The sequence below is a fragment of the Vidua chalybeata genome, chromosome 13 (genome assembly GCF_026979565.1).
Source record: "Vidua chalybeata isolate OUT-0048 chromosome 13, bVidCha1 merged haplotype, whole genome shotgun sequence".
Classification (NCBI taxonomy): Eukaryota; Metazoa; Chordata; class Aves; order Passeriformes; family Viduidae; genus Vidua; species Vidua chalybeata.
Window position 1 is genome coordinate 7504715 of NC_071542.1, and position 65672 is coordinate 7570386.

The 65672-nt window shown below is 39.1% G+C and overlaps 2 protein-coding genes and 2 long non-coding RNA genes across 6 annotated transcripts; 2 read left to right on the top strand and 2 right to left on the bottom strand.

The window, feature by feature from the left end:
- Window positions 1-13376: 13376 nt before the first annotated feature.
- LOC128794493 (uncharacterized) lies at window positions 13377-14678 on the bottom strand. Its single transcript, XR_008433147.1, has 3 exons — window positions 14599-14678; window positions 14389-14486; window positions 13377-14302 (listed from the first exon to the last, which is right to left on the bottom strand). It is a non-coding gene; the product is annotated as an uncharacterized LOC128794493 (long non-coding RNA).
- MNS1 (meiosis specific nuclear structural 1) lies at window positions 14582-22230 on the top strand. The gene is given in 11 exon segments (XM_053954403.1): window positions 14582-14645; window positions 14648-14757; window positions 15098-15187; window positions 15380-15507; window positions 15992-16094; window positions 16936-17165; window positions 17893-18109; window positions 18188-18295; window positions 19046-19303; window positions 20226-20351; window positions 21930-22230. Coding segments are annotated over 11 exon segments (1533 nt in total). The 3' UTR covers window positions 22029-22230.
- Window positions 22231-23340: 1110 nt separating this feature from the next.
- Window positions 23341-44939, bottom strand: TEX9 (testis expressed 9). Its single transcript, XM_053954404.1, has 12 exons — window positions 44835-44939; window positions 44668-44753; window positions 43767-43830; window positions 42528-42598; window positions 38943-38991; window positions 37856-37941; window positions 36178-36356; window positions 32325-32407; window positions 29744-29917; window positions 25825-25959; window positions 25199-25333; window positions 23341-23574 (listed from the first exon to the last, which is right to left on the bottom strand). Exons 1-12 carry the CDS (start codon window positions 44877-44879, stop codon window positions 23497-23499), a joined length of 1185 nt encoding a protein of 394 aa, XP_053810379.1. The 5' UTR covers window positions 44880-44939; the 3' UTR covers window positions 23341-23496.
- LOC128794494 (uncharacterized) lies at window positions 25979-43253 on the top strand. Of its 3 annotated transcripts, none has more exons than XR_008433148.1 (4): window positions 25979-27575; window positions 28409-28667; window positions 36115-36231; window positions 42872-43253. It is a non-coding gene; the product is annotated as an uncharacterized LOC128794494 (long non-coding RNA). The 3 variants fall into 3 exon arrangements; XR_008433149.1 differs by lacking the exon at window positions 42872-43253 and adding an exon at window positions 37336-37889; XR_008433150.1 differs by lacking the exons at window positions 25979-27575; window positions 28409-28667 and adding an exon at window positions 32541-33241.
- Window positions 44940-65672: the final 20733 nt, after the last annotated feature.

A 65672-nucleotide genomic window follows, 5' to 3' on the forward strand; every position in this document is an offset into this window, starting at 1 on the left:
GAACATCAGATTAAGCAGAGAATATATAGTATCTTTTATAGAAACAAAGTACTTCCTAATTTCCATTCCAGTGTTTTCATTTACAAGGCTGATCCTGAGCAAGTGACCAAGGTGTAATACTCAAAATATAGGGAGAAGCAGCAGTCATATAGAACAGAAGATTTACTTTAGAACAGTACAGACAACTTCAGAGTTATAAAAAAAAAAAAAAAATCCCTGCAACATACTTTGCTTGAGTAACAAAGGTAGGTTTTGAATCTTGTTATTATTTTTGATGGTGTAAAATTAATATTTGCATATTTGAATAACCAGGTTTTGACATCTCATCTAAAGCCTTTTCCTGATATAACTTAAAAGTAGAGAATGCACAGTTTCTAATAATAAGAATCTTTGCTCTTTTTTAACATAGGCACATACTAGTAAAAAGAGACTACCTGTGCATCAAGCATAAAGAATAATGTTGTCTTGTTCTAATATGTCAAAATACTCTTTAATGAGGAAAGGTATATGAAATGTACAAAGCAGGATAAACCAGCTACTAATACCTTCATTACTGTCTGTCAACAAATGACAGTCCTATCAGTAAATGAATGAGCTAGCAGGGATAAATGGACAGGTTATAGAAATAGCTTTCACAGTGATCTCTAAACACAGAAAATGCAGTTGAAAGCTTTCAAATTTCAATGCAGTCCTTTTGGCAGTAGGAATGTATGAATGTGTCAGGTGTCAAAAAATGTTTTACTTTTTATATTCAATAATTAAGCTTTGTGTATTTTTTTTAAATTTTAAATACCCCTTGTGAAATATCAGTGAGTTTTACCCTTTAAAACTTTGTGGCCAGTAGGATTATTATGGACTGTGGAGTTTGACCTACTAATTATACTTCTAACAAGTTGATGGGGTTCCAGAATTAATGGATCTCTTTGTCTTGCTTGAGGCATATCAGAGCTTAATACCATGAACAAAATGCTGATCTGACCTTTGGTTCCAGGAGGTAATGCTGGGACACAATATTTTTGAGGCTCATTCCAGTAATAAAATTACAGTTTTAATAATGGCTCTGCAAACATATGGCAAACGGAAAACACTTCTAAAACAACATAGCTTCCATTAAACCTCTGGAATGACTAAATCCAGTAAATTGTTAAACACCAAAGTGTTTGTTGTACTTTGTTTAGTTATTTAACACCTGCCTCCCTCCTGCTTTAAGGTATAATCAGATACTGTTGCTAATCTTAAAGCACATATACAGGTTGTCAAATCTTAAAGCACATATACAGTACTTGCAGCTTTAAAACTGTACTGCTCTGCTTCTTTAAAGCTGCACCTGATGTTTACCTGAGAAGCAGTGAAAGGAGACTGTATTTCTCATAAATTAATTTATGAATATTTATACACCAGATGGTTTTTCAATTGCTGGCCAAAATGCATGGTGTTTAAACCAGAGCAATTGAGAAAGACGGAATAAACTCATGGAAATATCCACGATGGGGTAGTACATTTGTGACTTCTAACAGCAGAATTATTTATGCATTTGGAAGCATATCCTTGAGCTTCACATTCTTGCTTGTGCATTTGATTGTGTAGTTAGCCTGTGCTTTTAAGAGCATTCTTACTGCTGTATACAACACAAGATTAGCAAAGGCTGAAGGTATGATGATGCCATTAATATGAATATCTGTCCATAGTGTCCCTCAGATGTCAGACCATGACTATGCATACTTTGAAAGATGAAGTTTTTGAGATGTGGGCAAAGAGGGAGCAGGGAAAAGTAATAATTTACTGTAAAAGGTGCATTCCAGCCTCCCCTTAGTTGTGTCTATTTTATGCAGTTTAAATTAGCTACAGTACATTTATTTTGATGTATTTGCCGAAGCACTTTGTCAATTCCCAAGTAGCATTTGCTAACAGACTGAATTTTGGTGCCATCATCTGTTGGCCATGTACAATTGCAGCATGGGCAGATGGGGATCCTGAAATACTTCTTGTACTGCTTGTTTCACATCCAGCTTCATTTCTTGTGCTCACACCTTATTGTGCTTTTAAAAAACAAACACATACAGAAGTCTATACAGTGGAGCAGCCATTGTCTGTTGGGCTGGATGTCATATGTGAATATTGGCACAGACAAAACAGTCTTTTTACAGGGAAATAAACTAGACAGTGTGAGCTCTAGAACTACATCTATAAAGCTGATTTTTACATAGCCAGTTTATGTAAAAAAACTATAGATGGTCCTGATATTAGGCAGCAACAGTATGTATTGAAGTTATTTTTCTGTTTGGAAATTTCTGCTTTGTTTCAGTCAAGAGTTTGACTTGCATGAGGAAAACTATTTGAAAGTGGTTTGTAGTTACTTAATTCTGCTCTAGAAAGTAGAGCTCAAACTCCAGGTTTTTAGGGGTAAAGTATCTTGCCAGTAATGTGTGTTTTCTTCAAGACTAGCTTCTGCAGAAAGATTGATTTCTTTGCTTTACCAAAGTGGTGTCTTTACATCCAGCAGATCATCCAGAGACAAGATTTAACATGATTCTTACTTGCTGGTAGTAGATATATACACTGTAATAGGGCTTTTCTAGCTGTGAGGTGGTGTAGTAGTAAGAATCCTATCCACATTTGAAGCTTAACACTAGGTGAAAAACTTCTCTGCATTTGTAGCTTCAGCCTCCATTCATGAATTTTTATCCAAGAAAAAAGTTTGAAGATGCTGGAGAGATGTCTGGCCTAAGAGTCACAGTTGTCACAATGAAAAATGAGCCTTGGCTACAACTCAGGGCTATGTGCCTGACTGTGGATGCAAGTCATTGTCCAAAGACGTCTGTGTCTGAGTTGATCTTTTTCCATTAAGAGGCAGTGCAGAGAGCTGCTGACATGATCTCACCCTGAGGTAGATGTTTCTAACTGGCAGGCACACCTGCCTTCTAGCCATCGTCAGTAACAAGATTTTGGGAGATGCTATGGTCTGAGTTTTGCTAAGATGGATCCCATACAATACAGCCAGACTGTCACTACTTTTCTGTCACTGAGAAACAAACTCCATCATGAATATTTACAAAAGATTGTCAACTGAAAATTAGTTACCTGGAAAATCCCTGAGCAGCATACTGGAAACTAGCCCAGCTCTGAGCAAAGGATCAGACCAGACAACTGCCAGAGTCCAGTCCACCCTCAGCTTGTGTTTCTGGGTTTAAAGCAGGTACCCTTTCTCAAGGGTGAGAACCAAGGGGAAGGCTTTCTCTTGTAATGTGTGTGGGATTGCTGTGTTTGATCCTTAGCAACCAAACAGATATATAACGTTTATAACTCAGTGACAGATCTGTGCTGCACAGTAAGCTGCCCAGGTGGACTCAAAACTTGTCACTGATTTTTGCACTCTCTTAATCTTCCTGTTTATTCTGCGCTTCATTAAAGTCAATCTCTGCTGGACAGACTGTCACTCAGGCTAGGCTGGTCCTGCTGTCTGCACTCTCTGGGGATCACCTTTCATCCTGATAAATGGTCTATTAGGAGAGCACGTGTCAGAGAGAAACCCTTCGTGAAGCTAAATAGATTAGAGCCTCTTCCTCTGAGCGGTCTCAGTGGAATGGGGTAGGCGTGATCATTAAAGTGGATTTAGAATGAGAAGATGCTATTCCTCAGGTTAGAAATTACTCTGAGTTTACAAAGGTATGGATTAGTTCTAGTAAATATATAAGGTAAAAACCCCCAGTGTTAGCATTTGCCACCAGAGCAAATGCAGTGTGATGGTCTGGAAGCTGCTGAACTTTCGCATGGTGCCCCCTTGGGAATTGAATAGATCCTGCCTGCCTTTGTGCTTTTGTAATGCCTTTCTATACTTACTGTAATTGCCAGCTTGAAGGAGCTGTACAATTCAATATTCTTGCAGTGCAGCTTAGTAGCTGCAGGTACATTAGGACTGGTAAAATGACCAGTAAAGGGATAGGATTTCTGGTTTTTACAGACATCCTATCCCCCAGCTGTGGCATTGGGAGTCATTGCTGCTCTGTCCCTGGCCCTCTAAATAGATCATGGTAACAGCAAGGCCAAAAAATCCCTTGCAAAAGCAAAGCCTGCCTTTGAAATCACGTTCACAAGCGTGACTTAGTGCATGGCATCACACACCCAAATGCCTCTGGTCCATGTTCTGGTGCTGCCTTTACCTGGTGCAGGTTTCCTCAGGTGGGACATGGGGAGGGGAGAAAGGCTCAGGTTGCTCCTGTTTCTTTCTCTGTGGAGTTTGGGTAGTGGTAGGGATGGGAAGATGAGCTCAGTTGTTGCTCTGAGGTTAGTGGATGTTGAGCAGAGGTTGCCTTTCTTTTGCAGACCCTCAGAGGCAGCTTCAAGTTCTCAAAATTGGTTTTTTTTTGTAATTACTTTTAAAATATTTTTTTCTCCTTCACTTTCATTTTCCCTTTCTCTGCCTTCCTTAGGTGAGGGTGAAGGGAAAATGGATTCCAAGCTTTTCCACACAACTCTCCATGTCCTAAGCAGCCTTTTCCACTGGCAGCACAAGTCTCCAAGTCTCTGGTCTTGAGCTTATTCACTGCTTTGTGGATGTTTGGTGTTGCAGGGATGTCTGTGGGAAAGGAAAAGCCTGTGTAAATGAGTAGGCAGAGTAGGCAGGCGAGATCGTGGTGCTTCTTTTTTGTTGCTTGAAGGAACACGCAGAAGCTCTGATTTTCACCCTTGTTGGAGCCAGTCCAACAGAAACATCTCGGTTCTCTTGGCACCAAAGAGAGTGGCAGGTCCTCATTGGTGGCATTTGCACCAAAAATGGGGAGGGAATGCTGCCAGAAAACTCTCTTGTGAGAAGAGTGGCTATCACCTAGGGAGAGGATAGAAAAAGATTATGCTAAGGAAGTTAATTTTAAATGAATTAAAGGAAGAGAAGTTCAGATTTTCTAGCAGAGCATCTTCCAGAAAAAGAAATCAAATAAAATAACAAAAAAGTTATAAACAGCAAATTCACTATTAGTTTCAATGAAGGATTAAGCAAATATGTAGACTTTTTAATAGTATCAATAAAAACCTACAAGTATAATAACAATATTCATGTTGTAAACTCATGTAATCACTTGCAGTTATTGTTCCTAAACTGCATCTTGCTTTTTGCAACAGTAATATATTCTCCGTCTGCCTGGGAAGATTTGGTAGACAATGACTGCAATGATGGTACAAAAGTTGAAAGAGGTAATGTGGGGGAGTTCTGGAAGACTCTTTTCAACTCTCTCTTTTGTTGTCGTTTATTTAAATGCAAATCTTTCAGGGGGAAAAAAAAGTCCAAAATCTGATAAATATTCAATAGCCTTGGTGCATTCGTGAATGTGAGGCTGAGGTTATGGAAATGGTGAGTCATACAGAAACTTGTCCAGGGAAACAAGGCACTTCTGTGAAAGGAAGAGCAGGGTACAGCAAACTCCTAAATTAAGCCAAGGCCTAGAGTGTGTTTTAGTGTCTTCTAATATGTGAATTTTAAAGATATACTATGTAGGAAAATAGTCACTTTGGTCATTTTCAGGCAGACCTAGGCAGCGCTGCATTCAGACAGCTGTAATCAGTGCAGCCTCTGCTGCCAGGTTCAAGAAGGACAAGTGCCTGTCATGTTACTGTGAGAAAAGTAGGGATTATGAAGCCTGGGACCAGGTCACAAAACACAACTGGAGTCAGAATTGAGGGTGTAGAGGGTGGTGTCCAGGAATGTGGTTCTGCCGTGCTGTTTCAGGTTCTGGTTTGTGCTAGTAGAAGAGCTTTCCCCAGGCCAGGATCCTCTCCCAGGGCTGGACACAGCCTGATGCAAGCAAGTGCCAAAGCTCATTTTCCCTTTCTGTTCCTTGGTGAATCAGTGTTTGTACACTGTGACTTTGTCTCTCTGGGAAGCATGCCCCAAAATGTGGCCTGGGGAAACCCTTCTTTTCCTCTGTCAGTCCTGAAGAGGGGTATGAGAGACAGCTCCTCCACCTGAACAATGTTATGGAATGCTATAAATTAATTCTATAATGCTATAATTAATTATAAGTTAATTCTCTGGTTTATTACGGTTAAAACTTACTTGACCTATTTAAAAAATGTCGTTGTTTCCAGGGTATCAAGAATTTAAAAGGTACCTGAACGAGACCCACAGAATGGCTTGGGTGTATGTCATGAATGTCATGTTATTTCATGGCTTTACATTTAAGCATTTTAATTACCACATCTCATTACACTTAGAAAATTACCAACTAGAACAGGTTCAAAACTTTGTGTAAATGAAATCTGCAGAGCATAAAGGGAATTCCCAGTAAACATCTTTTGTTTGTAGGTAGAGATGACACAAAAACCTGTGGTTTGGTATTTGTTGTGTACTGGTATTGTTATTCTTGTCTATTTGTTATGTTTCTGCCATAGTTCATTTTGAGTTCATTACAGAGATTTGCCTTACAGTATGACATGACTAAACTTATGTTTAGCATTATTATTATATAATTTGCTTGTAAGCTCTGCCTGTATTATTGTTGAACTATACATTTTTAGCAATATTATTTAGAAAATAAATGCCAGCAAATGTCTAGGATTTTTTTCAGGTTTTACTCAGATCAATTTAAACTGTTCAAATCTTAAATAAAGTAAAATACAGCTTAGTAGAGCCTGTAAATGTAACCTTAATATTCATTTATCACTGACTAGGACTGGCCAGAAAATTACTATTAAGGAGGGTTTCCATACATTTTGGAATGAAACTCATCTCTTTTATTCATGGCTTCTGGAGGAAAAAGGGACAAATTCTCTGAAGCAGTTGAGGGCATGGAAGATGCATCTTCTATATCCAAAACTACTGGCTACTTGGCATTATCTATCATTTAAGATCTATCTCACTTTATAGTCTACACTTTCACATCCCACTTTGAAGGCACATTTTGATTATTATTGGTTATCTGTTTTCTTGCTTTCAGTTGAGGACAAACTGCTACAGGGACTCAGGCTTCTGTCCTCAAGCTAATGTCCAGAGAAGGATTTGCACAGGGAGACTTCCTTCTACTCCTTAGGTCTGGCCTGGCTGGACACTTTTCCCATCCTAGGCTGTGTGCAGAGTAACAGAATGCTTTGCCATGACTTGCTAAGCCAGCCTGGGAGCCAGGCAAGGTGGATGTTTGCTGCCTGGAAGGCAAAGATAGTAAGTTTTTCAAGTACTGAATAGTAAAATACTGAAATTCAGAAGAAGAAAGCCCCCCCCCCCCCCAAAGAAATTAAATTTAAAATGTATAGTCCTTCAGGAAACTATCATGCATTGCATAACAAGCAGATAAGAATGAATTGTTCCTTTCAAGTCAGTTTTAAAAAGAGGAAAATATTTAGAAAGTGAATCTTGCAGTCTAGATAAAAGCAATTTTGTTTTATGCAGCTGCCAGTGAAGAGTCCTGCTGCAGTGGTAACTTGAAAGTCAATAAACATGAATTATTTACATTAATTATTTAGAAGACACAGGATAAAAATTAATTAATATTAAACCAGAATTAATCCATTGTATAAGCACTAAGGAATGTGTATGTGTTCCTAGCAAATTGATTGTGACATCCATTTGGAATCTCAGTTTACATACATGAAGAAGGTGTAAGTGAATGTTTTATCATCTAATTGTAAATACATTTTAACTAAAATGCATGAACTAACTGTTAAGGATCAAGTAACTTAAATTATAATATCTACAGTATATAAAAACAGACATGTCTGGCCAGATGGTGTGAGAATAAGGAGTGACTGGATTTCAAATAAGTAACAAGCAAGTAGAAATCATGTACTGTGGGATTCACCTGGCCACCACACATTAAAATAACCTGCAAAGAAGAGATGAGGCCATTTAAGAGAAAGGTTTCTACATTGGAGAAGCAATGAAAAATCTCATTTAACAGAGATACTGGGTTAGTCATAATTTTTGCTTCTTCTGTCTGCAGAAATCAGGTCTCAACAGAGCTCTTGGATCCTGGAGAAACCTGATGAGAGATGTCATTCCAAACCCACTGACAGGGAAGGAAGAAGAGTAATAGTACTCACATGTAAGTGAAGTGAGGCAAACCCTGGAAAATGCATCACAACAAGAGGAAAAATTGCGGAATTAGGAGTGCCCAAGAGAGTACTTTGTAATACAAACAGCTGTGGGATGGGAAGAAAATACTAAACAGGTAATGGAGATCAGAGAGGGTAGAGAGAATTCCTCTGAAAATACTACTGTGAGGTTCTTGAGCTACAGTTGTATCTCTAGTAAACATCTGAATAGATATGGAGTCAGGAAATGGTTATTTCTAAGCTAAAGCAAAAGGTCCATGGGTATTGCTTTCAAACATACATACTATCTGAAGGGCAAGCCTGTGTAAAATGTTTTCCAAATGAACTTGGTTAAAATTTCAAAAGTATGGGTGGTTGGGAATGAGAATTTCTAGCACAACAGACAATAGAGGAAAAGTAGAAACTGCTCATCTTAATATATCTTGTAAAATTCTGTAGGTCACCCAGTTTCAGGTCATGTGCCCTTATTAAAGCACCAAGCATGTTTCTGGACTAATTACAGTAAACACAGTTGTTCAACAGTGGTGTTTATCTGTTAGTTCAGCATGGTGATCACTGATTCTTGCATGAGTGACAGAAAGGTTAAGTTAGAAATCTTCTGAAGAAGGACTTTGTTAGCCATAGGGGACAAAAGGAGGGGGAAAAAGGACTGACAAAGGTTGTATACAAAGAAGCCTTTAATGAAGATTTGCCATAAGGCAAGATAATAGTTCTTGAGTGTTATGAACTGCAGAAACTGCATGAACACATTATATTTTAAACACTTAATCTGTATTACAAACTATGTACATTCTTCTGCTAAATAAGATGAATTGGGATTCAAGAAGCAGCACATCCTGACAAATCTTCTCCTGAAGGCATCCATTAATATAAATCAACAGTAGCAATTTTGTTTGATCATTTATTTGCAAGAATCATTAAGGTTTATTAGCATAATTATTCCCTGTGGGACTTCATGTCACATAAATGAAAAATGGCATTATCAATATTTAAAAGATAAGTATGTAATGTTCAGAGTACTTAAACAGTACTCTGCAGGTGGTGTCCAGCTGTAGCAAATTAGATTAGGTTTGATTTCCAAATTCTAGAGATAGAACTAGAGACAAAACTAGGTTCCTTATTGTGCAAGGTGTAAGCACACAGACACACTCTGTAGTTATTCATTACTGTACGTGTGTGGAACATTGTTTTCTGATTTCAAGAAAGCAACGTGACTTAAGATACCAAGGGGAAGTGAATGTTGCTCACTGGTGGAAATCCTTCTATAATCTTGTCTTTTTTTTTAACAGTTCTATATGCTGACCTCAAATTTTCTCAATGAAACAAGACAGCTTTCTCAGTGGAGACATGGAGAGAGGCCCTGCTTTCCTGCAGGAGCTCTGAAACCAAAATCAGTGGTGCCTCTGTACCAACTGTGATCATCTTGGTACTCCCAATGAGCTTGGCTTACAGGAGCACTTTTTGAATGAGACACGAGGATTGATGCACAGCAAAGCCTGTGGGTATCGCTGTGCTGGGAACATTTCACAGACAGAAATCTGTGGGCTTTATCTGGCCCACAGCAATGCAGAGCTAATTCACCGCTTCACTGAGGAATTTTTGTTGGAGCACGAAATTGCTGTTTTAGCAGCAGCAAAATCAGTACCCACTGTGTTCTCTTCTCCTCTCTAAAAGCTCTTGAATAAAACATCAGTGATTTTACTAAACATGCCCCAGGACTCCTCCAGACACATCCCTGTGTGGGGCAGGGAAGCAGAGCCTCCACCAGCCTGGGGCTCATCACAACACACTGCCAAGGCTGCTGGGCAGGAGGAGATGCCAGCATAAGAGATGGATGCAGGCAGCAGAATGACTTTCACCTTGCTCTCAGCCCTTTCTGGGACTGATGTTTGTTTTCTGTTATTGCCCTTCAGTTGCCCTTTCTGTTGGTTGGCTTGAGGTTATGGCTACAGATTAATTTGTTTAATACTCTGTTGTTGGCAGCAGACATCTTTTTCCTTACTATTCTGCTCTTTGCTAAGCTCCTCTTTGGAGCTCCTCAGCTTTTTAATTATTCACAAAAGCTGAACTGAACTCTTTGGAATTAATTGTGTTTGGTGGTATGTTGCAGGAATGAAAGGGGTTCTGCTTACTTTTAAAGTACATTTCCTGGTGCTTTCAAGTCTGCACTCAAGTTAGAACACATGGCCACACCTGGACTCGGTGCTTCCCAGGGAGTGGGCAGTCCCCAGGAAGCATATGCCATCTCACCCTTTTGCTCAGTGTATACTTTTTTATGGGTGCTGCTATAGGAAGAGTAGTAAAGCTTAGCACTTAATAGCTTATTTTCAATGTTATTCAGCCTTGGAAATTACAAATCTTCCTTCCAGAGGTGTATGTTCTGATGGCATTGCATACAAAATACTGGAAAGGAAACCATGTTCAGTGCTTAATGACAGCCAAAATCAGCTGGGGGGATGATCACTGGGTGGAGGCCATGACTGGTTTTAGTTTTCCCTCTGCCCATTCAGCTGGGCACTTTGGCAGACGAGCTTGCAGGCTGGTTACTCAAATACCTCCTCTACACCCCTCACAGAAGAGACACAGATAGGCTAGAACAGAAAAAAATCTAATCTTTCCTTTCAAACAAAGAGCTCTAAATGAAGCTTGTTATCTTGAAGTGCACTTTTTGACAAATACTTGTATAAGAGGTCTCATATCAAAATCTCAGTAAATAGATACTTTTATAAAAACCTTTTACAAACAGAACCTTCATACTAATAAACCTTTAGATTCTCTTCTAAAAATAATTTCCATTCAGTTTCCTAAGTAAGGACTCAGTCCTTTTGCTTGAACTTAGGATATCTGGTCTCTTCTATTGGTTATGATAGGTAAGTGGATAAAGGTCTTGCTGCAAAAAACAGAAGTGTCATTATAGCAGTGTTTTAAAACATTCTTTGCAGAAGAACTATATTTGCTGTCCCTGGACCAGGTATTTAAAAAAAAATTCATAGAGGTGAAGCAGAAAGCCTGATATTCTCAGCAGAAAGCACTTATGTGTTCCTCTCAGAAAACGGAGTCCTACAGCTAAATACTTATTAAATCCCCATTTGTCTTAACAGAAACAGATGTATTTTTGTTGAACACATTTGAAGCACTGAGTATTTTTGTTCCTTGTATTATTTTAGTTTAGAGTCCATAATGTCATGAGTAAAAGATTGCTTCTGCCTACTGCTGCTATGGGGCATGTTTTCCCTACTACTGCAGGATAATTAAAAAAAAAATAGTGCTAAGGCTTTGTTGACAGTGATAGCCCCTTAGCTGCTAAATCCGCTGTCCCATCCATCACTAATCTCAAGCAAAGCAAGCATTAGTTTCTCTGTGACTTATCTAGGTCCTTAGTAGATCAATAGCACAGCTCAGATGTTTCAGTCTCTTGCCTGTTAATTCGCATTTATCTTTTCATCCAAAGAAGGTAAATTACCTCACAGAGAAGCTGTGTTATCCCCAATAGTGGTTTATAATGTTGCAAAGTCAGCATGACCCACATATCTTATCTCAGCTGGAATGCATTTGTCACTGTCTCATGTTATGATCATCTGGTAAAATGCCCTAGAAAAGAGGTAAACCTGCAAAATGGCTTCACCGTTTTATTTAATGACCTTTCCTGTTATGTGTTCCTGTATCACCTTCAACTGAAACTGCTAAATAAAGGGAACTTACTTTTTCCCTTTAATGCTCCATTTCATCGTTTTTACCATTAGCATTTCTCAGCAGTCTTCACTTTGCTGTCAGGAGGTCATCAGTGGGTGCTGATACTGAGTTTAAGAACGGACTCATTTATTAAGAAGCTGTGTTAACCCTGAGAAAGGACTGCTGAGTTTAACTCTACATTTGTACAGTTGGCTGCTGATTACCTAAAAGCTTTTCAGGTTCCAGGAGGGTTTAATACTCTTAGGAAAAAGAAATGAGAATCAGATCACTGACCTATAGCTGTAACCAAGCTGCTGCAAGAAGAAATGCTCTATGCAACAGGAGTTTGATAGCAGTTATGCAGCTGGGACTCATTCCTTTCCATACTACAGGAAGGTAGATATTTCATTATCTGTTATTCTCAAAACTCTGTAATGGAAAGAAAACTTAAATGTAAACACACTGGATTTCTAAGAAGTCTGACATAGCTGGTTCTGAAACAGTGCATTTTTATTCTCCTTCTTTAAAAGAACAGAGCAACTCTGCCTGGACTGAACTCTGCTCTGCAGTGTGAAATTCTTAGGTCTTAACTGAGAAATTAATCAGTGCCATCAAGGAGCTCTGCTTTTTGACGTGAGGAGAAGGTAGGTCTGTTTTCAGCACAGTGCTCCATTTCTTCCCAAATAAGAAGGTGCAAGGAAGGCCCCTCCAGGGAGCAGTGACTTGCTGTGACTGCAGAGCTGGGAGGAGGAGCAGCAAAACCAGGTGCTTCCCTCTCAGGTGGAGGAGGAGCACCCGACTGAGATGACCTTGATGAGGAGGAGAACAGGACGTGCCAAGAGGGCCTGGCACAGAAATGCTTGGCCAGGTGCAGGAGAGCAGAGAACCAACAGGGAGATGCAGTCAGAGCCCAGGGCTGGAGAGCAGCAGTGCTTACCAACTGAAAAAGGGACGCTTCTGGCTGGATGTAAAGGGAGGCAACAAAAAAATTAAGATGCCCAAGCTTTAGGACAGCAGCATGCAGTTCCTGGGGGTGCTCTCAAGAGATGAAAGCAGCAGTTGTGTCTAAGTTGAGGGAAACAATTGTTTTCTATCTCTTACATATTCCATTACATGGAAGAACAAGGCAAGGGAATAGTGGGTGTTTCTGTGGAGTTTCTGGGTTATTTTCCCCTCCTTGTTCTCTACATGGAGTGACTATGTGCTGGAAGGTTAGTTACCTTCCTCTGGAAATCTGCAGGCACAGTTTACTGAGCTGTCCCTGTGGCTTAATTTATGTTGGGGAAAACAATCAGGCCATTAAAGGTAAGAGATTCTCAGCACAAACTGCTGTGAGATATTGAGGACACAAAAATTCTCTGGTTGCATTTTTTTTTTTTTCTTCCTTGTATTTTAAGCACACTTCAGCAAATGTGTGGGAAATAAAAGAACAGTAAAGGCTCCAAGGACTGGAAACCTCAAAATATTTTTCCATTGGGAATCTTTCAGGGTATTAGTCCTGTGCTCTGTCTCTTCTTTGAAAGATACACTGCTAACAAATACTTTACATGCAAATACAAGCTCCTCCTAATTTTAAAAATAACTTTGTGAACTGATCCATTGGTCTGTGGTATATATTTTGCTCAAGCATTTTTGCTCCCACTTTTCTGTCTGAGTGCCTTTCTGTCCTGGAGACTGACTCAAAGTATGTTTGTGCTCTCCTTCTAGAGGGTTGCTGTTCCAAAAGGAGGATGTCGTGTGAACAATGATGACATTTTACATCTCAAGGTTATTTGCTCTTATTTCCTGAAGTGAAAGGTAATTTTGTTCTTTTGTTTGGTAAGAAAGAAAATTCTGTTTATTTCCAGTGAGGTGCATAGGTGTTTACTGAGGAGAAGAGACAGCAAAAATCTTTTGCATCTTTGTTCCCCCAGTCCTGCCACCTCCAAACCTTGAGCACTCAAAGTCACTGCTGTGCCAGAGCAGTTAAAAGATTCCCTCTTTTTAAGCCAATGCCTTGAAATCATTGGGGGTTTGGGGGGGCAGTTGACATTTACTTGTTTCCTTGCCTAATGTTGAAAAGAGAAGTGTAGTGGTAACACCACTTGCAAAGACAAACTAAGGAATGTTTATGATCTTTTTTTGACTCATCTCTCTCTGATTGTATCTTTTTAAAGACATTGTCTCCTGTAGTTTATTCCTCCCTTCCTCAAGCGTTGTGTGAAAACACTTTTCTCATTAAAGAGACCAAAGCTTCAGAAAGAATTCCACCAATTTGGGAAAATTTGTAAAAGATTTTAAAAAATAAGTGTTCTCAGCCCAAGAAGATATAGACACATCTATAGACAGCACTGCATCAGTAGAAACAATCAGACTTGTTATCTAATTCTCAGAGGTGTTCTTCTCTTAAGCTTTATTAATTTTAATTAATTTTATAAAGTAGGTAACATTAATAAATTTGAAATACTGCTTTAAATAAGCTTAAATGTCTTTAGTTTTACTCAACTATGTGGAAAAGAACATTAAGGTGAGGAAAGTGGGCGGGGAGAGTTTGGGGAGTTGGGTGCCACAACGTTGATTTCCTTCCTGGAGCAGAGTCAGTCCGGGAAAACTGTAGGGAGCAGTTGTGCTCTGTGTAAGGAATATTGAGGGCTGCGTTTTCTTAAATAAAGCATACTCGGTACCAAGTAACTTTACCAGAATCATCTGTTGTGGTGATCATGGTTCACGTTCTGGCTGTTGTGTTCTGCCCTGTGCCTGTACCTCCCAAAGCTGCTGGAGATTCACCGTCATCGCTGTGAAGGACATAAATTCTTAATTAAACGCTGCCCCCTGGGGTTTGTGTTTAGAGATGAGTCAAGTGCATTTATTTAAAGTCACGATTCAAGAAATGCGTTTAAACACCACCTTTCAAAGTCCCCCTCGCGGTGACGTCACGCTCCCATGGCCCCGCGTCAGGGTCGGGTCGCCATCTTGGCCAATCAGCGAGGGCGATTCCCCGGAAGTGAAACCGCGTCCTGGAGCCCGGCGGCGCCGCGCGTTGCTACGGCAACGGTCGGCAGGATGGTAACGGGGGGGGACCCTGAGGGGAGCGGGACTGGGGGCGGCATGGCGAGTGGGACCCTGAGGGGAGCGGGACTGGGGGCGGCATGGCGAGTGGGACCCTGAGGGGAGCGGGACTGGGGGCGGCATGGCGAGTGGGACCCTGAGGGGAGCGGGACTGGGGGCGGCATGGCGAGTGGGACCCTGAGGGGAGCGAGACTGGTGAGTGGGGTCGTGAGGGGAGCGACATTGGGGGCGGCATGGGGAGTGGGACCTTGATGGGAGTGGGGCCGTGAGGGAGGCGGCATGGGGAGCGGGTCCCCGCGGCTGTCCTGCGCCACCGCCTCTCCCTTGTCGCCCGCAGGCGTCCGAGGAGCGGGAGTGGGGCAGACGGGCGGCCCGGCTGCGGGCCGAGCTGGAGCGGGAGCGGCGGCTGGATGAGGCGCTGCGGGCGGTAAGAGCTGCGGGTTTGGTCGCGCTCAGGGAGGGAGAAGGCTGAGGAGAAGAGTTCTCACCTTTGCCTGTCAAAAGCTTTTCCCATTGACGATCATTTAATGACTTGTAAAGTCTTGCTTGACCGCACGGTCTCCTTTCCTTCTCCCAAATGTGCATGTCCGAGAGTTGGTATGGAAATTGTTCTCATCAGGCAGAAGAGAACAGAAAGCAGAGAGCGCTGCAGCTGGAGCGAGAGCAAAAGCTGGCGGCTGAGCTGGCGAGGCGGGACCGCGAGAAAATTAAAGATGAGAAGATCAGGCAACAAGTCAGAGCAAACAGGTAATTCAGAAATTTCCCAGCTGTATCAAATTGGCTGCTCCTGTTTTCAGATTTGGAAAAGCTGTAGCAGGAGTGGAGATGATTCAGACCTGAAAGGAAAAGTTACTTTGAGATCAAAGTATGACAATAAGTTAATTTTAAGCAAATTTTGTCAATGAAAAAGATCAAGCCACAAAATTTTCATTTTGAATATATGTATATGTACAATTTGGCATATCTGTGAGCATACATGTGTATGTACATGTACCTGTGCTTATATGGTTAGAAGTGAAGTATGCAGAACTGTTGATAGCACATGTAGAAATATAGGTAACTCTTGGTTTTAAACTAATTTTTTTCTTTTTCTGCTCTTTAACTAGAGCAATATTTTTCGTCATGGTTGTCCCAATGAAAAATACAATGTGTTTAAATACAGATGGAAACTTAATTTCTTCCCCTAGATACTGACCCCCTTGTAATAGGATAATTTTTTTTTCCTCTCCAGTCTTGAACTTCGAGAGTTAGAAAGAAAGCTGAAATCTGCTTATATGAATAAAGAACGTGCTGCACAGATTGCTGAAAAAGAAGCTATATACAATGAGAAAATGGTAATTAGTGCATCCCAGCACCTGAGTCCCATAACTCTTTGTATGGATTATGTAGAAGATTTTTCCTTTGACCTTTTTTATCTAAAATATTGTTCAAGCATTCAGTGTTATTGAAAATATATTTTGTGTTATGAAGGATTAATTAACTAGTAATAACTAGCTACAAGAAAAACGTTTACTTTGCCATTGCAATTGAAGGAGTAGTGATTGAATTAGCTGTATGACTGGTTATAGTTGTTATTTTACTGGTTTTGTAGTATTTATCCAAGTCAAAACTATGATACCCTTTGTACAGTAAGTGTTTACAGTGGTGAATCATTACTTCAGAATCTGGTTGCTGAAAACAATGTTACTCTTTCCAAACAGTGATCTGGGTAACTTCAGAAAGACTTGCAAATTTATATTTATCTATAGAAAGATATTGGTGATCAGGTAGATGATTCTGATGATGTTAATGCTCTATACAGGGCTCAGTGCAGGCAGTTGTACAGCAATGTGCTCATTGAGGGTGTTCTCTGTAGCCCAGCCTCATTCCAGTCGTTGTGCCGGTGTGAGTGAGTCCCACCTGTGCTCAAATGCTCAATACTTTGTTCTTTAAGTATTTTTACTGCTCCTCAAATTGGTCAGATCTTGAGAGTGTCCTGAGAGTGCCAGAGTAGAATCCAGTTCTACTGACTGGATTAAGCTATTAAGCGTGTTAAGGCTCTATATTTATAGATTGAGGTGGAAGACTTTCATTTCTGGCAATGCTGCATAATTCCTTTCCACACTGTGCATTTTTTCATTACAAGCTGTAGTAGTGAGAGTGAAAAGGAATCTTGCGTTGCCTTTTTCCCCCTAGAAATGGGAGGATGAAGTAGCCCAAGAGATGAAGGAAGATTATGACAGGTATCTGAAAGAAGAAATGTCTGCAGAACTGAGGCGAAACCAGGAGAAGAAAACGTACCATCAAGAACTGGACAAACAGGTTGAGGAACAGGAGAAGAAGAAGCAAGAGGCTTATGAAGAGTTTCTAAGAGAGAAACACATGATTGATGAAATTGTAAAAAAGATCTATGAAGAAGACCAAATGTTAGTTACTTTGAATTTTTATTATTTATTAATTTAAAACAAAGCAGCTCATATAATTCTGCACAGAAAGCTAATTTGTATGCACCTATTCCATATACACTAAGGCCCATTTTAGTTTCCTTTGGTCACATTTTAGTAACAAGAGACTGACTTGCATGAATGTTCCTGCTGAAACCTCAGAATGTCCCAGTCACTCTCGTGTCCTTGTTCCCCAAATATGAAATTGAGCTTATTTGCAGGAGGGCTTCTATTGAGCCCATCATGTTGGACACAGTAGCATATTACACATTTCTGCCTCTCCTTGTGTTCCTGCCTTGCCACCAGATGCTTTGTTTGCATGTCATAGGAACAGGGCAGGAAGTTTCTGAGGGCAAGGTATTGTGTGTGGCAGGGGAGAGTTTAGTGTAAATAAAAAGTTTAGGGTTTGTGGTGCTATTGGGCTTTCTTTTCTTCTTTCTCTTTGATGGGGCATGTATAAAATGCAGCAGCAGTGTGTACTTTTGTGTACAGTCTGCCTTCCAGAAAGGTGTTAGACATGAGATTCCCTTCTTGGGGCAGTTTACTACTAAGTGTTTTCAATTTAGCTATCTAGTTTCTAGATGAATGTTTAAAGAGAGTCATTTAAATCTTAGTCTCAGGAATATGTTGTTAATGGTGAGCATCTGGTTAAATATTACTCTGCAGTATGTAAATAATTATTTGAACAGTTTTTTTCCATCTTCTACAGGGAAAAACAACGGAAGTTAGATAAAATAAGAGAAACTCAAACATACATTGAAGAGTTTATAAAAGAACAAGCTATCTGGAGGAAAAGGAAACAGGAGGAGATGGAAGAAGAAAATAGGAAAATTATGGAGTTTGCTAACATGCAACAACAAAGAGAAGATGGTTGGATGGCTAAAGTTCGAGACACTGAGGAGAAAAAACAGAGAGTTCAAAACATGGTATCAAAAATTGAAATTGTAGAAAAAATTGTTGTATGTTTTTGTCTTTCATTTAGAAACCTTTCCTTCTTGTAATAGGTTGCCAAGACCATGGAAAGAGAAGAACAGAGGCGTAAAGAACAGGAACAAATCCGCCAAGATCTGTATCTGGAAGAACAAGAAGCGATAGAAAGGAGGAAGGAGATGGTAAGTGCTGGCAGGTACATGAAGGATTTTTTTCCCACGCTTTGGATTTCTAAGTCTGCAGTGTTGTTTGTGACTTTGGGGTTTCCAGTTATGTTCTAGCACAAAGTATTTATTTTCAACTCTATTTTCTAAATGTTCTCAGTCAGACAGGCAGTTTATAGATTAGCTTAGGTTTTGGAGGGAAAATTGTGTACTTTGAGTTTCCTTTTTTGCTCCTAATGTATTTAATTTCAACCAGAAAGGCAAGTAAAGATTTTGAATACCTCTTATGGCCCCATTTATACATTTATTTATCTTGTGAAGAGAATATCAGTAACTTTCAAGTTTAGATTTAAGCTAAGCAGTTTAATTAATGGCTTTTTTTCTGCATGTCTATTTCCTATGGGCCTGGACACACTCTGTCTTACCTTGCTGTGGGTGACAAACAAAATGTAACACAGGTTGACATTCCAACCACTGCTATTTTTAGAGTGTTGTTCAGGATGACTGTCTTGTTGATTCCCTTCATCATAGTGGGAAAAAAATCCCCTTTGGTTTTGGACTTATTTTTGAGAATCTTGTGACATTTGCCAAGCTGATTAATACTGGAGAGCACTGTCAGGTATGAAATGTTTGCTCCAGTTAGTTATGCTAGAAGTTAAGAGCTACAGTAAATTTATTCCAAGATAAATGGAGTAGATTGGCTGCTGCTGCTGAGAATTTTTCAAATTATTTTCAGTAATACTGCATTTTACTAAATTTCCTTTATAGGAAGAAATTGAAAAGAGAATAAGGCAGCGCCTAGACTTAAGGCAAACATATGAAAAGCAACTTGCTCTAAAGGCAGCAGCACAACAAGCTATGAGAGAAGAGGAGGAAGCTCTCCGGCAGCGGATTTTGGCCAAGCTGGCCGAGGAAGATCGCATTGAGCAGCTGAACACGCAGAAAAGGAGAATGAGACAGCTTGAACACAAAATGGCCGTGGAAAAAATTCTTGAGGAACGTCGCAAACAGTGTATTGCAGAAAAAGTAAGAGTTTCACATGCACCTTTGTTTGAGCACAGTGTTTAATATGGGAATACTTGTGCTATCCTAAGGAACAATGCTGGTGTTGGTAGGGAAAGGTGATGGGAATTGGAGAGAATAGCAGGGGGAACCGGGACTTTGTTTTGGTTTCTAACAAGAAAAAAGTATTTTTAGAGCTAACTTTTTTTGTAGCTTCAGAGGTTGGGGTCAACAACATTTCTGCCCTCCTGTGTAGCTGTGTACTGCAAATACCTCTTGAGGAGCCATGAGATCAGTAACACAAGTGCTGTCCAGTTCCACATCCCTGGTCAGCTGCACTGATAATGGCACGTGAGGAGGGGAAGGCCTAGCCTTGCTTTGAGATTAAGTCTCTTTTATTGAGATCAGAGGAAGAAAAGGTGTAAGCTGAAAGCAAGACATGGAATCCCATACTGCTGTTTTCAGACCTGTGTATAGGGTATAAATCACCTGTGTAATGTGAATTGCAATTTCCAGTCATCAGTGTGAAAATTCATACCTATTGTTCCTTTTCCTGGATTAGAGCAGCAGGGCTGCAACAGACTAACTCATTTGAGAGCCAAAAAGCCACCAGAACTGAACATTGCCTGCCTTCAAAAGGGCTTCTGACATCAAACACTTGGATAGCAGACTCACCCCATGACCTGCCATTCAGTTTTCTCTTTTGTCTGAGCTTGCTTTCCAATTGCCAGACAGGTATTGTTTAAACAATGCTTTGTGGGCTTTTCCATACACTTTTCCATCCTTTTCAAGAGGATTTCATGTGACCAGGAATGAATAAGTGGAAATACAAAATATACTCCGCTGAAATTTTTTCTCTTTATGCTGTTGTGGAGAGTGGTGGAAACAAACGTTCACAAAGCTGAAACAGAACTTAGGAAAACTTGTCACAACTTGTTTATTGTAGGAGCATGAACTTGAAGAAAGAGAGTTAGAGAAGAGAAGACAAGAAAGTATCCGTGCAATTATTGAAGAGGAGAGACAGAAACTCTTGAAAGAGCATGCATGGAAATTGCTGGGTTATCTTCCTCGAGTAAGTGAATTGTATTTTAAATACTTTTAATGTCTGCCCTGTAAATTGGATTTCTCCTGGACAGTTCAAGGTGAAGTTGCAGAACTGTGGCAGTTCCTGGAGTCAGTGGATGTCCTTACTGTGTCAGCTCACCTGCGCTCACCTCTTCCTTTTGCTTTTGAGTTGGGACTCGTTTACAGCACTGCTCTTCGTGCTGAGGGGCTTTGGGCTCTCTGGCACTATTGCTGCCTTGTACAGAACTCGCTGAAAGCTTCCACAGCACTTTGCACATCCAGTGTTTGAAATATGGAACCTGAGTTCTATAGCAGGGCTTCTCTAGCTAGAAAGGAATCCACCACAATTTAAAACCTGTTTCCACCAAATTTCTCAGTTGGGGTTTTGGCAGCAATTTCTTGCAGCTCTCTGGCTTGTCTGCCAAGTATTCCATAACTATGAACTCTGCAGCAGTGCAATGAACTGCAGGATTTACAGAAACATTACAGAGCTTGCTCTGTTCATCCCTGTGTTTTTAAAAGTTAAAAAGATGGAAGCAGTTATTGCAATAGGAATAAACTACAATTTATTTTGTATTGTGTTTCATAATTGCAAAGATCTCCTAATGGTACACAAATGAACTGAGAGCTGCCTTAGGGATGTAAAAATGCATTTACAGTAGAGAGGGAACTATGCAGCTGGTAAAAGAAATTCTGCAATACTGAAAAACATTAAGGAGAGCCAAGGTTAACTTTAATTCAAATATTACTACAATAATTGGTGCAGGAATTTGTAACACTTGGAGTGAGTTGCTCTCTAATGTGGATTTAATTAAAGAATAACTCATATTTTCAAAATTTTGATAAATTTTTGTGGTTTGAATTTGCTGTTGTAGGAAGCCTTGGCAGTTTCAGTGTCCAAGGCTCACACGTGTGCCATGTATAATGTTCTACTTTTCTGTTCTCTGCTTCAACACTGTGTCTTTGAGTTGGGTGTTCCTACATCACATTACTTCACTCAAAATGGTTAAACAGCAAAGTGCTACCAAATAGGAAACCTTCCAATATAAATTCAGTTTGTAACTTTTTTCCTCTTTTTAAATTGCTGCAAGATATGTTCTGTGGGTCATATTTTTAGCAGTAAAATTAATTTAAAATTAATTAGAAATTTAGATTTTTGCCTGAAGCTTCTCTTCCCAAAAACATTGTTTTTGATTAAGTTGACCAGCACTACTTGGTTTCCCAAGTTATTCCTTTGTATGAGTTAATTCCAACACAAGTAAAGAGGGAGAAAGAGCCCCAGCCCAGCCAGGGCCTCTTTTCACTGCAGTTGCTCGATTTTACCAAACCTGCCCCTGTGCTGTACTGACTCTAATCACTCCTGTGAGCAAGAGAATGCAGCTAAATGTTGTCTTTTGGCAGAAAAAAAAGAGGGCGCCGATTTGTAACTCACCTGTTCAGTTTTTGTGACGGTTTTCAGGTTTGCTTTAAAGGTCACATAGTATTATGGATACCATTATGGATACCATATTTTCTTCCGTAGAAAATTTCAGAGATCCATAGTAATCTCTCTGCTCTGTTTTCTCTGATGTTTCTATTAATGCAGGGAATACTCAAAGACGAAAACGACATTAACATGCTTGGAGAAGATTTCAGGTTGGCTTACCAGCAGAGAAGAGGTAATGAACATTCAGAAGAGAGCTGAACCTTCCCCCAGCTCAGCTCCTGCTTTGCCACTAGGTGTCATCTGATTCCCAGTGAAAACTTCCATTTGCTTTTAACAGTGAGCATTAACAGCCTTCATTTTAAAATCAAAGTTCTAAACGGATGAGCAGTTAGTTTTATAGAAGTGTGTGCTTGTGTGCTCCACTTGCATTTTTCACCAATAAACTGTTCTGGAGTTCTCAGTTATTCTCAGTTAGTCTTGTAGTAATATTAGAAATGTTTTCTTCAGCAACTCAGCAGAAATCTAACCTAGCATGTGTATTCCAGTCTGGACTAAAGGATTCTCCTAATGCACTATTTCGGGGAAGATGTGGCTGCACTGGCATTACACTACTACAATCCTCATTCAAATGTAGTGTGTCTCATCTCCACGAGGTAGATCTGAGGTACTTCACTGGTAGGATCCAAGCAGGTATGTTGTGTCATTCTGAGGTCAGAACTACTGTTTATACCTTTCTTTCAGTGCATAAACTGACTGGTTTTGTCCCACGTCCTTACTCACTTACTCTGAGGGATGAATCCATTGAAATAGCTGAGGTGTGGCAGAGGTTCATGTAAGCAGCACAGGCCTGTATTGCTCCTGTTCATTATTGTACACACAATAGACTCAGCTCATCTACCCTGAATCTGTTTCCTGGTTATTGATTACAATGATGAATAATTAAATTTTTATGGATGTGATGCTTGTAGAGCACCTGTGAATACGAAGTCACTGCTCCTGCCTGTAACCCAAAGAAGCAGCTGATGGCCAGGGAAAGGTTTCATACCTTCACCTTGACTGAAGGAAGAGTTGTACACAATACAGCTCCACGGGACTGCGGAGTCTGTCTGGGCGATGAGGGGCAAGTCTCATGCATGGTTATGCCAGCCAGGGGCGCTAAGATGTAATTGCTAAAACAAGTTATGGTCATTTCTATAAAAGAGCTGTTGGTGCTTAAATTAGATGCCAGACCAGCTAGCTTTGAGGGGAGATCTGTTACAGAGAACAGACAAGGCCAATTTTCCAACCACGTGTTTTAAAAAGGACATGACATTTTCTTCTCAAGTGGATCACTGGTTAGTTTATTTCTGTTGCAACAAGGAATTTTCTGAGACTAAATCCTGACTTCCTTGGACTGATTATGACTGTGAGGTACAGTTTTAAATGCTAGAACAGAGCTAACTGATAACAAAATTCACTTGTTGGAATATTCCTTGCATGGTCTGTGCTTCTCAGCTCCTTACAGAATGGGCAGTTTGGCCTGACAATGAAGTAGAAATTTGTGTTTCAAACAACATTACAACACAAGCTATCAGGCTTACAAAAGTTTAACTATTTAAACATAAGGAAAATCAACAAAATCAATTCAGTGGGATAAACAGTTATTAACTATTAACAAGGACTCATATACAGTCTCAAAATAATGTACCATCTGACTCATCTTTCAAACAGGAATTATTTAATGGAATCAATAATTTCCCCACTCAAGAGCTTTCATGAATTCTTCTTCAGTAAAAGAAAGCATCCTGGCAGCTTCAATGTGCATCTAAAAAAAAAAAAGTGAGCAGAAGGTAAAATAGTGTGAATGACCAATACAAAATCCTGGCTAACTGGGATATTGTATGGGTTTTAATAAAACACAGAAATTCCTGAAAATCTGACAACTCTTGTGACTTGTGAAGAACATATGTAAGAAAACTGGTCCACATTCTTTCAAGCTGATCAATATACAATTTAACATTAAACCTATTACAAAGCAAATCTCATCCTACTCCTGATATTTAATGTCTTTGGGGAATTTTTCCATCTATCATTCTTCAGGCTCTGTCTGCTCTGTGCATCTGAACCTGACACACAAATATTACACAAATAGCCTAAATCAGGTTTTTCTAATTCATTCAACAAAAGGCGTGTTTGAAGCAGACTTGAAGTCCTTCCATTGATTGTGAATACTGAGCACATGTGAGCTTTAGCTGCCCTTCCCCAGTGCCTTCTGCCAGAAGCTGCAAGGGGCAGGGTTAGCCCCAGTCTCCTCCATGTTCCTCCAGTCACAGTCTCTTCAGAAAGGAGAACTCACAGCATCCTTCTTCTGTGAGTAACACTTTTTGTGAGAAAAGGTAAGTGGCTTCCTCTCCTATCTGCAGTTCTGATACAGCATTTGCAAGTGCTTAAAAATGTATTTAATGCAGTTTGTGACATTTGTCTGAGACCATGGGTTTGGTTCCCAGTCAAACAGAAATGCTGCTCTGTGACACCCATCTCAGTAAATTCAGGTTCCAGAGGACAATGAGCTATCTCATCTGGAAGAACATATTTTGAGTGAATGCTGTGTAGTTTTCATTCTCAAAATTGCAGAGCTAGAAGGGCCAGCCAAAGGCTAAGCTAGTACAATTTCTTTTAGGTGAATCCCCAAGATCTCCTCTGCATCCTGTTACTGCCAGAAAAATTCTCTTGCACTGGAAATACATAAGCAGCCCCACTTCCTCTTGTTCCACTTACCTGTCCTCCTTTGCCCTGTGTTGGGGAGGTATTCCAGATTCAAGAGTGTAGTTTCATATTGCAACTCCCAGTTCTTAGGATCAGGGTGCATAATACACACACTTAAGTTGCCACTTCATACAGAATTCTTCCTCTTGGGGCTCAACAGCTTCAAAAGTGTTTACTGAATGTCTGGTGATCACTGAGTACTCAAAGGGTAAATAAAATGTTCTACTTTCTTATCTCTAAGGCTGGCCCTTCTTAAAGGGGGTTCTGCTCAACAAGCCACCATACATTGCTTGCTTTAGCTGTCTTATAGCTTTGGCTTGAGAGTGCAAGAAGTGCATTGACTCCATCCCAAAATGAATCCCATAAGATTCAGCAGAGTAAGCAATTGGAGGTGGTCCACTCTGTGGTGTTAAGGTCCTGTCCAACCCATAGCTGTACATGTCTCATGCAGCCTCAGAAGGAAAACTGATGGAAATGACTGAACACATCCCAAGTATTTTAAGTGAAAACTGTGATGGAACTAGTAAGTGGAAAATCATTTTATTTGGGCAATATTTCTTAGTATACAGTCCTCTCATTTTAATTTCCTTCCATGTAAACTCACAGTTCTCAGGATTACTTTACTGGACAATGCATTTAGCTAGAGGTTGTTAACTGAAATACACCCATAGTCTGCGCCTTACCTTTTGTCTCTTCAAAATATCAATTAACTTTAACTGCTTTTTAAAACCTGTAATTAGCTCTCCTTTTTGTTTCTGCAGTTTCTTGTTTTCTGCTTTTAATTCTTCAATCATTTTGAGTTCTTGGTTAGTTACATCCTACCAAGGGAAGAAAAGGAGAAACGTATTAATTATGAAAATGGTGCTTTAACCAATGAAACCTGGCATTACATAAGAAAACGACAAACAGTAGCCACACATGACACTTCTGAAAAGAAACAGGACTAATCAAAATACTCCCACATTAAATCTTAAAAAAGAAAAGAAAATCTTGGCAATAAGAGCTGTGGTTTGCCTTTGTATGTGTTAGGTGTGTATGTGTACTTCTCCCTCCTTCTAAACATGTCTCATTTTCACACAAATGAGGAAAATCAGAAAGGCTTTAACATCATTCTGTACATTTCTTCTTCCTGCAGAGGTTGCAGTAGTATCCTCTAAGTTAACGTATTGAGGTGTTTTGTGACTTGCTCCAAGATAATTTTGGGGCTGCCTGTAAGAGATACAAAGCTTCCAAAGCCCAAAGCTTTTTGTCTCATTTTAGCATTACTGAGTGATTACAGACTGGAAATTGCTTTTCTAAGCTATAGTACCTTGTTGCTTTGCTTCAGTTTATTCAGCTCTACTTTATACTTCTCCACTTCTTCCAAGGCCCTGTTTAAACGAACCTCTGTTGCACTCTGAGTGGCTGCAGCCTGCTTTTGGGCACGCTTTAGACTCTCCAATTCCTATTTAAGAAGCAAAGGACAAACCCAGTAAAAACATCATGAATAATGATACAGTGTTCTAATGAATCCTGTATCAACAGCACACAAAAAGGCTCACCCTTGAAAGCTGAAGAGTCTGTGAATTTCTTTTGCCTGTAATAGAATCTATCTCAGAGACAATTCTACCATTAGAACAACCCCTTCTCCTTTGAAATCTTGAAAAAGGATTTTTCTCATCTTTTTTTTTTTTTTAAGCTTCTCTTGGGGTAAATTGTGAAGCTGGTCATATAAGACTGAAAAACCTTGTATGATCAGTCAGAAAAAAAAAAAATATCACTATGTCCACTCTGTGACAGATTTTGGAATGGTGACTCACGTTCCCTGCTGCTTCTTCCCACCCACTCCTTTCACCTCTTTGCCCTAGAGATGACTACATGCAATTACCACCAAGAAGTTAAAGCAGCCTACTGTGGATGGCTGAGGGTAGTAACTATTTCATCTGGCAGAAAATAGTTCATTGGGTGTTATGGCACCAATCAAAGCAGTTGTCTCTTGACTCTGCTGACAGTATTTCATAGTGCTCTAAGTGGGGAAATGAGAGAAAGAAACCAACTTGAGGAACAGAATAATAAGACTAAAGATCAGGGAATATAGATAACATACAAAGTAAAATAAATTAACAACTCTGGCAAGAAAGAGCACATCTTGTGTTCTATGAAAAAGAAACTGACTTTTTCTTTAAAGTATCAAATTTTTAGTAATGGGCACAGGAAGTTTCTTTTAACCAAATCAAGGTCGAGAAGGGGCTTACTGATAATGAGGTGGCCCTCAGACTGCCTCGTTTCTGAGCAACTGTTCTATTTTCTTAAGTCTGCACCTGTTCTGTGGTGGTTACTCAAGACTTCCACATCATTTATCCAAGAAATACTTTTTGTCTTGTATCAAGATGATGGAGTTGTGAATGAAGTCTATTACATCTTTTGTGCTGTGTATTTTATTCTGCATTAATATGAAAAGCTTTGGAATAGTCTTTCAAGCATTTAATGACCAAAAAAAATAGTCTACATGCAATGCAAATTACTTATCAGCTAATCAGATCATTTAATGAAAGACTTCTAAGAATTCTTTTAGGGATTTTTGACATTTACTGTCATACTTAATACCTTATCAAGGACTTTTTTCCAAGTCATCTAATGAGGGTATATTGTTAAATATATTAGACTCCAAGTTTTTAATCTTAAAAATGCCTGAAATAAATGTTTTATTTTGTAACTAGGCAAGGTTTCTGCCATTTCTTCAATACTTTAAGTCAAAGCTGGATTAGTTTTCTCATATAATATTTCGCTAAGAGGGGGGAGGATAAACTACTGTGTTTTAAAATTGTATCCCATTTCAGTTTCTGGATTTTCCCCACTGTTCTGCCATGGCTGAAGCACTTGAGTATCAGCAGAGGCTGTGATGGCCCACAGTAACCCTCACCAGGCTTTCTGTCCTCCCAGCAGCAGTGCAGGCAGCACTGCGATCTTTAAGAAGCTCCGCAACACCTCCCCAAAAAACAGTTTTGAGAGAAGGTGTATTTAACATCAAGCCTTTCTTCAAGGCAAGTGATAACCCCCTGCACAAAAGCTTAAAAAAGAGTAAGTACAACTTTAGTATTTCCCAGACCACTATCTAACATTAGAACTTGGCTGAGCAAGTGAGAGAACACAAAGAAAGGAATATTTTTGTAGACCACTGGTGAAAAAGAGATGAGAGAGGTCATAGCATTTATGAGATCAACTAGATAGAAAAAAATTGGAATGCTGGAAAGAAAAAGATGGAAATTTCAGGGAGCATCAGAATTCAGTTACTGCCTTAGGTGGGTGCTGCAGCAGTAATGTTTACAGAGACTGAACACCAAAAGAAGAAAATCTAAAAATAATGAAGTAGTTTCAGGTAAATTGTGAAAAGCAGGTGAGAATCTTTGCCTAGGCACATACAAAAAGTACCTGGGGGATTAATGAATTTAAAAAACTTGATAATCGAAGGAGTTTGGAGACGCATGTATCACATCTTAGGTCTACCATCATCTACATTGCAACAACAGAAAAAGCAAAAAAAGCCCCAAAAGCAGAGGTTACATTTGTGCTCTCAGCTATACAGAAAACCTTCTCTAGACTGAAAGAGTCATGAGAGTTCAGCAGCACAGTAGCACCACTTCAAGCCTGTGTTCACAGGAAATTGCTTTTAAACATGGCTAGAATTGATCTATGCACATTAATTAAATAGGGTTGAATAATACTTCATACCTCAAATATAGAGCAGTTTTTAGACTTCTAAATCCACTGGAGATTTAAGCAGTTACTGCAAAATTATTTTTACATGCATGGTTTTTGCAGTTAGATAATTCATTATGGCAGAAAAAATATGTAAAATAACTTCTGAATTAGCAGAGAATCTTCCATTACATATACCTGCTTTTTTTGCTTAGTATGTTAAAGGGTTACCACTGTTTTCCATGACCATGACTGATTGGCAACCTTGACGAGTTTTAGAAAACACATCTATGAGGAACAATTGAAGCAACTGAGGATGGTAAATCCAAAGCAAAGACCAGTGAGGGAAGTGACCATATTCTGGCTATGGTGCCTGTACAGGGGAAGTGAATAAACCTTTCGTCCCATTTCCTAAATACTTTCTAATTGTGACTGTGTGCAAGAAAGTGGTGGAAACTGCAACTTCAGAAGGCTGTAAGTACAAGTTAAACAAACTTATGTGCTGGATGGTTTGAGTATAATTTGTCTGTCTTGCTTTAAGAGAAGGAACTAAATGACTGTAAATCTCTAGCCCTATTGACTGTGAGCTGATGAGTAGCATAAACATTAGTACTGAATATTTTTCCTCACAGAATCACAATCAGTTTAAGGGAATTTAAAACCTCCAAGTATCTGCACAAAAACCACAAAGACAATGTTAGTTTTAAAATGCCAGAACTATGAAACATTAAGGTACAAGCATGCCCACATAAATCCATACTATGATTTAATGGAAGTATGAGCCTTTGATGGGCTGTGTTCTGTTTTCCCTGATTTTTAAACTGAAACATTCTTCTGGTTGTATTACAAGTACTACCCAACACTGTATGTATTATATGGTTTTGAAGTCAACCTCTCTAGCTCTGAGTAATTAAAGAAAAACACATGCTGCCCTTAAGATTAAGTTGCAAACAAAGCAAGCTGTGTGTGCAGCCATCTGCTGCAGCAGGCACAGCACTGCTGTAGGACAGCAGCCACGCTCGCTTGGGCTCAGCCACACTGCAGGCCTGCTTTTCCAACAGTCCATTGCAACAACAAGCACATCCCTTCCTTTACCTGCAGAAGATGCTATTATAAGCTGCAGGTGCTTTAAAAAAAAAAAAAAGTTCACTAGGTTCTATAGCTTACCATAGAATTTACAGAAGCAATTTTTAAAAAAATTATAATTAAAACCCAAAAAATGGAATTTCCTTGTACTTTTTAGGATTCATTTTTAAATTTGACAGCAGTTTGTGAAAAGGTAGTTTTGTCTCTTGTATGTCTTTTGCATAGGAATTTAATTTTAAAACACAGAAATATATGACTGTAAAAGCAGAAGAAAACCAGCAAAATGTAGTATTTCTTTCTTAAAAAAAATTTAGGCCATTTAAAAATACAATTTATAAATTAACAGACATTGAAACACTAATGAGATCTTTGGGTATGGCTCTATCACTCCATCAGGGAACAGAGGGTAATTTGATGTGGGTTTTTCCATTTTTTGAGATAAATAAGACTAATATCTGCAATACCTTTTCTAGTGCAGTGACCTCTTGTTGTAACCCCTCAGTTTTTTTGTTTGCTTCTTGTGACAACATTTTGTACTTCTCAGTCTGAGACTGCTGCAGGCTGATTGTTCGTTGCAGTCTTGAGTTTTCTTCTTCGGTATCTTTAAGCCGAGTTCCTAAATTCTGATTTTCATCGTCCTGTATGGCAGTAATTAGCAAAAACCCCAACTAAATTATTGCAAGGAAGCAGGAGGGTAATGCAGTAATAATGTCTTGTAAATAAAAGGCAGTAAGAATATATGTGCTGTAGATTTAGAAATAGCAACAAGTAAGACCAAGGAAACAAAACATCATTTTACCAAGATAATACTTTAAAAACCAGTAACACTTTTCTCATTTAATATTCTGCAGTCTTTTACTTGAAATTGTCTTGTAGCAGTATGTAAAAAAATTCTCATAGCTCAAAGGTTTTGAAAATCAAAATGTTATGAAATTATATGAATAACAGTGGTACATAGATATTTTGTGACATTTTTTGTGAAAATAGCTAAATGCACGTATTAGGAAAAGTTATGGGAAAAAGAGGAGAATATAATTACTGATAAACCACTCCATTATGTTTCAGGAGATTATCTGGTTTTGACTTAAAAGAAAGCTAATGATCCAGGATACATTAAGTATTCAAATTTAAGATTCTCTTAACATGAGTGAGTTCCGTCTTAGATTCATGACCTACTGGCAATTACATCCCACATTAAGCATTATCATTCAAGGCATTTTTCTTTTATAACCTTTCAAACATTGTAAGTGAATGCTAATGTAGATTATTTCAGAGACACATTATGCCCTGCTTTTCGTTAAGCAAAAGAAACCAAGGCACGTACAAAAATGGTATTTCTGTGAAGAAAGTCTCTCTCTGCTGTTCTCTCAGTCCCTTGGAATACAAGCTTCCCACCTGGGAAATCTGTATGCTTTATCCTAAGCATCTCATGATTTCAGGCACCTCAGAAACTCTCACCTCTTTAAACAGATTTACTGCTTCCTTAGAACTATTGGACTGGGAATTGGAACCAAACCCAGAATCTATCTCAAGGCTTTGCCAAAATGAAATCTTTGTGACCCTCTAAATGTAATAAAGTTATTTTCACACCAGAGAAACTAGAACCCAAAATGATACATTTACACATTTACATACAAAGTGCTAAGGGAGCAGGACAAGAATAAGTACAAGGCTGTCTTCGGTCATCTGCTACAGTAACTGAATTCTGTAGTGATTTTGGCATGGAATGATGAAGTACAATAGCGACTGACAAAATTATATTTGATTTGAAAATGTCTTTAAAACCTAATGTACCAACTTCCTTCTGCTCACAGCATAGAAGTACTGAAATGCAGAAGCACCTGTGTTGATAAAAATAAAGTACAGATATAAAATATCAAAATCTAATTACTTCTAAAGATTTTGTTCATGTACTTATCTCAAAAAACTAATTTACTATCATTCTGCTCCTTAACACTAACTTAAAAGCTTGTAAAAAAATATATAGGTGTTCTGCTAGATGTTCTTTATGTCATCATCACTTTTGGGGCTGGGGAATAGGTGGAAAAAAGCATTCTGAAGTTAAGAGACCACAACTAAAAATAGTCCAGTTATGTAAAATGGAAAGTTAGTTCAAAAAGCTTGTTTGATTACAAATACATGAATAAGAAGTGATCTCTCTGGAAGACAGATATGAACTACTTAAGTTTTTACAGTTCAAGAGCTGTTTGAGCATCACTTTAAAATATACTGCCAGGCAGTGCAGATCATAAAACTCACTTGTACATTCTAACAGTGAAATATCAGTGTAGCTTCACAATGCCTTAAGTTCAGGCTGATCTGCCCAGGTATATATATATATATATATGTGTGTGTGTGTGTGTGTGTGTATACATATACATACATACATACATACATATATATATATAAAATATACTATATCTATATTTAAATACTGTCCTCTGCATCAATTGTACTCTTTAGAACAGAGAAAGCCTGATTTCTGTTTTGATTACAACATTCCACTTAGAATGGAAGCACTTTCTACACTTTAATCCACTGACCATACCGAAAGCACCTGACTGTATTTCTCACGATTTTCTATTTCTCAAGCTGGTCTATTTCTCATTCTACCCTAAACATCCATCTCATGCCAGCAGGCAGCTCTGGACACCCCTCCCCTTCTCTCTGTACCCCACAATCTGCATTTCACCACTGCTGTTTCTTCCTCCTTTTTCTCAGGTTCTGCTCTCTTTCCCAGCAGGAAGGAGATGGTTTGATACTTTGCAGAACCACAGTGGCCCTACAGGTGGGGCATGTCTTCGTTCCCAGTGGTTCTCTCCTGCCCAAAATTATTTTCCATTAAGTGCATTTTTAAAGCTTTTAGCCCAAAATCACACTTATACAGAAATTACCACCCCTGACTCTAAATTCATACAGTATTTAAAAAAAAAAAGAACTTTACCTCTTAATACTTGAACCAGAAAAGCTGAGAGAATTCTGTTTTGGGATTGTTTTTTAAAGAGGAACCTATTCCATTTCTAGATTAAAAAATTACTCCCTTACCTTTTTCCTGCATTCAAACACTATATTTGCCAGGTCTTCCTGCATCACACGTAACTTTGCCTTAAGAAATCTGATTTGAGCTTCTGTGAACATAAAAAGTTACATTTAATATACACGAGTACTCGTTATTCAATGAAGACAAGAACCAAAACTAATGCAAGAACTCACTTTCATCATCTTGCATTTAAAACCACATGACATTGTTTATAATTATTGAAGAGAAATAGGCAAATAAAAACTCAGATTTCTAGAAAAGTGTTTGCATGTTTCTCATTCTTAGGCAAAGCTTTGTATAGATTTTTTCTTTTCCTTTTAATGACTGAACTTGACATCTTTAAATTGTAAAAGACTCACAACGCTCAACATTGAAACTTACTGAAAACTTGCATCATACCATGCTGTACATGGCAGCACTTCTTGAATTTGAAGTCAACAAAACTAGGGCATGTCTACATTGCAATCCAGCTGGAGCTAAAACTTCTGTAGTTACAGCCAAAGTAATTTTAACCTGTGCACAACAAGGAATTTGATGTAGGCTTCAAACCCCTCCTAACAGGTAAATATCCCTCCCACACAGTACTCTGTGCTTTTTAAAAGTACACTGCTAACATTCTTCAACTAATAGTTTAAAATTAAATCCATGTAATCAGATGTTTTTTTCCAAAAGAAATACTGTTTTGCTCTTGGACAGCTAAGAAATGGACTGACAAAACAAGCTGTGTGGGAACAGTCTGTTCTCATACTTCCTATTCCCCAGATCATTCACAAGGAACTTCCTCTGGACTTCCACAAGCATCAAGCATGCAAACAGCCTGAGGATCAAGCTGACAGGAGAAACCATTATTCCCAGTAGTTACAAGAGGAAAAGAATAATGTGAAGGATAAGGACCTAGAGCTAAGAGTGGAGAAATGGATGGGTACATGTGTTCATTTGCTGTAACAAGAATTTGTTTAATTTCAGCCACCTTCCTTCATTGATTGCAGCTTAAGCTCTAACTCTGAAGCGGCCAATAAAAAGTACAGTTTAGGAAAACACCATGAAAAAATAAGATACAGGCTGACTTTTATTTCTCCTGTTATATCCTTGCTAGCTTCTGGTAATTAGTGGCTATCAAGATAGAGACCATAGTGAAACCTTCATGTTTAATCCCCTTTCAGGTACTTCTGTACTATTAAGTTATTTGATTTTCTTCATGAAACATATTGTAGTTTGGCATTTACCACATCCTGTGGCAATGAGCTGGCTAACTTAATTATGCTTTATGTGAAGGAGAAACATTTTGTGTAGCTTACTTTAAGTCAAATTTAATGTGGCATTTACTAGTGTTTTCATTAGAGAAAGCCAGCTTTCCCTTTACCATTACTGTTTTCATTAAAGAACTTTCATATTGCCTTTAATTGTCTTCAAACTGAAGATTCAAATTCCAGCTCTTCTACACTTCTCATTGCACTGTACACTATGAACATGTATTTTTGCTAGTTCTACATCCTATTTGAGATGGGATGGACAGAACTGTACCATTCTCAAGATGGGCTAGCATCAATTATATAATAGCGTAATGGTAACAGTACAATATTCTGTTTTCTGCTATCTTCTGTAGGATTTCTAAAAATTCATTGCCTTTTCCACTGTGAACAGGCAGTAAGTTTATGCTTTTGGAGATTATTTAGTTATCACTAATTAAGGTTAAGTCCAGCTCAGTAGTAGGTGTGACTGGAGTTGTGTAGTAGGCGGGATTGGAAAGTTGTGTTTTCTGTCAGTGTTACTCTGCACTCTTTAATACAGAATATAAACTTGTGCTCTCCCACCTCACTCAGTACTATGAGATTCTTTTGCAATACTTCATCAGTTTTAATTACCCTAAAATCATTGTTACATAGACAAATTTCTTTACCAGCTATCAATGTAAGCTCCGTGACAGATTCCTCTAGGGCTATACCACTGCCTGTAAAAACTGGTTCTTTTTACCATTTTGTTTCCTCTTTTACCCAGCTATTAGTCCACAGACAGCTTCTGTCTTATTCAGCTGTGTGTCATTAAGAGCCCTTAGCAGTAAATCCTGTGAAAATTCAAGAGCACAACTAGAATCAGATCAGTATTGGGAGGTGCCCATGATCCAAATAATCTGCATTCTGACAAGGGGTAAAGATAATTAAACAATTAGCTTCCTAACTGGTCAATTTTAATCACCTGATGAGGCTGATAAGGGGGAGTATCACTTCATAGGATGGTCTTAGGTTATAAAGTAACCAATGATTTAGGGACTAGTAAACAAGCAAAGGACATTGGAGAGACTCTGATACCCTACAAGAAAGCACAGATTTCTTGAATTCTTGAGATAAGATGAAGACTAACATGAAGTGCAACAATATATTCAAGTATTTTATTCCTATGTGTACGTGTATATTAGATAAAAATAGAGCTTCATGTTCAACCTTCTCTAGGTCTGTGTGCTTCTATCATTGCTGGTTACTGCAGACTTGAATTATAAACTCCCCAAAACAGTCCCAGACTAAAATAATGTCTAAGCTACTGTGTTAGCAGCACTGTGGTAACCTGTGATCATAAAATAAAGACAGGGAAACCAATTCCAGGAAGAGTGCTGCAAGAAGCTCAAGGCAAGGACAGTACTATGGAACCTTATCAGCACATTGGCCTGAATAGCTGGGCACAGGCCTAAGGAATCCATTACAGAGATTCCCACTGAGCCCTCTCTGTAACAGGGCCTGCTTAGTACCTGTGCCTGCTTCCTTGTGAACACCCTAACTGTTCTGAGAGTCTGACACTGCTGGAATGCTCTGAAATAGCTTATTTACCACATTAAGGAGGCATTCAGCGTGTTCAAAACAGTCAATATCAAATTCAAAATGCAAAAATCAATTCAGAGGATTTTTATTTCATCATTAAAGTTACAGAAACAGTCCTCAATATTGCAATACATGCCCTTGGTCCCTGATTACAAGGCACCAGTAATAACTCTTCTTGAGCTGCCTTGAATTGATTTGGTAGAAGTTTCCAATGCAAGCCAAAGCAATTTCTTTTTGGTTCAGGAAGAAAACTATAAAAAAGTTATCTGAGGATCTGTTATGGGAGACTTGGTAACAGAAGATGTGCATAGAATTACATGAGGTTAGAAACCAAGCTATTTCTGTGTTGGCATGCTTGTTGACATCAAGCTGTTAGATTAAAAGGCACTTCCAGCTACTGCAGTGAATCTCTGACTTCATGCTCACTTTAGCATTGTAAGGAACTACACCAACTCACTTTTATCACATCAGAGCCAAAAGGACAGATGTGTGTCATGCCTTTAGCCTTGCTGGCAAATGTTGCAATCCCTTCCCTGTTCTGTTTCTAGGACAGACATAAACACACCATTTGGAGTGGGAAAATATCTGGAGGATTCTAATTCAAGCACTGCAGCTGAAACATTACCTTGTTTCAGCCACTTGCTGAGCACTGGTCTGAGGAAAGGCTTTTGCCTCCAAAGGCAGAATCTGTGCAAAGACTGAAGCTCGTATTTTTGAAGCTTAGCATCCTGTACTTCTGTTTCCCCAGTGAAATGAATCAAATGTTATGTACTTACTCAACATATGTAACCATCCAAATACTTTCCTACAGAGGTGGAAAAGAAGATAAAAAATCACTTTTCCACATAATCAATCATAGGTGACCTGATCTTCCTCTAGGACTATGTAAAGAGGGAAAAACCTTCTTTCCCTTTTCCTTTAGTTTAAGGGCTATAGAATTTTCTCTGTAATTTTTAGAGAAACTCATTTTTTCTCTCCCCAGGAAAACCCATTTCTAACAGTCATGAAGCAAGAATAAATGTACTAACCATGGAAGGAAACTTACCTGCTCCCATTTCATTTCCAACCCTTGGAATAATATCATCATCTTGACAGTCTGGTAAGACTCCTTTCTTTAGTTTTTCTTCAACTTTGCTAATTGTTTTTGTTAAAGAAAAACCTATGCAATCTTCCAGTACTGCAACACCATCAGCACTTTGTACTTCCATGTTTCTTATTTTTGAACTAAAAAAAATGAAAACCCTAGATTTTAAATGTATAATACATTATATTTTTGTAAAATATGTTTAGTATTTGCTATTTTTAAGAGTGTACAGTTATTCACCTGCATTTAATGCAATTTCATTACCTGCATTCATATGAAAGATGCATCAATGGCAGTTTCTCATTTGCTTTCTGTAAGATACCTTTACCATATTCCACAAAAATAATTACAAGATTTTACATACTATAATGTAGAAGGCAGAGAAACCACTACCATTTTCAACTGAAAAGATTCTGGCATGGTCTTCTCATCTAACAAATCCACAACTAAATCAGAGTAAAGCACAGAAAGAGAAGAATGTTCTATTGGCTTTGGCTACTGTCCTGGGGTGATCCTTTATCCTCTGTTGTAATTTCTGCTCTTTCCACTCCCTGCCACATTATTTTGTAGAACTCTGTTGCCCCTGGCTATACTCCTACCTTACGACAGTTTCTGCATCATTATTCAGCCTAGGAAACTTCACTGATCCTAGAAGTTGCATATCAACATTTTCATAAAACCAAAATGCAGGGTAACACATCAACTACACAGGGTATCTCCTCAGCTTTCTCCTATAGAAAGGTGATCTCAGTTAAAACAGGATCTGAAACTCCTAAGTTCTTATTCCAACATATCCTCATTCCAGCCTCCAAACTCCTCCTAGCTAACTTTCTCCCAAAACTTTTGGGTTCCCCCACAGGCTCTGTATCAGCACAATTCTACTTCCAAACCTCATGACAGGGTGCCAGCATGACAACCTCCCCTGAACTGCCCAAGGGAGGTCTGAAGAGTCTCCCCAGGGATTTCCAACTCCTGTAAGACGGCCTCAGCCTGTCAGTTCCATGTCCTGCCACCTTGCAGACAATCTTCATCCTATTTTGGTATTATGCCATTATTTATGGCAGTTTTAATTTGCTCCCAGGTTCTTATGGATTTTTTTACTCTTCTCTCCTTGTCCAGATCTCCATTATTTGGTTTTACAACCTTGAATTTGCTACCTCCAGAGCAGAAGCTTCTCAGGTGGGAGCCCCTGGAAGCTGTGTTGTATTACTGAGCCCCTTATCCTGTGAGCCCAACATTCACTACAACAGAGGAGGCCCTGCAAGGCCTCATGTTCCCTAGCACCAGTCTGGTGACAAATCAGGCTGTAGCACTCAAGTGTGCTGGCCCACGTTGCCTTAGGTGCTCCATTTTTGCTCACTGGACCTCCTTTCACTGAAGGAGTTTACAGAATTCAGCCGTCAGCCTTGAGAAGTGCTGAAGCAGAAAGCAACTGTTTCTTTGCTGCAACATTAATCACATATGTTCACTGATAGTTTTTGGTGCAAGTAAACAGAGATAGCCACCTGGTGGAGCTGACTGAGGAAGTTTGATACATTTATTTGTATAAATATAAAAGCATACATCCATAAAATAACTTGATAGATAAAAATAGCAACTAAAAGATTTCATGACAAACCAAATGAGATGTTTGATATACCTTGAAGTTGCTCTTTTTCCCTTACTTGCAGAGTATGGTCTGTTCTGAGCTGTGGGCACAGAAGGAAATTTCTTCTTGTTTTCTACCTAAAAGTTTTTTCAAAAATTAGTGGGTTATTATTATTATTGAAATACTTTTTCTCTAGTTTTTTCATGGGTATTTTTTTCTTCTTAGAAGAAATAGCATATATCTATACTCAAGGAAGTTTTCAAGGAATGCTTTTCAAATTTTCAAAATGACTTCTCAATTTTATTTGCAGTCATCTTTAGCTTGCAACTTTTATGTCTCTACACCCTAACTGTAATACACCCAATAGTCATTGGCTCATGGGAATTTTTCCACACATTATAAATCTATGCACAAGCAAGGCTCTGAGCTTTTATCAAGGTATTAATTACTGGACTGTTAGCATAACTTCAAAAATATGGTATTTTATGCATTATTTTAATCTTCTAAGGTCCCCATCGAAGGAAGATTTAACAATATTTCTGTTACTTTCACACAAATATTCTTTAAAAATTAGAGGATTTTCTACTGTATTCTGATAAATAACTGCAGATGGTATTTTAGAAGCTTCAGCTTACCTCATAAAAGTTTCAATATAGTTGTAGTTAGAGACTATTGAGATTGTTCTTAATCTCATTTTTCCATTATATTTTCTAAATTCAGTTACTCTGACTACTTGTTTATTATCTAGACATTATTAGAAGACAGTAGTACTGCCTTTAGTATTATACAGGTGAGGGAGGGAAGAGAGCAAGAAACTAATTATGTTCTTGTATTTTTTACTTGGAATTCTAAATGTGATGTTCAAAACACTACACATTTCTCTCAATGCTGAAGGGAAAACAGAATACAAAAATTAAACAAACATTAAACAAAAATTAAACATTATGTAAGTCTACCTGACCACCAGTGCTGAGGAGCACTGAGGAGCTCTGCTAACACTGTCCCTGTAGCATTGCTTTGGACATCACTTCCCTTTGGCTTGGCACCCATGTAAGTCCCCAGTGTAGCCTCAAAACCACAAGTCATTATATTTTTTACATTATGCTAGAAAATAATTCAACCAGAACAGTTTTGGTACCTTTGCAAGTGAGTGTGTAAGAGATGAAACTTCGGGACAGAGTGGATCTCTGCATTAAAAAAAAAGTAAAAATTCACTGATCTATAATAATAGAAACACTTTGCAGTTAAAATACAACCTCCCCTGTCAGAATCAGGAGAATAACATTTTATAGGTCTAGAATAACAATATAGCTAAGGTGGAAACATATACTAAGTTCAAGCATAAATTCAGTGTCATTCACAATCCATCCAGTCTACTTCATTTGCAACACAAATCACCTGGTGAGTCTATGGTATCTAATACAACAGTACTCATGTATCAGAATCCTGATCTTGTCTCTTGGAATTCAGGCTACTGGCTTGTTAGATCAGTAACTCCCTGTAGCAGGGAGTACTCAGCCAAGAAGCAGAGTTAGAGCTTTCCCAGGACAATCCAGAACCAAAGACTGCCAGCAGCTCCCTGGGTAACACCTACGTGGCATAAAGCCCCTGAACTCATACAAACAAGTGAAGATACAACCAGTGTCCTCTACATCCTCCACCTGTCCTAGCAGGATCAGACTGACTGTTCTCAGGTCAATTGACAGGGACTGTCAGAGGAATATGAGGTGGAGCAATTTATAAATTAAGCCTCATAGAATTTTCTCTGAAATAAGTATTATAAATATGGTATCTATTTTACAGACAGGGAATAAAACCAAGAATTTAAAAAAAATCAGCTTTCTTATCTGCTTATTTGACTGAAAATTATGCTTCTTAGTAAGTGAATTTCAGGTTAAATGATTATTTTTCAAGTCTATTGAAATTAAGCAGAAAGTTTTAGCATGCTGTGTAGTATTCAGGTCAAATTCCTTGTCAGATAGATATACAGATATGTAGATATAATTTTGCTTTCAAAATGACTTATGTGAATGTATACTATTACAATGAAAGGCTATTTTTAAACTACCCTTTATAATTTTTTTACTTCAATTAAAATGCTGGCTTATAAAAGATTTTGAATAGAATTTAAATTTCTGGCTCATCAAGTCACTTAATTTTTTTGCCAGGCTGATTTGAGCAAATGTTTAGATCTTGCCTTTAAAAATTTCATAGACGTTCATCAACAAGAATTATCTGCACAAAGCTCCGTATTTTATTAATCCAAAAAATCCCAACAACAATAAAAAAAAAAAACCAACACAAAAAACGACCTGGAGAAATCATCTGTGTGTGGCTGGCAACAGACTTCAAGAATAGGATGATTAGTTTTTGTCTATTTACCCTAGTTTCCTCAAGCTTTCTCCCTATTGGCTAGCTCTAGGAGCATGCAGAAGGTGAGGATTTGCTGCCACAGAAATAGCAGTTATATGTTATTCTGAAAAATATTAAAATGCAACACGCTCTATACTCAAGAAAACAATTGTATTCTTTCCCTCAATAGAATAATTTGTTCCTACTGTATCTGCTGTCTTAGGGCCGCCTTAAAAAAAACCCAAATACCAACAAAGCAAAACAAAACCCCAGCCTTATTGTATCTCTCAAATTCTCCTAATGGTTCTTCCCTGGTGCCCACCCATGGCAGCCCATTTCGCAAGCCCCCTGTGCAGCTGCGTGGCTGCGCGGTCGGTGAAAGGAGGCGCGCACACGCGCGGCGCGGGCCCGGCCCCGGCGCTGCCCATGCGCGGCCCTGCCCAGCGCCGCCAGCCGGGCCGCGGCTGGAGAGGGAAAGTGTAAACAACAGCTCCTTGCAGCGCGCTCTCAGCGGAGCGGCTTTGTTGCTAAGTCAGTCAGATTTCCCTGCAGACAACATGCTGCAAGAACTCCAGAACAAGTTCATTTGAAAAATACGTTGACTTGGAGAGTGACTTAAATATTTTTTGTCTTTTTTCTACTTTGCTTTCTCATTTGTTTTTTCCTTTCAACTTGTAATTTTTCCCCCTCGATACCACCTCTTTCTTTGCTTCAGTTCTTCCCTTCTTTCCAGTTGCTTTAGTGTTCATTCTCGTTAAAGGAATCAACAGAAATTTTAACGAGATACTTCAAAAATATCTCAAGTGCTTCCTTGAGATTTAAGGCCTATCTGCTTGCACAATTTAGAAAGAAAAGAATTTTTAATTAAATACTAAATACTTCAAACTAATCTAATTGAATGGCCTCGATGTTCACTCATGGATAATCAGTGTGCCTAATTCCTAGCACACATTTCTAATTTTTTTCACTACAGCATGGGATTTCTAGTCTTCTCTGATGTAAATGTTTACCAGAACACTGTTTACCAGACTGTGGTTGTTTAAGGTTTTTTAATTTATGTTGGTAATTGGTAGGTCAGGTGATACTCTGACATGCTAATTGCCCTTTTTGTTTCTTTTTTTTTTTTAATTCTTCCAACACTTCAATTTATTTCTAATGTGTACCATCAAAGCTAATAATTCTCTTTGTGGGGCTGAATCTTCCAATCACATTACTTGATAAAGCAGCCCTAAAACTCAACTCCAGTTTGAAGTTCTTAAAAATTCTCTGTCTAATGTTCAAAATCCATCTAACAGAACAGAAAACTAAAGTGAGATCCAGAATTTATTTAAAAAGCATGATTATACTGACTGATAACACATTAAGTTTCTTGCCCCTCACTCCCTCAGCTATGGCTTTAAAATAGGTCGGGAATAATTTTAATTGTAGTAGCAAACTTTTGCTGGTAGTTAGGCTTCTATCATAGAAGCTGACTTGCTGTCACACCTTTTTGTGTACTGAAAACCCCTTTTACTTTCAGAAAAACTCCATGTCTTTGCTTCTATTCTACACAAAAGTAACGATTTGATCATTTTTATCATATACATTTTTTCATATACTCTATTTGAAAAGTTTCCCAACTGCAGCTTAACATTTGAAGTATTTTGTTGTCTGTTCTTGTATCTTTCTTATCCAGATTAGTGGCATCATAAATTTAGGAACCTACAGATCAGATCCTTGATAAACTGTGCATTAGTCTATCTTAAATTCAGCCATTTCCCACACTACCAATACACAAACCCTTGAACAACTAAGGAAATAATAATGGCCCTGAATGACTAAGGGAATACAGCCATGTCCCCCTCGGGAGCTGAGGGGTTTGGACACTCAGGCTGTGATCATCCAGGCCGAAGGCTGCGGGCCCAGCACCGTAATGGTATGCACATTCCAGAGGGTGGCAGCTCAATGTTTGCCTGCCTTAGGGCTTTGTGTTTGTTTTCCTCAGGCATTTCCTGTCCCAGGGACATTTAGGCCAAGTTAAATGTGAACCAGTATTCCTTTACTTTGTCAGCTCAACTGTTAAAAACCATCCACTGCCTACTGTTTGGTATTGCAAAGAAACCTGTGACCTTATCTTGCTCTTTTACAAAGGTCAGCACTTCTTAATATCTTAGATAGAACATTCCAGCAAAATTAAACCTTCCTTGAAATAACAAGGAACAACCCTTGCTTAGGATCACTTTTTTTTTTTTAATAGCAGGAAAAAAATTAGACTCCACCAATGCAGTATACAGCAAAGATAGATAAAACAGAAGAATGATTAGGACACAAGGCATGCAGGATCAGTGTGAGGTTCCCCACCAATTATACAGAGCAGTTTTAAAGCACATACCTCTGTCTGTCATCTTCAGGTGACTTACTCTGTACTGAAACTGGCTGAGATAGTATCTTCTGTTGGCCTTTCTTCATTAAAAAAAGAAAAAAAGTAGTTGATTTTGGGAGACTATGATCCATTATAGATGAATTACCTATTTGTAAATCACAAATCACAGTAACTACATTCTTCTATGGAAAATGGAAACTATAGTCTACTGTAGAAAAGAACTTTTGAAACACAGGAAAAGATGTCTGAAAATGCCTTTGCTGTTTTGTTGTTAAATGTATATCTGTGCAATCTGGCAGTGCCATGTGGTATATTAAGTACCCTAAGAATATTTCATTTTCTGCTATATTTAGAGAAGAACAGTGGTTTTGTTGTTGCTGTTTTCTAAAGGAAAGAGACTAGATGCTATTTTGGCTGTTTCATCTGCTCCTGTTCAAATGCCAAGCATTTAGCCTCAGCTTGTCACTGCTCAGGAGAAGAATACGTTTTCACAACCCATAAAATTGAAGTTTCAACAGTCAGAAAAGTGCATAGAAGTACAGCTCTCCAGAATACTTAGTAATTTGCTTTTTAAGCCTTGTTTATTTGAATGAGTGTACTTATAATGAATATTTCTAATATGCAGAATAACTTCTCCAAACTGTTTTGAGTATAAACCATACCTGCTCCGTTCCCTTTTTATTCATTTGTCCAACTTTCATATAAAGTCTTGACTCTGTCTGGTACACAGCCACACCAATGTTAAATGATAATACTGATAATAAACATCAACTTTTTCTGTTTTGAGAAAGCTTCCTTCTTATTAAGTTCATGTTTTCTATTTATGTTGCTTATTCTTTGTATCTCTTGCAGCTTGAACAATGTAGATCATATCTCACTAGGAGGTTACTGTAAACAGTATCTGGTTTTCAAATACTAATTTTTAGTATTTAAGGCATAAATACTAAGGCATAAAACTACCTACAGATACTTTTCTTAAACAACTAAACAAGTTTTTAATGTGGTTTTAGGTATGTATCTGCACAAATGCTGTAGGCAGGTGTGTGAATACCTACTGGATGAAATTACATAGAAATTATTTTTAATGTATTTTTAATACAAATTTACAACTTTGAAAAGAAATAAATTAAAGCTTACCTTGCATTTGAAAGCAACATGCTTTTAGTAGTCAAGGTCTAAATTTCTTTTGACGCTCAGCCCTGTATGCATGTGAATCCAGACTAAACTACCTAATAGTCTGCTACTCACCATTAGTTCTTCAGCCTGACGCACCAGTTTTTCTGTTTTGGCTTCTAATTCTGCATTCAGTCGCCTAAAAGAGTAAGAATTTTTTCTCACAGAATTTTTGAAAAATTTTAAAGGAATAAATGTCAGTGTGACAGTATTTTTGTCTGAACTAAGTGAAATTTTAATGATTCCTACAGAGGGATGGTGAAATACACTTCAAGGTATTAAAAAAGTTATGTTTCAACAATTTCCTGTGTTCCAGCCAAATGAATAGTAATAGAACACATATGCCCATTAAACAGCACAGTTCAGACTGTAACTGTGAGAGCTGAAGGATGTCTTTGGTTTTGGACATGCCATTTCTTAATATACATTGTATGTCTTTATTTCCTAAAGGTTTTCCATGTTTAACACAGTCCTTCCTTTCAGTATGCCAAACAGCAGGCGTTGGGGAAGCACTCATGTAGGACTACATTTCTCATCACGTATTTAAAGATGTGTTGCCATACGGATGTACAGGTTAGAGTAGTGAGGTGTCCCTGCATGTTCTCATACAGCCCCTGGTGCGGCGACTGCCAGAGTTTGAGACGTGGCTCTCTGTGAGCCCTCACCATTCACCGGGGCCGGGCACTAACAGGTAACAGGGACAGGGCATCCATTTAAAACCTTTACAGCTTTTAAGCTGTTTTTAACAGGCTTAAGCTTTTATATAGTCATAATTTAGACCTAAAGTCAGTGTTCGAAGTGCAGAAGAACCTCAGGTTCGGGCCTAGAGTCTGCCTGAGGCGGCGGTGTCCAGGGGCGCTGGGCACTGTCCCGCGGCCCCGGGCAGCGCCATCCGCCCCCTGCGGGGACGGGGCCGCGGCACCCGGCTCCAGGGGACCGGCCGTGCGCTGGTCCCAGCGGGGCAGGGCCTCCTTACTTGTACTGCTCTTCCTTGGCCAGCCACGCTCCGCTCAGCGCGCCGGGCCCCGCGAACGCCTGGGTGCTGCCGGCCGCTCTCTGCACCTGCGGGGAGGATGCGATAGTGAGCGGGGCGGGCCCGGCGCGGCCCCGCTGCCCCGAGCCCAGACCGAGCCGCCGCCTTACCCCGGGCAGGTCCCCGCCCCGCCGGGCCGCGCCGACCGCCGACATTTTGTCCGCGCTGAGGCCGCTGTGGCGTCGCCTTCACCGGGCAACCGGCGGCCGCCCGCCCTCGCTCCCACCCTCCCTCCTTCCCTCTCTCCTCCCCTCCGTCCATGTCAGGGCCCCAGCGGCAGCCGCGGGCACAGGCCCGTGCGCAGGGACCAGCTGGCACCCGGCGTGGCGCTGGGCTGCCACGGGTTCAGGTGAGGGACAGGTGAAAAGGGCTGAGGGGCCATTACCATTGTTAGTCTAATAAATATTTATTACAGCCCTTCTGACCTTGCTACACTTGGTCCTACCAGCCGTCCCTTCATTTCAGTGCATTAAACTCCTGTTTGCGGCATGACGGCAACTGTGCCACCCTCTGTACAGTTCTGTGGTGCTGCCGTCCCTCTGCATTTCCTATGCACACACTTTTGTGATTGTCGCCTGGTTTTAACCTTGTCCACCACTTGTTTGAATCCCTCCATTATTTTTGTCCCTCACCCACACACGGTTTGAGTTTGCTGCATTTCTCTTTCTGATCAACCATGATGAGCCTGTTGCCACTCTCGTCTGTCACAAAGTCTGAGAGGCACAGAATGAAGGTCAGGTTGAAGGAACCACAGCAGGGTCATCTGGTCCACCCTCCCAGCTCAATCGGGGTCATCCCTGAGCACATGGCACAGGATTGTGTCCAGATGGTTCTGGAACATCTCCAGGGAGGGAGACTGCACGCCCTCTCTGGGCAGCCTGTTCCAGTGCTCACAGCTGGTTCCAGTGCATGCTCACTGTGCAGTAAAGTTCTTCCTCAGTTCAGCTGGAACTTTCTGTGCCTCAGTTTCTGCCTGTGCCTCATGTCCCATTGCTTGGGGATTACTTGCCCACTCACCTGCTCATTCATTCCCATCTCCTTTCCCAACTTCCTAGCAGACTGTGCCCCTGCATGTAACAACAGCCCAACTGTGCTGCACCAGGTATCTATAGAGCAAGAATAATATGGGTCTATACTGAGTTACGTGGGCTGTATATTATTTTAATTAAGAGATTTGCACAAGGGAAATCTGAAGGGCTTAGCTGGCTGGAAGTAGAAGGTCCGTGCTGAAGGATTTCTGCAGAAGTATTACTTGTGAGGCAAAAGAAATACTTGAAGATTTTGAGCATTGAGACAGGCAATGAAATGGGATAAATAAGGTGAAATGAAAGACAGGACAAATGTGATTAGTGAAAGGCAAAAATTAGAAATATCAATATAGAAAAGGAATGTGTTTAGCACTAATATTGATTCAAAAGTATTGACACACACAGGGAAAAGAGTGAGCCGATGACAAATGTTATGAGGACTTAAAAAAAAGTCCATCAAGAAGTCAATCAATTTCTATATTTTTTATATTTTTACTAATAGGAATAGCATGTAACTCCATCATTTGTGCTTTTAGTTTGGAAAAACTAAAAGGGTGAGGTCAATAGTAGCGATCTAACCTCCATGGGAAAAAGACAGATTTTGTTAAGAAATAAATTACAGATTCTATGAGACATTAACACATCATAACCAAAGTCATGTTTTAGAAATATCTCTAGTGACGTCCTGGGAGATTTGAAGAGAAACAGGGGAGCTAGAGAAGGAAACAAAGGTTAGCGGGATGAAAGCTAAGAGGAGAAATATGCTCCTTCCAAACAGGAACTTTTTTCCCCCAAAAGTACTATTTCTTTTTGCAGAACTAAAATATCATCTTATTAATACTTTTATTTGTTTTAAAGTTCTTGTATAAAATAGCTATAAGAGCATAACACCTTAAAATGACAAAAGTATTAGCTAGAAGATCTCTGCTAGTTAGATACTGAGGCAACAAAATCACTGGCTGAGATTAGAGAGATTAGAGCAACTGGTTTTCTAGCCAGCTTTTAGCTAAGGCTTAATAAACAAAAGAGGGGTAATTTATTAATCATAAATTATTAAATATGTTAACAAACACAGCAACACAAGGTTCTTTTTGTTTAAAACCCCCTGGAATTAGTAACATACATACATATTAGGATTGCAAATTTGCACAATATTTCTTAGATCCACAGCATGATTTATTTAATATGATAGATTTTTTTGAAACATTATATCAATTGGATTTAGACTTCAACTACCTATATTTGAAGTAATACGAAAAGATCAGTATATTTAGAAAAGTATTTCTTAGTGAACTTTAAAGTACTTCTCCAGAGATGTCGAAAACAAAATTAGAAAAAATAAGAGATTTTCTTACATTCTTGATCCTTTACTCCATTAAGGTTTTATCACTTTAAAGTTGACCTGATGTGACCTTAACAGTTGTGGTTAATTCTCTAATACATAGTTGGTAACTGGGTAGAGAATAGGCTTATATTGGAGACCCCAACCAATAGCGAGATACATAAGGAGATAGGAAAATTTATCTCAGTATTTATCTGGGGGGGGGGGGGAAAGGTATCTGAAAGCATAACATTGGTATATGGTATAAGATTTAGCCAACAATATTTGTTAGCAAATTCCCATTTTCCATTTAATCATTTTTTAAGGGTTGACTCAAACATAGTGTCTGTAAAATGAAAGTGTTTTTGTCATTTTGAGGTGGAGTGTACAGCAGGTTAGAGACAGGTTTTAACCAGAGTAATATTTGTGATCATAACGATCTGTACGAGGGACCTCTGTGATTAGAGTAGTACATCATCATTCTATTTTTTTCAAGTGTTTCAGTTTTTGTTTTCTGAGGATTATAAGATCCCAAAATTAAATTACTCCAACAGAAATGTTAAATTCAAAATGAAGTTGTTCACTGAGTTGCCTTTGGTTTTCTTCCAGCAAAGGAGGAGATAGGTCAGAGAACAGAAGAGCTCCGTCAGTACAGCTCTTAGGAGTGGTTTGGGACAGAAGGCTGTGTGTAGCTGCTGGGATGTTAGAATAGTTTACTGCAGAAGACTGCTGAGGATCAATACACAATGTTTACTTTTGATTAAATCAAAGCACATGCATTATTTAATTGTTACCCATGGCCCTCTTCCTTCTACAGGCACAAATTTTGTGATCTCTCTTTCCTCCTCCAATAAAAGCATGAGATTTTTTTATATGAGCCTAATATCTTCATGCTTTTAGACACATTTTTTTGTTCATGATATCTTCTTATTTGCCTAAAGATTCATCATACAGAATTTTCCTCTCTCTTCATAAAACCTGTGATTAGTAGAGACCTAGAAAACTATCAACAGGGACAGGATTTCACTATAAGTCACATTACTTGTCAGAAGCAGAGGAACAGTAGTGGTTTGGCACAGTGTTTTCTTCCATAAAAATGATTGCAAGTGTATCAGGCCAAAGAGATAACAGCTGATACGCCGGCTCGAGCTTTTTGGTTTTGTGGGATTTTTTTATTGTAAGGCCCACTGTAAACAAATAAATAGCACATATAGATGCCTCAAATGCTTACAACTTTTAGACCAAGAATCATGTTAAGGGCTATATTTTGTCTGGTATGTGGTAGAGCTAAATTTGATTAAGCTGCTGTCACTACAGGCCTCTCTCATTTATACATCTGTTGATTCCACCTCTAGAAGAAACCTCCATCCTAGGAAAGAGGGATGCTTCAGCAAGGCAGTTCGTGCTTCCATGTCAGCACGTTTGCTTGCCCAGGGCCATTTTGACTGCTTCCATTACCCTGCTGTGGGTCAGGCAGCCCCAGAGGGGCTGTTTCCCGCGGCACATTTCCTCTCTCAGGCCCGGGCATGGTGCTGCCCTCAGAGCAGCCCTGCTTGCAGGCACGGGGCTCCAGGGCAGAGCGCTGCAGCCTCGCAGGGGTGTGTGCTGCCACGGGGCTGCTCCATTGCATCGCTGCCCTGAGCTGCTCTTCACAGCATCCTCCTCCGAGCGCGGCGTGCACGGGGAGCCTCCCGCTGCACAAGCCGGGGCAGGCTCAGCCAGCCACGAGGAAGGGAACCAGAGACAGGCTGGCTGCAGCTCTCGCACATGAAGGCAAATAATGTCAAGCTAGCAGGCAGTTGTTTGTTTACTTATTTATTCTGAATGTGCCAGAGAGGATGTCAAACTTAAATCCAAGGCATATCACTGTAACCTAAGCAACGGTAACCATTACAGCCACTTCACATTTGAATAGTTTCCCTACCTTAAATTTCTCCTTCATTTTTCTAGATCCAATTTCCTGGAGGGGAGAGAGGGAAGAGCAGAATTTTGGAATGAATTTTAAGTGGAATTTAATACTTAGCAGATTTCTGGAAACCTGTATGGGTTGGTAGTTTTGGTTTTGTTTTGGTTGGAGTTTTTTGGGGGGGGTTGTTTGTTTTTTGTTAGCTTTAAATACTCATCTTCTTTTTATTTTAAAAGATAAAAAATGCTATTTCATATTTTTGTTGTGCAGAGTGTACTGTAGCTAATCCTGAATTAATCTAAAATCAGACTAAAATACATTATTATTTTGCATAGGGGAAAAAAAAGCAAAACCAACCTTGTGTACAGCATTTTCAGACATTAGTGGAATGGTAGGATCTAGACAATATGTAGCTATTAAATCAATAATCCAGACATTGAGGGAATTCCCCAGACAGCTGTTGGATATTTCCCCCTAATCAGTAATAATAATCCAATGGTGTTTGAAATGGCATGATTGTATATTGGAATTTGTTTTTGTGCTGATATTTTCTCATGCATCTCTCATGGCTCCCTAAAATATGAAGAGGACCAAGCATTATTCATAGCCATGGATGTCCTGTGAGAAAGCTGCTGTTTGAATATATGAAGTGTGTGCAAGTCCTTTAGCCCTTTGTGACAGACATCCTAAGCTGGTTTAGCACCACTATACCCTGGTATCTTTTGTTTCCTGGCAGGATAACCCTGGTGTTAGTCAGTGGTGTGTGCCAAGTTTTGTGTGGCAGAAGTTGGGGAGGTGTGTAAGAACCAGGTACACAGATTTTGAGGAACAACAGAGCTGGGGGATGGGCAGGCTTACCTATTAAGTCTCTTCCATCTCCAGTGTCTCCAGTTTTGTTTTCATTTAGATTTCAGTGCCATGGAAATATTTTTTTTTCCTGTTTCTAGTAGTTGTGTAGACATTTACAATACCTAGTTTCTAGGCTGGCCTATGTTATTTTTTTATATATAGCTATAACCAGCATACTTGTGCTATCCAGATTCCTGTTCACAAATATAAACATTTTTCTTTGTTCTTCTCTGCTTCACTGCACTATTGGGGCTTACTTATTTCAGTGTCATCCTTCCTAACCTAATCCAAACAATAACCTTGGCTCAACAATTTAAACATATTGAATCCCCAACCAGAGTAGTTTTCCCTAGTAATACTCTGATTACAGCAGCTTTTATGTCTGAACAGGAAAGGACCTTAAACACTAAATCTCATCAGCACTGTAAAAAATAAGTGGTGAGCATCAGTCACATTTTCTTGAAATACCACAAGTCTTTCTTGAGGCCTAATCCTTTAATCTCTGGATTTTGGGCACTTCTGTTCTGATTACTAGGGATCAAAAGGTTTGGCAAATACTCTTTAGACCACTCTTCAAAGTGGCCACTGTAATATTACCAGGTTGTTATGACAATTGTATGATTTTTTTGTTGTAGTGGTAGCTGGTATTTTTGGAACAAACAGAGAAGTTAGTTTATCAATGCAATGGTCTGCCACATTGAAAATTCAAAAAAAGCATGTGTTCCTCCAGTATAGCGGTTCAGAGGATTTGAGAACATGGCAATGTCAAAGTAAAGGAGAAATATCTTTCACTGATGATGGAAATTCCTCCTACTGTGTAAGAGGCAACCTTTCTAATGGAGGGTACCCTCAGAGGGCTGCTGAGGCACACACAAAGGCTTTTCTGAGCTTGTTCCCAAAGCTACAGTGACCTTTCATTTCACTGCAAATGGAAATCTTATGCCATTTCCTGCCTGAAGTACTGTCATGTGTGAAGTTACATAGAAAAAAGGAAAGAATTTTGCATGTCACTCATGGACCAAAATGTACTTCTTAGACCCTCCTACCAGATAGTTTTGTTAGATGTTCATTGGTCTGCTCTGGAAGTATACAGTTTTTCCCTAAATGAGATAATTTCCTTGTCCTGCTTTAAACAAAAGCTACGTAAGTTCAAACAAATCAGTGACTCCTCCTCCACAAATTTAATTTTACTTATTGCAAAGTAGCAATAAAATGAAACTGAATATTTCCAACTATATTTGATCTCTGGGATTCCAAAAGGCTGTTACTTTATGTGTTAGATCTCTAAGGAAGACAACCCCACCTGACTTAAAGAGAGCTACCAAGGTGCTTTTGAGAAATCATTCATTTTCTACAGCGAGGCTTTCAATTAACAGGGCAGATTTGGGAAAAGAAACTATCTTGTAACCTAGATGGAGGGCCCTGCAGTTATAACAGGAGCAAGTTCATATCTCTCCATGCTATTTCTGTTCATTCCAGCCTTCATTGCTGGGCTGCATTTATTGTTCCTGACCCTGCCATTGTCTGTAAGAAATCCAACTGGGTATTTAGAACCAAAACCCCAGAGCCTGAAAGAGCCAAATACTTTTGTGATCATCATGAATATTTTATCTGCATAGGTGTGTCACACTTATATCCAGTTCCTCTTTACTTGGAAGATTATGTTCTGCTACACAGCATAAAATTTGTTTGGAAAAAACATTTTATACTGTTGCTTTCATGGGATTTGCCACTTTGTATATTGGAGTGTGTATATCAAGGGTGAATGCAGATGAGGGCTTTCAAAGTTACTTTGCTGTGTTAACAACACTACAGCAGATCTGGCCTTTACTATCAAATTGCATATTTTTATTAATTTTTCATTCAGTGAAATATTCTGAAATACTCAGTGACTATAGTGGGCTATGGCCAAGCAAATTAATATTGCGTATCAAGTATAAACAAGTTCTATCATTTTCAATGTGCTAATGTTAGCATTCAGTGTTGGTCTTAAACTAGAATAACACATGTTTTTGTGTATACTGTGTTGCTCGATAAAAGAAATGCTCATTGAATCTGTAGTGCCAGTTCAGCCCTTGGCTTCCCTGATAATGCCTGCTCTCTGTGGGAAACTTGTGCCAGTGTAAGAAAAGGAATTAAAAGTCAAGCTCTGTGCCCCTGTTTAGACACCCAGCATGAGTACACGTGACTGATTTGTATATTAAACTGCACTGAAAAGTTATTTTGGCTTAAGGGAGGTAGGAGGTTTTTCACTAGCTGGAGGAAAAGATGAGTAGCTCCCTGTCAGCTGGGGGAGAACTGGTTTGTTATCTTTTGCCTCTTTTCATAAACAAATGCCAACAGCAATTGCTGTTTTTGCAGAGCCAGCAGAAATTCATAGGGGGTTTCTTTTTGTTGTACTGCCACACTAAAAAGAGATGTTATTTTAACAACAGAATGTTTGATAGCTTTTAAAAATACAAGGCCTAGTTTTTATGCATGCTGAGCCCCATAATTTCTATTAAAATCAGCTCTTGCTGCAGATGCCCCAGAGCACTCTAAGGAGTCCCTCTGATTCAAGATCCAAGTACAGCATTAGGGAACATCTCTGATGTGAGCACAGTCACCAGGACAAGCACAGAGGCTTTGTTTTCTATACATGAACACAAATTGGACTGAGTCTTTTGGAAGGTACATGTATTGAATGTGTTCATAAACTTGTGAAGTTACCATCTCAGCAGTCAGACTTAGAAAAGGTTTACACTAAAGGATTTCTCTAATGGAATTGCTTTGTGAGACGGCGTGCAGAGGTAAGATTGCAGCATAACCACTGTGGGACATTCAGGCACAGGGAATCATCTGTCCTATGAAGAAACTATCTATGGCAAAAATAACCCCAGACTGAACACTGAGCTCAATTCGCAGGCTAGGCCCTTCTGACTTTAAAGATTTCTGTTGTGTGGTCAAAATGGGTTTTTTCCCATATTGCAACTAAGGTTTTCCCAGGATTTGTGCCTCATGAGGTAATAGTTAATGGAGAAAGTCCTCTATTAAAAAAAAAAAAGGCAACCAAACAAAAAACAACCAAAAAAACCAAGCAAAACCCAAAGCACTTAAGATTTCAAATCCCTAACAAAAACAAGTGCATAATACAAAATGTATTAGTTGCATTTGCAAATAAAATGCAACCTTACTTCCATTCCATCACACCTTACTGTTTTCTTTCTCAAGCAAAGATTAATCCCTACTTAATTTAGGTGTTGTATATTCATTGAGTGTCTTAGGACAGATACACAAGCAATGTAGTGACAGATAAACGACTATTCAGTCCTTTAAAATTTATTGTCAACTGGTTTATCATCATTATTAAATGCATGTCTGTGTTCAAATGTTCTGAACCTTTAGTTAAGAAGGTAGGAGGGAATCAAAAACTGGTAGAAGTTAATTTTGAATGAATTCAGCTCTTACACCTTTTGCTGTCCTGAGTAAAAGGAGCACTCCAAAGGTGTTGAAATTTAGAGCCTAGGTTGTGGGTTCTTTTCTGTAAAACCTGATCAAAAGAAAAAGATCCATTAGAACATCTATTTTGTTTCATTAGATTTGGGCGTCCTTCTTCAGTGTTGGCAGCTCAGATTTTGCAAGATCATGCCACTGCATAAGAAGCAGCAAGTGGGATGTAGAGATAAAAGCAACTGTTTGATATCAAAGAAAAGTTGAATTCTTACTGTAAAATTTGTAGTACTTATTTTCATTGTAAATTGAATCTTAAAAGGTACTTAAGTAGAATTAAAACTTAAAATAATAAATTCTGGACTGAGAGTGTCATAAACTGATACTTCCAGAACAGTGACTTCACTTCTGTGAAGATCACCTGCCTATCATTTCTGAACCAGGCTGAACTAACAGCTGTATTGCAGGAGATAGCCTTAATGCAAAATTAGTCCAAAAGTGCACTGAAACCTCACACAGCTGATACAAGAAAAGCTACTGTACTCACTGTACAGGCACTGTTTGTAGAGGAAGTCATTATCTCTGACCTGAATTTTAATGTGTTCAGTGACAACAAACATTGAGACTTTTCCAGGAACGAGCTAGTTAAAAGTAATGTGTGATGCTGGTCATGGAAAGTTAATGACGTTATTTATAAATCTTTCTCCTCTTTTTAAATATTAGAAGGTTAGTTCAAGTAGAAGTGGAGTAGTTTTAAACTAAAATCAGGTTAAGGACATACTGAATACAATAAAATCATCTTAATATTTTGTAACAACCCAACTTAGCAGAGGAGCTTCTGAGACAGTATCAGACTCTCAGGGGTTTGCTCACAGCATCCCTGTTTCTGTTCTCTTGCTAACAACTCTGCAGTAGGCCTGAGTAACTCCTGTGTTCTGCTCTGTTCACTGGCCTGGGGCACAGTACAATACTGTCTGTCCCATGTGCAGAGGAAATCGGAGAAAGAACTTCAGCTGATTCGGGAGATGATGCTAGAGATCACAAGAACTGAGCAAAAGGAAGACATCTCCAGAAATGGTTGTCAGAGCTCATTTAGCCTTGGTGAATGATCTAAAGAAAGGGTCTCCAAAGCCAGGCTGGGACAGCAAAGAGAGCTGTTAAAGGGTTGAGCACACAAGTTGTGAGTAGCAATGAGCAGAGTTAGTGGAGGTTTGCCTGATGACTCTTTCAAATCAAACACATGAAGAGAAGAAATCACTTCACCAGCACGCAGTGGAAAATTAAGGACTTCAAAAATCTTTGTAATGTATTGCTTGTGAAAGAGGAAAAAAGCAGGTAATGTCAGTGAAAAATAAGTTCATTTTTCCCTTTTAAATTTGAAGTGGTACAGCATGAACAGCAATCACGCATCCTTTCCCTGTGCTCCTCTGGCACCATGACCAAGTGCTGGCCTGTAGCACAGAAACCACTTCCACTAAGGCTTTGGTTTATTTTCTAGCCTTTCCAACTGTGTTGACATTAACCTTGAAGCTGCATGTAATGTTATTCCATGCTGTGTATAATTGTGTTTTTCCTTATGTGGTCAGCTGTCCAATAGGAAATGAAAATTAACTTCCTTTTTTCTGGGCTGTGTTGAACAAGTTTTTGATAAGTGCCAGGCGCTTGTGTTTCTGAGCATTCAGTGTTTCACAGAGCAGGTTTCACACACCCGGGTTTGTGTCAGTGGAGTTTTACAAAGCTACTCGAGTGACAAGGGCAGTTGTCCACCTGAAGGGGCTGTGCTGAAGAAAGCAATATTTGTGTAAATCTGAAAACATACTTTTCCCAACTCACGTAACATTTTTGTAGATCTCATCTAACAAAGATTTGCATTTTGTTGGAGATTCATTCTAATGGTGGAACTCTGTTTCAGAAAAGAGGTTAAGCTCATATATAGTAATAAACATGTGAGCTGTTGCCTAACTAGTTTGCTGATGAGATTTGTTTCATCTCTTTTTGACTGGAAATTGATATATCTTCTGAAATACTGCTCCTGCTAATAAAAATATATTTCTTTTTCCAGAAAGCCATGCTAGTTGAGTTAGTGCTTGCCTTTGAAGTTTGGTTTCTCCTGGCAGGGGGGATAGTTTAAATTGTGTCTGGGCTAGTAGAACAAATTTCGTCATTAATATCTAAGAGATTTGAGAAGCATGCTTAGTTCAGCAAGTAACATGAGGCACTCTGTTTTATTGTTTTAACTATGGCTATGCTGTACGGTTTGAAATTAAAAAATATTTCTCCTTATGCTTTAAATCTGTTCCTAATGTTTCAGTTTGTAAAATTATTTGTCCTTTGAGTTAGTAACATGGTATGAAACAGCACTGTCTCTTTCCAAATTCTTTTACAATTTACTTTTTTACATGAGTTTAGCTCCATTTTTAAAAGTGTTCATATTAACTTTTTTCTACTTCCACTCCTTCACTTGCCTTATCTGTTTCTCAACTTTTTCTATTCTGTATGTAATTCTTCTGGCAGAGACTAAGATGCAGAGACCCACTTTGGGACTGGTGCTGTGTGATCTGGAGTCTTTGCAATGCATATTGCAGTCATTGACACAGGGTAGACCTGAGCTCACTGCTTTCACTATCACAGCTTTGCACTCATGCTGTGATATTTGTGACTAGGTGACTTTAAGCTTTTACTCTTAAAATATCTCATTGTTGCCACTGCTGGTTCAGCTTCATGAGAGCTTTAGTCCACAGACAGTTAATGTAACAACCAAACTTTTGTATTGTAGGTCAGCTGGTGTTCAGACATTCATCACTAAAGCAGACAAAATAGTGGCAGAAATAGTGAGAAACTGCTCCTTTGGTAGAGGGAGAAAAACTGAAGAATGGAATGGGCATTTCATTATCTCAAACACCAGAGAGTGCTGACATTGCGATGTGGTGGCACATGCGCACAGTCTGACAATAACAGCTATCATGCCCAAATTTCCATGGCATTTATTCATAATAAACCCTCTTTCTCAGTAAAAAAGTGAGGTTTTGGTGACTTTTCAGAATTTGTTTTCTGCCAAAATCTATGTATCTTAAAACGTGGATTCAGCTGAACTCCCTGGCTAAGACCGATCTGTTTGTTTATTTGTTTGTTTGTACTTTGGCCAAAGGATTACATTGATGGTTTCCCAAAATTGTACTTAATCTGTTTACAGAGCTACATGTATTTTTTGAATGAGAAAGAGGGAAATGAAAGTGGCCATATCTATATCAGCTGGTAGCTGTTCACAGGAAGCAGCAATTACTGTCTAGCCTTCTTCCCCGGGAAAGCCCTCCCGAATGCTTCCTGTACCATGGAGCTGTGCCATGCATGGCCACACAAAATAGCAAATAAAGCACTAGAGAGCAATAAAAACTAATTTGGGGGATAGATTAATAAGAATGACAATAATTCCTGCACAAACAGGACTGAAGCTAATTTCAGTTGCAGTTGTCAAACTGAGCTAAACTGGCAAGGGAAGGAATGTGTGTTTGTAATCAGTAGCTGTGCATTTGCAGCGGAGGAGGGACTCGGGCATGGCACACTTGGACAGTCTCACCTCTTCCAAATTTGCCCAGCCTGTACAGTATCCTGCATTTTTCCTCTTTGCTTTGTTTGGTCCCAGCTCACATATGTGTGAATCATCCAAGGGGAAAGTTTGAGAGATGCTATGTGTCAGGTCAGTCCAGGTTCATTCACTGTTTATCCTTAGAAAGCCAGAAACACTGGTGTGTAAACAATGGGGGAGGGGAAAGAAAGGTTTAATAAGACAATCAGGGTTAATCTTTTCTTTCAATATTGCATGTAATTTGGTTTTCTAATTATACACCAAACAACAGTTGTATTTTCTTTAATTCAGTTATACAAACACAGCAGCAAATTAATATTACTGCACTCTCTGTGTTGTGAAGGGTGCACAGAGAAAACCTTTGTTATTTTTTTAGTGCTAAATCTGTTAATGTTAAACCATATTCCTCTACACAGCAACATCAAAGTAAATTACATCAATGAGCATCAATTCAATCCAGAAAGCTTGATAAATTGAGAGGGGTTGTTTACCTAGTGTATGAAAAAGTCCCTTGGGGATGGGTTTTATTACAATCTGCATAGTCATCCATATTCCTGTACTGTCTGTGCTCATGTTTATGAGTTAAACATATACAGTAATTTAGCATTCAGATAATCCCACAGCTATAATCCAGACATATTTAGCTCAAATTTCTCTGGGATTTCTATTATCTAGATTTAACAATGTGCTGTTGACTGGATATTTTAAATTGCTGCAAATGCTTTTTTTTTTTTTTCTGCAATAAACAACATATTTTGATGTTCTCATAACTGAAGCTGTAGATTCTTTCTGGCATTAACCACATATAAAAATGTATCTTTGTGAGGACAGTGATTGCACAGCTGGAGCATGCTTTTAATGGATTCCAGCTATTTGACTACATACCATATAAGATCATACAATGTTTATATGAAAACCAGGATAACATATGTGAAAATACTAATAAGAGTTATCTGAAGAACGTTTATTTCCACACATCATCTCTTTGAAAACGAACTCAACTGCTTCAATTTTAATAATGTTTTATTACAATATATTGGACAGTATAATAATACAGAGCCTGGCTCTCTTACAGCACTTTTCTTAAGTAGACCAGAGCTTTTATTGTTTTCAGTTTCCTCAGATGGAACTTCTAGTCTTTCTCACTCAGCAGTTTTGAGGAAAGGAGGGAATCTGGGGGGAAGAAAGAGCATCATTATCCACATGAAATGAGGGGATATTAAACCCAAGTGCACTGGGTACCTTTCACAGCAGACCACCCTTTGTCATATGTTGCTCTGATTAAGTACAAATGTATTCAGGGGAGCAGAGCAGACACTGTAAAGAGGGTCCAAATGTTCTTATACCAAAAATGCCAGCCCTCCCACACGCACTAGCATTGGTGGGGCTGCAGGAGTAAGAATGCTTGTGTGGGAGATTTTTAGGAGGGAAGTGTACTGTGGGAAAAATTGTAAAGCTGCTTCTTCTACTGGAGTAGCTGGAGTGAGAGTGTCTGAATTGAGGCAAACAGTGGAGCAGGGCAATGCATGCTCTGTGCTCTGCCTTGTAATTGTGTTGCAAATGCACCAAGTACATTATTCACCCCCGGGCCAGATCTTCTGGGAAGAGGCTTGTGCACACTTGGCAATAATTTGACGCTAAGATTGTGTCATCCAGAAGTGTCCCAGAAATTCAAAATAAGCAAACCACTTAGAAATATTTTGAAAACAAACTATTTGGAACTATTTCTGGGGTTTAAGAAGCTGTGTGTCATATTTTTGTTCCCTAAACTGGAGGATTCAGACACCAGTTCAATAAGTGAGTTCAGGTATGCTGCCCCTTAAAGCATCCCTATCATGCTGTATTCCAAGTGCCTTCTCTGACTGTGCATTACTGCCAGACCCAGTAACTGTAAAAATCTTGAGAGACATCTTCAATGTGAAGAAAGAAGGAGGATGTTCATTTAATCAGTTGGGATAAAATTGTTCCATGTATAAAATTTATTTGCTTAGTCCCCAAACAGCAGGTTCTCAAGAATGATTAAAAAAAAAAAACCACACACATGAAAAAGCATGATAAGGAAGACTTTTATAGCTATCAACCATAATTCTGGGTAAAAACCTTCTGAAAGAAACATGCTGTGTCTGTTTGGCAGTACGTTTGGTTTCGTACTTGCTCTGAGTTACCCTTTGCAGTACTACAGCAGCTGGGTTTCAGAAGCAGCAGCAGCGCTCACGTTCTTGCCATGAAAAGGAGTCTGAGCATTCACTTGCCTCGCTTCAGGGCCCTGCTAAAACAGTGGGCCTGCTCCTGTCACACTAAAAGCTGGTCTGAGAAGTCATATTTATGCCCAAATAGCTATTAGTTGTGGCAAGCACATTTCTTTCTCTCTCAGGATTTTTTCATAGAGCAGCACAGAGGAAAGAAAGAGAAAACAATTTCTATTTCTGCTCCTTGTTTTTGCTATGTGGAATGTGTTTGGAGAATTGTTACCTGGGGTGATTGCTTGATTGGATTCTGGTGAGGATTGAGGCTGGTGGCCAATCCAGTCCACCTGTGGCTGGACTCTCCAGAAGAGGGTCACGAGTTGTGAGTTCGTTAGATTTGGTAGTTAGAACAAGTAGGTATGTAGTTTTAGTATCTCCTTTAAATAGTATATTAATGTATTATAGTGTAGTTATAATAAAGAAATCACTCAGCCTTCTGAACTGGAGTCAGACATCATCATTTCTTCCCACTGGGTTCACCTGCATTTACAATAATTAGTATCTGTGTTTGATCCCTAATAAGTCAGAACTATGAAGCTGTAATGCCAGTGAGATGGAAAAGCTATTTGATAGCTCTAAAACTGCTCTTCTTCCAGACAGTGCCTCTGGCACCAGCTGTTGGAGCTAGGAGTTTTCAAGGCCCAATTCTTTTCTTTCTCAGAAGAGTTTCTTTAGACCCCTGAAGAGTAATATCAAAACCCCCGAGGAGCAGAAGAGTTTAAAATGGACCTGACATAACTATGTATTTGCTTGATCTTATTTGAAAAGAAGTATAAGTCAATTTCAAGTTTTACAGTCAGTGTCTGAGGAAGTTGCCAGTGCACCACAGGCCTTCTCATTGCTGCACATAGCAGCTCGTCTCACCAGACTCACCAGTTGGGTTCTGGCCACCTGCTTTATTTTCCTTTGTGTTTTTTTTTTTCATCCTATTATAGCCTGACCTCTCATTCAGCAATTATTTTGAATCATGCTGAGGACACATTTTCTCTCCCCCTTTGGATTTCCTCCAAATCTGAGATGCAAATGCATTTCAAAATACCATCTTCCGAAGTTATTAGATCCAGAGCTTGGTGATGTGTACTTAGCTGAAGTATCAGACCAGCAAAGAAAGACCAAGAATAAAAGAACACCATATAAATATTGACAGATTGTTTTTATGAGTAAGCTATGATTATCCTTCATTAATTTGTCTATGCTTTCAGAAAGAGAGGAAATTGCTCAAAAGCAGAATAGTATTTTTTGCAATAGACAACTGTGTGCTGGGATTGTTAAAATTTCTATTCAAGAAATCCCTCAAAATGAAAAAAAACTTAAGAAAAACCCCCACTCTCTTACAGGGAGGCATGTCTGCATGTTTAAAAGTAACACCAGTGTGTTCTATATCTGTGTCTGTAATTTGAGATTAAATACACTGTGGATAAGGTTAAAAACATAATCTTTTCTAACCACCTACCAGGCATTTATGCAGTATATTGTTTCCTTTCTGACAGTTAAATTACCAGTAATAAAGCTTTATAACTGTGCCATGACAGTGTTTGTCCTCTAACATGGCTGTGCAACTGCATCACCTGCTCTAAGCTGCACCAGCACAGTGAGGGCAGAATCTGGGCCTGTAACATTTAGTTAATCTAACTGTGTTCCAGTAGCAGAGCTGATACCTTTCTACCTCCTCCCTTACCTTGGTGCTGGAGGAATAAAGCAACTCAAACTAGTCAATTGCTGCAATTCTTAAAACAGATTTTCTGTGCACAAACTTGCCATCTGCACAATCATCCTTTTCCTCTTCAAGTAGCAAAGAGCCAGAAGGTACTGAGCCCCCTTTCTGTGTTGCAGAGGGAAAAATCCCAGACATGGCTTTGGTAGCTGAGACCTGCTGGTTTTTTTAACCCATTGAAGTATTTTCTAAAGATGCTCTTTTTTCCATGTGCTTGGCTGGTGTTATGGTGACCATGAGTGAATAGATCAAGTTACTGGTATGGGAGTAGCCCTGCCAGGAAGCCAGAGGGCACGGTCAGTGCTGACTGTTTTTAGATGCCTGAACAGGCACAGCTCTAAGTTGGGTGCCTGCTAAGTTAATAAAAGGACTAAACATTATTTCTTCTACCTCCTGTGTGTGGACAGAACACAGCCTGTATCTGAGGCAAGCCTTACTCCTGGGCTCACTGGCCCTTACAACATTGTGTAAATAGCAATATTCTAAAACTACGGTTAGAATTTTTGAGTTTGGGTTCTGCTAGAATTTGAGGAGAGGACTTGTGAAAAACTGAAAGGGGAGAAACTAAGAAAAAAAGCAAACAGAGAAATGCCCCAACACGGGAAATTTTTATGAACAAAATGTGATCAATTCATTCTCAAAGTTAAAGCAAATGAGCAGATGGAAGCTGCCCCTACTTCCTGTCTTAATGCTGAAAGAGATCTGTTCCTTGCTTCATGAAGGAAAGAAAATTATTTGAATCAGGAAAATCAAATTAGGAAGGTGACCTGCCCATTTATTTATTTTATTTTTTGCCTGGTGTTAGAAAAGATACAGCTGCAAAGTGTACTGGTTTGTAAACTGAGCCACTCCACTAGAAATTGTTCAGATGAAAAATGCTGAAAAACCCTGAGCACCATCCCAAATAGTAAAGTCCAGTATTTTATTAATTATAAGCCCCATGCTTTCCTCCTACTCCCAGATCATATAAGTCATAAAGTGGCACCTTTTAGGTAAATTTCCATAATTTCACACATAATATTTATTAAATACATGAATCATCTCTTAGGTTCACTTAAAAGTAGCAGAGGACATGAAGTACTCTCTTGTATTAAAAATTATACCTTTTTTCTTTTTTCTTTTGAATTGTTAGAGCAATGTTAGAAACCTGATAGTGTGGTAACAGCTGTTTCTTGGCTCTGTGTGGTATTGATTTGTAAGAGTAGTGATACAGAACTGTTCAGCTAATTAAGACATTGATAAAGTATCTTGATAAAGGATGCCATTGTTCTCTTATCTAAACTGATTTGATACTGGCTTTCTTGCTGAGCACTGTTAAGACCACAGGTACTGAGAAGACCATCACCACCACTGCTGACTCATTCACTGCTGTGCTCACTGACACGGGAGCTGCTCCCCAGCCTTTTCTTGCCACCCCCTTCACGGGCTGTTGTCTGCCCAGGGACCAGCTTCTCTCACCAGCTCTCTGGCTTCATCCCCATCTCACTGGTACCTCTCTCAATAGCCTAATTTTGGCTCTGAGCTACATTTAATGCTTAGATAGGATAAGATTTCAGCCAGATGGATTATGAACAGCATTTTCTTTTCAATGTTCTTGGCTCCAACCCCACAGAAGGTTGCTTTAGCCCAACAGAATAAAGTCCTGTCCTTCAGACAGCTCAGCCAGTTACCTTACTTTAGCATGCAGTGTAATTGTTGTGCATGTTCCACAGAAGGCATTTCATTCACAGCTTCTGTTTTGCACCTGGAATCTGAATGTGCTGCTGACATCAGGACCCCAGAGTGCCTTATAAAGGCAGATGAAGGCATTAAGAATCTGGACCTTTGTACAGTATCCTAAATAAACCATCTTTCATTTCTTGTATTTCACCCTGATAAGAGAATATAATGTCTGTGGTCCACTGAGCTCTATGCTGGTGAGTAAAACTCTCTGTGAAGCTTATAAATTCATGCAAATAGATAATATTGCTTTTCCCCACCTTGATTCAGATTATAAATCAATGAGATTTAGTCCACCACTCCTTATGAGTAATTCTGCAGTCACATATTCATGCTGAGGAAAACTTTTCAGTGAGATTTTTTTCAAGATAAATCTTTGCCAGCTATTGGAAGTGTGATAATTGCAGAGCCACTAACATTTTCCTGCTCCATATCAAATGCATCACAAATCTGCCCAGCATCTTTGTCAATCATTTAAAGTGTAGCTGACAAAAATAATATTTTTAGAATTATTATTAGAAGAATTTATGGTCTCTTATGAAGTGAAAGTGATTTTGATATATGAACAGCATTGGGAGGAACTGCCAGTTTGAAAACTCACACCAGACCTCTGTGTGTAATATTCTTGTCTCGCAGGAAGTAGTGGGAGTAATATGTGAAAAGGAGTTGTTCACAAGTCAGAATCCTTAGGAGCTCCCTAGATGACTCTTCCTGCATTTTGTGATATTCTGCTAAAAGAAAGTTTCTCTTTCCCTTTCTTGAGCCTTTTTATGTCACAAACTGTGCACACAAAGGCATGTGCATAACAGTTCACACTGGTTGCTCAGCAAAAGATGTAGAGGAGGATCAGGTACAAAACAAAGGTTCCACTCATGATGGTGGTTACAACTACAAATCTCAGTGCAAAATAATGATAATTATTAAAAGAAAGGTATTCTTTAAACTGTCTCTTGTTAAAGGCTGATTTATCTTTCCACACTATAATGATACGAATACCAGACAAGCCTTTGCATTGCCTTTGCTCACAACTTAACTGGAATCACAAACAGTTTTCATAATGAAGTATACAGCCTGCAAAAAATTTGTATGCCAAGTGTGTCCACAGGACCTGTTGTCCCAGACTGTACCTTTCCCAAAGTGTGCACTGCCAAGCTCTTCAGTGTGTTTAGTACTGCACAGCACTGTAAGCCAACTGATGTTTATTACTGTGCAATAGGTCAATGCAGAGTTTCACCACAACAAGGTACATTCCAGTACAGGCTGTACATGAAGGGCACTATCTTATGGATCAGCTTAATGGGGAGAAGAACCTGCATCTTACTGGGGATGTGCTGAGCACCCACCTCAGCCTCAGGGGAGAGCAGTTAAAGTGGCAAGTCCTATCCTTGTAGTCTCCAAGCACAACTACTCTTGATTGGTACCTGGCCTTTTCCCAGGCCTCTGTGGTGGAGGAAATCCTCCTCATGTCCTGTCTCACTCCATATAGCTGCACTAAGGCCAACTGCAATTACTGGTATGTGTATTATGTAGACTAATTACATCTATGTAACATAATAAATATATGTGTATTATACCTGTTATGTTCTTAGAGCAAAGATACAGCCATAAAAATACACACCAGTCTGCTCTGTACAAAGAAGACAGATGGTATTTATTCCCTATTAATTAATATTTCATGCAGAATTTCCTCCCTCTTTAAATATCTTGAACATCCGTTTTCAAAATTTGAATGTACACATAGAGATTCTTTTTGTTTTGACAGCTGACTGTTGTATTTTTTCTCCATTCAACATAGGTGGCCTTAGTTTGTTCTTACAAGTGCTATCTTGTGTATCTTCAATCTACCTGTCATTATTATAGTTCTCCTTTCTACTTGAATCAAGTTAATCAATTGATTTAATTAATTTAAAGATGGAAAACAAACAACGGTGCAAACCCTCCTGAAATTTGGAGAATTAATAAATGAGGTTTGACAGGTTTGTGTCTGCAGGTTTTGTCTTCACTGGCCATCACCTTATTTAATAATTTGCTTTTTCTCAGTCACATGTTTCAGAATAACATTACACATAAAGATGAAATGCAGCCACTGCTGAAATTTTATTGTTCAGTGTAACTTGTTCACAAATGCTCCTGGAGACACGTGGTCTTTGTCTGCTGTTGTAGTTTTACACTGGAACATTTCTGCCTTACAACTAGAGCCACACATAAACATGGCTAAAAACAAAAAAGCAATGTCACTATCATGGATATTCCAACCCCATTGCTTTAAGGGATACTTTAAAGGAAAGTAGGCCAAAAACTTGACCTATTTTAAAAGACATGGCAATCTGTTCTTTTAAAAAATCCTTCACACTTCATTGAGTCCTTCTCTGTCTCCTATACCATGAAAAATATTGTACAGTAGCAAGATTCAGAATTCTTCTCTACTGTTACCCACACAAACAAATACTGCAAAATGAAATCTGCAGTATAACAAATTTATTTTTCTGCATCACTGATCTTGAAAAAGAAATCATCTTAAAAATTACCAAATGCATACATTGAATTAATTAGGTGTAACTAACTAAAATTGCTACATCACTGCACTTTCTCCATAGTGTTAGTTGCAATGGATCCATTTGGTAACCAAGAAGTCTTAAGATCCATAAAGGACTTTCGCTTCTAGAGCTTCAGTGTTTTGAATTCGAAAACTAGAAGCAGTGAGCCATATTTCTCAGTTATTTTGCTATTTGAAATCTGGCTGTGAAACTCTGTTTACTTTGTGTTGGACTCCCGCCAGAGGAGTCCTGGTTTTAGCAGATGGTCGTGGAGCGGAGGCCAGACGTTTCCTGCTGCGTCCTGACGAGGCACTGATAGCAGCGCTCCCAGGCGAGGCACTGATGCCTTCAGCAGCCACCGAGGCTGGAGAGCAGGCGCTGCTGACACAAAGGTTGGGAGGAGTCCATGAAGCAGCCCCTGCGGCAAATGACTTAGTGGAAAAGAGGGTCCTGAAATGGTGCTCAGAGGTGGTGGAGCTGTCAGACAGAAGATGAGCAGGGGAAGAGCTGGAGTTTTTACCAAGAGGAACTAAAGTGTTAAAAACAGATGGGCATAAACCAGTACTGAGGAGATGTGATTGCTTTGATCTTTGACAGGACACTCCTCTGCCTT

Bases quoted from the DNA above. Each gene is read 5' to 3' on its own strand.
- TEX9 (XM_053954404.1), bottom strand. From the start codon at position 44,879: ATGTCGGCGGTCGGCGCGGCCCGGCGGGGCGGGGACCTGCCCGGG. The intron at 38,992-42,527 runs GTATGTGCTTTA...TTTTTAATGCAG, and splicing joins CCTGAAGATGACAGACAGAG to AGATCCACTCTGTCCCGAAG. The intron at 36,357-37,855 runs GTATATCAAACA...CATTTTTTTTAG, and splicing joins GGAAAAAGAGCAACTTCAAG to TTCAAAAATAAGAAACATGG.